Source organism: Erythrolamprus reginae, chromosome 1 (genome assembly GCF_031021105.1).
Source record: "Erythrolamprus reginae isolate rEryReg1 chromosome 1, rEryReg1.hap1, whole genome shotgun sequence".
Classification (NCBI taxonomy): domain Eukaryota; kingdom Metazoa; phylum Chordata; class Lepidosauria; order Squamata; family Dipsadidae; genus Erythrolamprus; species Erythrolamprus reginae.
Genome location: NC_091950.1, coordinates 119,287,766 through 119,359,854, shown reverse-complemented (window position 1 = coordinate 119,359,854; position 72,089 = coordinate 119,287,766). Strand labels below are relative to the sequence as shown.

At 42.5% G+C, this 72,089-nt stretch overlaps 1 protein-coding gene and 1 long non-coding RNA gene across 2 annotated transcripts in view; both read left to right on the top strand.

The window, feature by feature from the left end:
* LOC139173262 (uncharacterized) overlaps positions 1–121 on the top strand; it is a 2,856-nt gene extending 2,735 nt beyond the window's left edge. Inside the window, exon 2 of the long non-coding RNA XR_011560006.1 lies at positions 1–121. This exon is cut by the window's left edge and continues 991 nt beyond it. This is a non-coding gene — a long non-coding RNA (uncharacterized lncRNA).
* An 18,020-nt stretch (positions 122–18,141) lies between these two features.
* On the top strand, positions 18,142–44,070 carry LOC139173358 (alpha-1,3-mannosyl-glycoprotein 4-beta-N-acetylglucosaminyltransferase C-like). Its single transcript, XM_070763113.1, has 4 exons — positions 18,142–18,213; positions 36,297–36,467; positions 39,754–39,898; positions 42,803–44,070. The coding sequence occupies exons 2-4, from the start codon at positions 36,318–36,320 to the stop codon at positions 43,939–43,941; spliced, it is 1,434 nt and encodes a 477-aa protein (XP_070619214.1). The 5' UTR covers positions 18,142–18,213; positions 36,297–36,317; the 3' UTR covers positions 43,942–44,070.
* Positions 44,071–72,089: the final 28,019 nt, after the last annotated feature.

Sequence of the window (72,089 nt, the reverse complement as noted above, 5' to 3'; positions counted from 1 at the left end):
TCTTTGCAAAGTGACACATTTTGATGCCTTCTTGATAAAGTGGTAGATTTTTTGTAGCTTTCTAGAAAATTTGTATTCCTACAGTATTGATTGGAAATAAAGGAAATAAAATCATTGTCAATTTTGTTTTAATTTGCTTCAATGTTGTCAGTTGGGCCCCAAGGGGAGGGACTCTACGCATCAGGTGTTCCCGATGGATGTGCAGCCAGAGTTTGGCTTGTAAGCCCTGAGATCTCACCTTGACACACTTACCTTCTCAAAAGATAAGTGCTTTCAAAAAGCTGGTTGTTAAACACATCATAATAAAGGATCTTCCTATTGTACATTAAAGCCTTATGAACAGTATCTTCCAAGAGTCAAATTTTGGTAAAGAAGTTTAGAAGAATATTAATCCCATTCACATACTTTCTTCAGTGGTGGTAAAGAGCAAGACATACCAGCTATATCTTACCTACAGCATATCTGTTGACCATCTCTGTTGTGCTATTATTGTTATCAGCTTATTGCTTGTATTGCCTTATTCAGAGCACCAAATTCCTCCAGGATGGAGGTGAAAGGATTGGCCCTCAACCCTTAGTCTGCGGCCCACTAACAGTCCCTGAGAGTTTCATTAATAGGATGTGGAAGTGATGGTCGAGCACCCTCAATACCTGCATCCCCACTTATTCAAGTAGTGCGCAAGTGCATATGCATGCACTCCATTTGTGTGAACGACGTATGTGCGTGCCCACTGTTCACACAGAGCCATTCCCTTTCCTACCCCCTGCTGGTCCGATAAGCCAGAATTCTGGTGTAGAGCAGAACAGAGATGGAAATCAAATTTTCATAGAACTTGCAGAAATTCAATGAAGACCATTTACAAAACATGAGCTCCATCTGAGAAAAAATAATAAGTATGGAAAATAACCTTACAGAACTCCCAACTTGTCTCTCTTTCATATAAAGGGGAGGGGAAACAGTGTCCAGTTTTCAATGGGGTGTTATTATAAAGTTAGTTTCCAGTATTTCTTCTGGAGCTTGTTTCCCAACTTGGTCTAACTTGAAGAATTGAGAGCTGAATTATCTGAAGTGTATTGCTGAAACAATTCAGTGTGCATAAAGTCCTTAGCAAGGGATCACATGGAGAGATTTTGCATAGAGATAGGCAGGTCAACATACACAGTGTCAAGCACAGAACTAGTTGGTTTTGGTTTTGTCCCTGTTCACATCTTTGGAAATTGTTGGGACTAATGAGCAGGACCGCCAGAAGGGAAATTTATTTCTCAGAAAACATTTTGGGGATTAAAAATAGAGTTCCTAAATTTGAGCCAATTTTAATGAACACATTAAAACATTAAAAATTTTAATGGACACATTTTTATTGACACATCTAACTATTTTTCTTGCAAGTGTAGAGGTGCTTCACCATGCTGTCTTCTGGAAATGTTATTTAGAATTGGACTGCTTGAATACTTTAAGATTATTTAATCTTCAGTTCAATCTTTATGGTCACCACTTTCAGCAATAGGCTTGGCTTTTTTAGATCTGGATTGACTTTGCTATTCCACAAATATTAGGGGCCCAACAGTTCATAACGGGTTTGTATCTTTTTCATATCTTTTCAATAGTTCATATCTTTTCAGTAGAAACAATTTTAATCTGGGGGTTTCCAGGCTCCATCTTCTATGGCAATTCTTCCAAATGCACCAAGTTTCCAGAGAAGATTTAAAAAGGCTTTCAAGGGAAAGCTTGCTTTGTCTCTTTTATCACTACGATCAGAGTTCTGTGCAGGATTTCAAAGTTTAATCTGGCACAGAAGATCAGGACCATAAACCTCCAAATACAAGGTCCAGATCTCAACTCTCATATGCTGCAAATAAGGCTGTAAGCTAGAGATGATGGAGTCGATGATGATGGCGACATGATATAAACTTCAAGAAATAAAAGCCAAATAATTGTATTAAACATAACATGTTAATTATTTCAAATAAAATGTCACGTTTTACAGAATATGTTGGAAGAGTAGCCTCTACTATTCCCGAACAGATGGAAAAAGAACTGAGTCAAGGCCATGCTAGAAAACCTGAACACATCACTTTGTGTGTTATACAGGTTATGTTCAAACAACATATTAAACCACACTGTATAGTTTATTTCACTATATGTACCATCCCCAAACTCTGTTCTTAACAGCAATTTCACCATGACCTGCAGCTGTTTTCTGGCTATATCTTTCATGCAATCATAATGGAGCAGTTTCCATTTTGGTTTAATATTTGACCAGCTTTAGAAGCCCAATGTCTGCAAATTCTGGTAAACAACACCTGTTCCGCACTTATATGTATGTTTAACCATAGGAGAGATATGCCAGGTATGGATAACAATGCATTACAGATACGTGATTTAAAGTAACACATGTACCGAGCTGCAGGCAGACTTGAAGCTTAATTTACAGAAAAACTGGAAATGCAAGCATACCCAAACTCTAAAATAATTTAAAAAGTCATTTTTCATGAACCAGCTGTGGTAAGACAAAGTATCTCTTGGACATATAGAAAAGAGTCTATGGACAGGGAGCATCAAAGGTTGTTTTTTTAAAAAACAAAAACACATATTAAAGAAAGACATATTTCATATATGCAGAGACCTTTAAAAATATCTCTGCATTGTAATATGAATCTATTTTCATTCAAATCTAAACTATACTCAAGAAATTAATTTAGACTATTAGGACATCCCCGGGTGATAGCTATAGGATTTATGTCTAAGTAATACTGTATATCTGTAAGGGACCTCTTATGATAGTGGTTAACGCATCAGCCTAGAACTTGGGAGCTCATGTATTCTAGTCCTGCTTTAGGTGTAAAGCCAGCTGGGTGACCTTGGGCCAGTCACTCTCTCAGCCCTAGGAAGGAAGCAATGGAAAATCACTTCACCAAGAAAACTGCAGAGTCTTGACAGTCTCCAAGAATAGGACAATGATTGAACAGAAGAATAAAATAATGAGATGGCCCTGAAAAATATTTTTGCATAATATTTCTGTATTGCTGTGTATCTTAATTTCAACCTACCAGTATTTGCATGTGGGAAAGGGCCATTGTAAAAAAATGTAATGCTAAAAAATAATCAGAACCCTTTCTCATTGTTCTTGCTATTTTCTTTATAATTTCCAGAATCCTTTCTACTGTTTTCCTTATAATTTCTCTTCTGTACCAATTGCATATTTTTCCTATATAGGAGCTCTGCCGAAGCAACATTTTGCTTCTCACACAAGCCAACCAAATGTTTCAGATGTTCAGAAGTTGGAGGAGGAGATAACCCTCTCTACCATTGTTTTCCTGAACAAAATATTCATCATCCAAGCTACCCCCCCCCTCCTATCTTTTTAAATTTGGTTTTGTTTTGAGATTGTTATTATATTTATCACATTGCTTGGTAACAATTGGATGAGCCCATTCTTTCTCTTGAAATGTTGTGTAGAGTTTCAACAAATCTGTTTCATTAGGATTAACTTACATTCCATGAGAAACAATTGTGTTTCAAAGTTGTAAAAAACACTGGAAAATTTCAGAAATGCTGGCCTTTTCAATTCTAACTATGTAGTTCAAAGACGATGATTTGGCTTTGTTCCAAAGTATTTTTGTGTTTCATTCGCATTGACAGGATGATGATAATTGGGAGGACTGTATTATTACAATAACTGTATTTAGAGGAATGTTGGAGAAATAATTAAACTGACCTATATGTGTTTTGCATGTTTGATTCTGTTTTGCTTTTCTGTTCAATGTTTTTCTGTTTGCGTGTTTGCTTTGTTCTCTTCTCCAGATCATTTTGATTCATCCTGGCAAGAGATGCCAAGGGGAGACATCACAAAGGACAGATCCAAGGCTTTCCTACCCAAGCTTTAAGTACTACGTTTATTGTTTTCTTGAAGCACTAGAGGCTCTGTCGCTTCTCTTAATTACCCAGATATTGTGAATACCCACAATATCTGGACCACCACGGAGAATGTCAGATCCTAGACTGTCTCAACTCTGTGCGGTCAGGTATCTGAACTCTGGAATTAGTGGCTTAACCATCTCAATACTTTTGGAGCAGGTGTAGTGGCACAGGGATACACAATCTTTTTACACAGGGATACACAATCAGAGGCCCTGGGGCTGTGTAATATAGTGAAAACCTTGGGCAGTGCCTCTCAGTCAAATAAGCAAATATAGGTGGAACTCTTGCTTCATAATCAGGAGGCTGTGAGTTCAATGCTAAGTAGAAGCAGATATTTCTCTATGGCCATACTGAGAATATATCTGCTGAATATAATTCCACATTGGTGGCTCAAAGGGCATCTGGCCAGTAAATACTTGGCCCCCTTCAGTTGGCCAAACTCCACCCTGCAGGGGATTTTTAGTCGTTAAAAGAGGATGATGATCTGTTCAAGAAACAGGACATTGGGTCAACTTTGATGCTCATAATGAAAAGGCATCTGTTAGAATCTTGCTAGAAATATAGCGAGATTGTTAGAAATATAGAGAGATGTATTTGCGATGGAAGTGTTGACCGCATGGTAAACTGCCTGCCAGGTGCAAAGGTTGTGGACATCATGAGGCATCTAGACAGGCTGATAGATAGTGTTGGGGTGGAGCCAACTGTTGTGGTAGATGTCGGTACCAATAACATTGGGAAAGCTAAGCGGGAGGTCCTGGAAGCCAAATTTAGGTGCTAGGTAGAAGATTGAAGTCCAGGATCCCCAAGGTTGCATTCTCAGAAATGCTATCTCTTCCATGCGCAGGGCCAGCTAGACAGGCAGAGCTCAGGAGTAGTGATGGGCGAACCCAATGGAGTTCGGGTTCGGCGGATTCGGGCAAACTTTGCAAAAAATTCGGGTGACATCACCGAACTTGAACCGAACTCCAAACTTTTTAAAAATAGAGCCGCGGAAGGCAGCCCTGTGGTTGCCCACAAATTAAATTTGCAGGAGGGTGAACGGGGAGGCAGAGTAAGTGGGGGGAGTCAACAGCAGCCACCCACCAGATTTGCACAGCAATCCCGTGTGACTGGAGGGCATGCGCTGTGTGGCGCGCTGGGTCACTGGCTGCTGTGGGCAGTAGTAACATCAGACTGAACACTGAGGGTAGTGTTGGCCTAGGGGGAAAGAATATCTCAGTTCCCCAATGCCTGGTGGCAGAGGTGGGTTTTAAGAAGCTTACAAAAGGCAAGGAGGGTGGGGGCAGTTCTTATCTCTGGGGGGAGTTGGTTCCAGAGGGCCGGGGCCGCCACAGAGAAGGCTCTTCCCCTGGGTCCCGCCAAACGATATTGTTTAGTTGACGGGACCCGGAGAAGGCCCACTATGTGGGACCAAACTGGTCGCTGGGATTTGTGCAGCAGAAGGCGGTCCCTGAGATAATCTGGTCCGGTGCCATGAAGGGCTTTATAGGTCATAACCAAAACTTTGAATTGTGACCGGAAACTGATCGGCAACCAATGCAGACTGCGGAGTGTTGGTGTAATATGGGCATATTTGGGAAAGCCCATGATTGCTCTCGCAGCTGAATTCTGCACGATCTGAAGTTTCCAAGCACTTTTCAAAGGTAACCCCATGTAGAGAACATTTTAACCTAAACAAGTGCAGAGTTATGCATATTGGGGCAAAGAAGCCCAATTATACCTACCAACTGATGGGGACCAAGCTTTCTGAGACAACCCAAGAAAGGGATCTTGGGGTTTTGGTGGACAGCTCGATGAAGATGTCAACCCAGTGCGCCGCAGCAGTAAAAAAAAAAAAGCAAATTCCATGGTTCGCATGATTAGGAAGGGAATCAAAAATAAGTTGGCAAGTGTTGTATTGCTTCTGTACAAATCGATGGTGAGACCACACTTGGAGTACTGTGTACAGTTCTGGTCACTGCATCTTAAGAAGGATACAATGGAACTGGAAAAACTGCAAAAAAGGGCAACAAGTATGATCAAGGAAATGGAGCACCTCCCTTATGAAACCAGGTTTCAACGCTTTGGTCTCTTCAGACTTGAAAGACGGCATTTAAGAAGTGACTTGATTGAAGTGTACAAATAATTCATGAGATAGAAAAGGCAGATAGAGAAAAATATTTTCTCTATCACACAATACTAGGACAAGGGGGAACTCCCTAAAGCTCATAGGAAAGAAGGTGAGGACAAATAAAGGGAAATATTTCTTCACCCAGAGGGTCATTGGTTTATGGAATTCACTTCCAGAAGAGGTCATGACCGCTGTCAGCCTTGATAGCTTCAAGGCAGGATTAGACAGATTCATGTATGCCAAGTGTATCAATTGTTATTGTAAGGGATGTCCATGTGCCGCCTCTATGTTGGTTGAGGCAGGCAGGATTCCCTTGAGAACCATTTGTTGGGGGTCAGGGGAAAGGGAGGGTTTTGCCTTCTCTTTCTGTTCAAGATCCCCATGTACAATTGGTGGGCCACTGTGTGACACAGAATGCTGGACTCAATGGGCTTTGGCCTGATTCAGCATGGCTCTTACGTTCTTACGTAGAATTGTCCATTGAGTGAAGGCTTTATCATGGCTGAGCAATTTTTTTAAAACAAATATTTTTATTTTTATTTTCATACTTTTCACCCTAAATCCTCCCCCTCCCCTCAGTTCTATGAATAAGAAAGATCGTGGCTGAGCAATTAGTACCTAAATGCTGGCTCCTTCGGAGAACCTGGCCCACAGATGAGTAACTATTAAATGTAGTCGGCAAAGCAGAAAAACCATACACAGAATGTGTATTGATTCATAATATCACACCACAGGATCCTGCTGAAGAAAATGGCTGAGGAAACAGTGGTGTAGCATAGAGTTTTTGACAATTCGGGTACCACAAACATGTCTTCCCTCTGTGACAGCAGTAAAGCCAGCCATAAATCCACACAACCTTTCCTGGCCAGTATGTGCTTAATGTAAACCTTGTCTTAGTAAAGGGGAAATATGCTTTGCTGTGGCAAAGGGAGCTTTTTATGACAAAATCCAGTTTATTTTACAGCAGGTATCTCTCCGTCAGTCCTGTATCATGTGGGTGAATTATATTGGAAACTGTTGTGATTCCGTCTGAGGCTCCTCAGGGAACGGCTGAACCTATGCCGGCTCCATGCTCAGAGGGGGAGGATGAGGAACAGGAGGAGGAGGAGGAGGCCCAGGCAGACGGGGAGGAGGAATATCAGGCCGAGGGAGAGGGAGAACAACCTGAGTCCCCCGGGGTGGAGCTCTCCCCAGCAAGCAGCCTGGAGTCCTTGGATGAAAATGCACAAGCCATCATCGATCTCAGGCAGAGAAGAGCAGCACAACGAAGGGGACAATTAGCCAGGTATTTCCAGCCCTAAATAGGCAACAGCTGGGTTTGGGTGTGGTTCTCCCCAGAAAGGCTGAAAAGGCAGACCCACCTTTCCTGTATTGTGGAGTATTATCTTTGGGAGTCCTGGGACCTGGCTGTGATCTTTGGCGTTTCTGACTCTGGCTTGTGGCCCTGAAGGCTGAAACCTTGGGGGGAAAGATGTGGGTCTTATTCTCTACAGTGGTGTGTGTGCCAGCAAGAAGTCTGCTGTATTGTCTGGCCGTCATGACTCTGCTGTGAAGCCTCATAGCCTGTCTGTTGGGAAGAACAGGTTTTTCTCTGTGTTTGTTTTTCCAACTATAAAGTGCCTTTTTTTTACCAGCGTGTCTGGCTGCTTTTTTCAGTTGGTGTTGAAGTCTGGGGGCACCCAGACAGAACAGAAACTGGTGGAGAACAGAAGGCGGGATACTGAGGGAAATGATGTTTTACAGATACCAGATAAGAAATAATTACTGTCTTCAAAAGGTCATTTGCTATTATTTTGGCTTCAAACAAGCATGCAGAAAAGTCAATTTTCCTTTTCTGTGTATTATAAATTCAGTGACCATATTTTCTTGAAACAAGTAAAGGACAAGCCCGAAAAGAGAGCTCATCTAAGATAGTTTCAATGGGGTTAAGAAATTGTCGTGTTTATAACATTGCTTTACAAAGGAAAATTCAAGAGCAAAGGCAAGAAAAGCTTTTAATACACCCCTAGTATAATAAAAGTATCTAAAATCAAATAGTTACAGAGTCACTTGATAGTGGGGCGAGTGGTGTGTGTGTCTCTCTCTGTGTGTCTCTCTGTGTGTGTTTGTATGCAATAAATATTTTTTAAAGCATTCAATCTCAGTATTTTTCAAAGGTACATGAAATCTTACGCATGAAGTGTAACGTTTCTATAGTAAAAGTTAAGTCAAAAGTGAACTTTTGAAAAATGAAAAAGATTGCAGTTATGAAATAAAGAACTGTCTTTTACAATAAAGGATGCATAGTTACAATAGCTATACATTTACCTATTTCTAGGCTAACATTTGGTTCGTTTTTTATTTGGTGTGTTGTAAAAGCTCTGTATTGTTTGGGGATTTTTTTTACTCTCTTGCTCTTCAAAGAACTTTAAGTATTTAGGGACCAGGGTGAAATGCTACCAGTTCACCCTGGTACTGGCATACCGGTAGCAGCAGCCATCGGTGGTTTGGAGAACCAGTAGCAGTGAAAGCGTGAGGCCCAGATGTCACCATTTTCTTTTTTAACCCTGCACATGCGCAAGGCGTTTTGCACTTGTACAGAGGGTGAAAAAGCACATGCGACCAGAGTAAGTGTGCGCTTACGAACCAGTAAGGAAGATAAGTAGATTTCACCGCTGTTATGGACGCTGCCTTTTGTTTTCCATGCCTCTTTTAAAATGCCACTTTGCTTCTCTCTGGCTAGTCATTTAAATAAATGATAAATGAATCCTCCATGTGGAAAGCTGTGATTTCCTTTACATAGAACTCTTATTTTCATAAACCTAGATCATAATGGAAACTAAATCCGGAAGCAACTGAAATACAGTGGCACCTCTACTTACGAACTTAATTCGTTCTGTGGCCAGGTTCTTAAGTAGAAAAGTTTGTAAGAAGAAGCAATTTTTATCATAGGAATCAGTGTCAAAGCAAATGATGTGTGCGATTGGGGAAACCGCAGGGAGGGCGGAAGCTCTGTTTCCTCCCAGGAGATTCCTAGAGAAACCCCATGGAGGCTTCTCCCTGCCTTTTTCGGTTACAGTCGGAGACTCGGGTTTGTAAGTGGAAAATGGTTCTTGAGAAGAGGCAAAAAAATCTTGAACACCCGGTTCTTCTCTAGAAAAGCTCATAAGTAGAGGCGTTCTTAAGTAGAGGTACCACTGTATTTATATTTGATCAAGCATTGCCTTTTAATCTTTTTTGCACTCCTTGACAATGCAACACAGAGCAAAAGCAGCCTTGTTCTACTTTTACTTTTTTTTAAAAAATGACAATTCTGTGGCTATCAGCAAATCTTTTGGTTTCATTTTTTGTTAAACGTGCTATTTAAAAATATTTGAAACGTTTATAAAAACGGCTTTACAAATACATAATCAGATATCCATATAGGACGTTTTAGAAACAAAAAGAAACACACATGGTTAAAACATATTAAACAAAAGCAACTTGCCTGTACTTGAAATGATACATTTCCCCCCCCACACACACATACCATTAGAAAGCAAAATCAAAGTGGTTTCCAACAACAAATAGGTCCACCCTTAGTAATCATCCCCAGCACATAAAATGAATGCCAGTGTTATAACTGATGCCCACAAAGGAAGCAAACTATTGATTTATGAGCTGTCTAATGAACTGAACTATAACATGAATCCAAGAATATTCCCCTAATATCATATGCTTACATCAGCAAAAAAAAATCACTCTGTATTATAGACTACATTATTCCCAATCTGCGATATTGGAATCATGGAGTATGCTAATTGCAAAAGTGAACAGCATCAAATCAGAGACGTCGTCCTATCGGGCAAGGAGATTTGGAAAGTGTAACCTACACACTTGAAGGAACTGGTCAAAACAACTCTGTTTCACCCTGCAATTTGTTTTCATACAACAGGCCAAGTTGTTGGCAGGAAGAGTATTTTCAACCCAAGCCTGGGAGACAGCTGCTCTCGGAAGAGCCACACTTGGAATGCTTGACAGGGAGAACAATGAAGGGCCTCCTTTTCTCGCAGCTGAATTCCACTTTCAAGAGCAACAGATTGCGAAGCATCCAGCACGGGACTCTGATGTGGCAAAATGTGCGGGGCTGCACCAAGCTGGGCTACATGTGGCAATATGGCCAAACAGATTGCATAGCATCAGCACTGCTAACAAAGGGGCATTCATTATAGGGAACAACAGGGTCAGGGAAGAGTTTGACGGAACGCCATTGGCCGGGCTCGGCTTAGCATATGTAGATTAGAGTGACATATGGCAGCTACTGATCTCCTGTCACTGATATGAAAGCTTTTGTTTTGATAGAGTGCTTCACGGTCATCCAGTATATATATATATATTTTTTCCTTTCCTCTTTCACGGGTGACCAAACCGAAGAAGTGCAAAGTTCGCAATCCATCCTTCCGTTTGGATTCTAGGAAATAAGTCTTTTTGTATCATTTTTTCTCTGGCAATCTGTTCATCACTGCTGAAATTCTGCTTACTGTAGTAACCATAATGAAAAAGTAAATTGAGCTTCAAGCATGTGGAAGCCTCTTGAAAATCACAAATTGATTTTTTATTTTCCTGTCAGAACTTATTAGACAGATGTTTGGAGCTTTTAATGTGTGTTCTGTGTGTGTGTCAAAGAGTGTGTGTGTGTGTATTGTGTGTGTATTGTGTGTGTGTGTGTGTGTGTGTTTTCGTAGATTTTCATGGGTATATGTATGTAGATTGTTCTGAGTTCGAGTTTTGCCCCATGTATTATTTTGAAATTCATCATTTGAGATCACATTTTGTAATTATATCACCCAGGAACAAAAATTCTGGTCCCTCTTAAGCAAGGTCTATATATATGTATATTAAAGGAACGTCACAGCTCCTTTTTGCCTCTAGGCCCAACCCAGGACCATTTCAAGGCAGTTAGTTTATTCATAGCCGACAACTATATATATATATATATATAGTTTATTCATAGCCGACAACAACCCACCTCTGTCGTCAGGCATGGGGGAATTGACATGTTCCTTCCCCCTAGGCTTATAAAATTTATGTATGGTATGCTAGTGTGTATGACTGGTTTTTAACTTGTGGTGTTCTTAAAATTAATTTAATATTGGATTTGTCTTGTATTGCTGTTGCTGTGAGCCGCCCCGAGTCTGCGGAGAGGGGCGGCATACAAATCTGATTAAACTAAACTAAACTAAACTAAACTATATATACAGTATAAGCAATCTAACACTTCCCTGGAACAAAGCTGAAGGGATGAGATCCTGTGGCCTAGAGCAGTGTTTCCCAACCTTTTTTGAGCCGCGGCACATTATTCATATTTTCAAAATTCTGGGGAACACTGAGGGGGGGGGCGGGGTGGGGGGGCTAAAGAAAAGTTTGGACAAAAAAAAATCTCTTCCTTCATTTCACTCTATTTCTCCCTCCCTCTTTTTCTCCCTTCCTTCCCTTCTTTCTCTCCATCCCTCTTTCTTTCTTTCTTCCTCTCTTTTTTGCTCTCTTTCTCTCTCCCTCCTTCCCTCTCTCTATGTCTTTCCCTCTCCCTCCTTCCCCCCCCCCTCTCTCTCTTGCTTTCTTTCTCATTCTCTCTCCCCTCCTTTTTCTCTCTCTCTCTTTCTCTCTCGTTCACCACACCGGCAACAGAGAGAAAAAGAAAGTGAGAGAGCCGGAGAGAGTGGAGGGAGAGAGCCGGCGGCTGTTGTCTTCGCCTCCGCCCGCCGGCTCTGTAGCTAAGAGGCAGCAGCGATCAGCCCCCTTGCCCTCCCAGACGTCCCCAGCGCCCAGCCACACGCCACCTCCCGTTAGCCCGACTGACTTTTCCCTGCTGCCGTTTTCTCTTCATGGCGCAAAGTCACAGTCCCGGACTCCCGGATCGCTCGCTTCTCCAGCCAGCAAGCCGGCTGCCGGAAAAGCATCGCACTTTTTCAATGCGCGGCGCTTTCCTGGGCTTTGCTGACCGGAGAAGCGAGCGATCCGGGAGTCCGGGACTGTGTGGCTTTGCACCATGAAGAGAAAATGGCTCGGGCAGCAGGGAAAAGTCAGCCATTTTCTCTTCATGGCGCAAAGCCACACAGTCCCGGACTCCCGGATTGCTCGCCCCAAGGCAGAAAGCGGCGGTGGAGGAGAGGGGGCAGATCGTGCCCCAAGACAGGAGGCAGCGGCGGAGGAGGAGGAGGAGAGGGGGCAGCTTACGGGGAACGGTGCTCGCAGCTGTCCCCCGGCTACTGCCAGATGCCGCTGTTTCCAGCGCTTTCCTGCTGGGCCCCAAAGAAGGAAGGTGGGAAAAAGGAGGCGCGAATAATGAAGCTCTCCTTTTCCCCGCCTTCCTTCTTTGGGGCCCAGCAGGAGAGCGCCGGAAACAGCTGCATCGGGCAGTAGCTGGGGGACAGCTGCGAGTGGGAGATCCAGGTCCAAGGCACCGGCGGTCCGGCACCGGCAGCACCCCGCCCAGCTGGAGCTTCCCTAGGCTTCGCGGCACACCTGGCTGTGTCTCACGGCATACCAGTGTGCCGCGGCACACCGGTTGGGAAACGCTGGTCTAGAGGTTAATTCTCTGAGGCAGAATCCCAGTGAGGGTATGGCTAGCTGAGGAGGCCACAAGGACAAAATAGATCTATATTCATCTCCCTTCATTTTCAAATTCAGCAAAAAATATGGTACACGCACACCCACGCATGCAATCTCACAATACTTACCAGAGTTTACAAAACGTTCACCAGATCCATCCTTGAATACAGTTCATCTGCTTGGAACCCATACTGCATCTCGGACATGAACACCCTCTTTAGTAATTGAGTTGTCGAAGCACGAAACTCTTTACCAGACTCTGTGGTGCCATCCCCTAACCCCCAAAATTTTACCCTTAGACTATCCATGGTTGACTTCTCCAGATTCCTAAGAGGTCAGTAAGGGACGTGCATAAGTGCACCAGCATGCCTTCCGTCTCTTGTCCTAATGTCTCTCTTATGTTTCTACTAGCTCCATATATATGAACTCTACTATTCCCAATGATTATTTCTTCCATACCATTCCTAATGTCTTATGTTCTATTCTTCATATATTTTACTATGATTATATCATCTGAAACCTACATTATGTATTAGACCATATATTTATTTATGTATGTATGTATGTATGTATGTATGTATGTATGTATGTATATATATATATTATTATTATTATTATTATTATTATTATTATTATTATTATTATTATTTATTGGATTTGTATGCCGCCCCTCTCCGCAGACATATATATATATATGTCACATGTTTTTTTTGCTGAATTTGAAAATTAAGGGAGATATATATATATTTGTTTTTATAGATTTTCACGGGTACAGGTATGACGGTCTTGGTATATTCGGGTTTCTTCCCGTGTAGGATTTAGAAATTTCTAGTGATGTTTCGACGAGGTCCCACTCGTCATCTTCAGGCTAGTGCTTCTGTCCTTGTTCTAGGGCAAACACAGCGAGACCTGAGCTGCCTTCCTTCTATAAATACTGGTGGCTGGGTGTGGTTTGATGGCTCAGCAATTGCCTGCTGTGTAGAAACTTCCTGGTGAATCCACAATCATTAACTAATCAGCATACCTCAGTTAAATCAACAACCCCAGGTGTTACCCCACTGACTCACCAGGAAGTTTCTACAATGTCCCTATGTAAAAAAAAAACCAAACCAAACTACTTATGTTTCTAGAGTGGCAATTATTTAACATAAAAGGCATGTTTTGTACCCAAAGGTGATAATAATGATATCCCGAATGTCTTATCTGCCTCAGATAGATGATTAACAAACAGATTAGTTACTCAGAAAATGTGGCATGCTAAAATGCATAAAATATGAACTTTATTCATTTTTAAAAGAACAATATTCTTCATCTTGGCAGTGATGAATATCTAAAAGGCTAATAAATCTGTTTAGAAGTATTGTCGACTGTAGTAATTGTCAATAGAAAAAACATATGCACAAATTTTTGCTTTACCTCTTACTAACCTGTTCCAGAATGTTTCCATTTAAGTAATTGCTAGATCCCCATGCGTGAACAAAAAGTTCTCTTTAGTTACTTGTTGAGATCATAAACATTGTGGTGCACCTGACAATATATTCCTTTATTCCTGAAAGACCATCTGTAAACAGGAAAGGATATTTTTTTTCCCCCTTCAGCCTTGCGTCTCTTGGGAACATTCACAAAAGCGCCTATTGTTAAAGACAAGTTATATTGTCATTCATAAAAGCAAAACCTATTGTATGTATCCCTTTTGATCAAAGCAAGAGGCAAAACAGAAGTGGCTCTGATCAAGAATATAACTTGGTGCTCTTAACAGAATCTGATTTCAAAATGAACCTGATTATATACAGGACATCACACGATCCTGTTTGTTCATTTCTCCCCCACCCCTCCAGTCTACTTGGAGGGTTTAACACAGTGATGGTGAACCTTTTTTTCCTGTGCATGTGTGAGTGCCCACACCAATAATTCAATGCCCGGGGAGGGCGAAAATAGCTTCCCTTGCCCCCTGGAGGCCAAAAATGGCCTGTTTCCCAACTTCTGCCCTCCCCAGGCTCCAAAGGCTTCTCTGGAAGCCAAAAACACCTTCCCAGAGCGTCTGTGCAAGCCAAAAATCAGCTGGCCGGCACACACATGCACGTTGGAGCTGAGCTAGGGCAATGGCTCGCGTGCCAGCAGATCTGGCTCCGTGTGCCACCTCTGACATCCATGCCATAGGTTGCCACAATTTCAGAGCTATGTCACACGTACTGTTAAAAGAAACTGGCATGCATCAATAGTTAAAATTCCTAAGTTAGGGGCTTAGATATCCCTGGTACAGATAGACCTTGCTTAAGTTCCTAGGTGATATAATTACAAAATGTGATCTCACATGACTGCATTGTTAAGGAATGGCAATGCTGCCCTCCCATCACAGCCATTAAACAAGGATCGTGGGTTGTTAATCCAGTCCCGGGTGACTTCCAAGCTGACCAGCCTGGCAGGTAAGGGGATGCTGCTGAGAGAGATAGAGTGCAAGTGACTTGCAGGGTCAACTTGTGACCTTCCCCTTTGACTTTGCTTGTGGCAAGCCAAGAGGAAAGGTTGCAAATGGTGATCAAGTGACTACGGAATGTTGCAATCATAGTAGCAATAGCACTTAGACTTATATACCACTTCATAGTGCTTGTACAGCCCTATCTAAGTGGTTGATAGAATCAGCATATTGCCCCCAACAATCTGGGCCCTCATTTTACCCACCTCGGAAGGATGGAAGGTTGAGTCAACCTTGAGCCAGTGGTGAGATTTGAACTGCTGAATTACAGCTAGTAGTTAGCTGAAGTAGCCTGCCGTGCTGCACTTTAATCACTGCACCACTCTGGCAAATCAGTTGCCCAGTGCCCAGATCATGTGTAATCACATGATCACCAGAATTCTGGGATGGCCAGAATTTTGAGGACTGGTTACAAGTACCCAAACTGGTTACTTTGGTCACTGAACAAACGGTCATTAAACAAGGATTACTTGTAGGAATTACATCTTGCTATGATTCTCCTTAAATCCAACCACTCTTTCCAGGCCTCCATTTCTTCTATTTTTTTTACAAAGGGAAGTTCAAACAGGGATGTTGTAATTAGCATTTTTTCTAAAGCTTGAAAGCAATTTATTTTTATTTTAGGGAATTTATACTGCCACCTATTTACACCTGGAGACACAAGGTGGCTTACAGGAATATAAAAAACTGACTTTTAAAACAATAAAACTAATAAAAAAGAGAGTAATTGTATAATAAATTAACGAAATGGTGTAATAACCACCCATCCATTCTGACCTGGCAAAAACACATCACATGAACCATTTAATGGGCTTCATCCTGCTGTGCATTTCCCAGGCTCTCTGGCACAATCACATCTTCAGTATCTTCCAGAAGACTGTTAGTGTAGGGGACATTCTAATCTCTGGAGGAATGATGTTCCAGAGAGAGGGAGCCACCATGGAGAAGGACCTTTACAGATGTTACTTCTGTGCATCCTTCAGAAATAGTTAAGAAAAAAATGCTTTGGATTTAGCACAGCCATCCTGCTCTGGGATGTGTATACCCTATTTTTTGGAGTATAAGACACACCTTTTTCCTCCCTCAAAAAGGCTGATAATTTGGGTGCATCTTATACTCTGAATGTAGCTTCCCCCCAACCCTAACTAGCTGCTAACGATCTTACCAGCTCTTACCTTTCAGGCTCTTTCATTGTTTCTCTCTGTGAAGAATGTTTTCCAAGTCTTTGCAGGGTTTTTTCATTGTTCTAACTTGCTCTGAATAAGTTTCTTTCCAGCCCTAACCAGGTGCTAACAATGTTCCCAGCTCTTAACAGCTTGCAAGCTCTTTCATTGTTACTCTCTGCGAAGCCCTAAGTCTTTGTAGGTTTTTTTCCTTTGCTCTATTTCCTTTAAATGTTTCTTTTCAGGTGCTAATGATGTTCCCAGCTCTTACTGGCTTGTAAGCTCTTTCATTGTTACTCTCTCAGTACAAAGTTTTTTTAAAGCCCTAATGAGGGGATAAAATAATGTGCTGGCTAAGGACCCTAGCTAAATGAATAGATTCTTTCCTCTATTTTCCTCCCCCAAAATTAAGGTGTGTCTTATACTCCAGTGCTTATTATTATTATTATTATTATTATTATTATTATTATTATTATTATTATTATTATTATTATTATGTCAGTACAACACAGCAAACGAGATCACTATGCTGGATTTTGTATTTCATCACCAGTCAGGCGCTTCCCAAGCACCTAGGACTGCGTGATGTAGCGGCGAATTATGTTTGCCGATCCCAGTAAAGCGGCCTTTTGCAATTGACAGATGGAGATTTTGTCAATTCCGATGGTTTTCAAATGTCTGCTGAGATCCTTTGGCACTGCACCCAGTGTGCCAAGTACCACTGGGACCACTTTCACTGGCTTATGCCAGAGTCGTTGCAGCTCAATTTTTAGATCTTCGTATTTCACTAATTTCTCTAGCTGCTTCTCCTCAATTCTGCTGTCCCCTGGGATTGCGATGTCGATGATCCATACTTTCCTTTTCTCCATGATCACAATGTCTGGTGTGTTATGTTTCAGAAGTCGGTCAGTCTGAAGTCGGAAGTCCCACAGTAGTTTTGCTTGCTCATTTTTGACCACTTTTTCAGGCTTATGATCCCACCAGTTCTTTGCCACTGGTAAATGGTAGTTCCGGCACAAGTTTCAGTGGATCAACTGTGCCACAGCATCATGTCTATTATTTATTATTATTTATTTATTATTATTATTATTATTATTATTATTATTTAGATTTGTATGCTCCGAAGACTGGGGGCATCTCACAAGATACAAAAACAATACAACAACAAATACTTTCCAAAAAATACGGTAATCCTTATAGACTTGTGTTGGCAGATTTACACTGTAAACTTTGTGCCTTTTAAAGACATTCTGGAGGTGTGGGGAGCAGGTTGAGAAGAAGGAAATAGGAGGGGGTCTCTCTCAGAATCTTGCCCATAAGGTTAACATCAGTTAAGGAGAATACCTGTTGTCAATAATAGCCTTGATTATCTGATGTTGAGCATAAACACCATTATTGGTCTCCCTAGGACATTTAGGATACATCTAACAGGCTGTAATTCCAGAGACCCTGTTGATGCAAACTGATGAGGTTGTAAAACTTCCCATAGTGCATCTTTTCATTATAGTTATGAGTGATTAAAACAGGGCAGGCCAATAGGCCAAGTGAGACATCTGCTGGTTTTAGTGTCCTTAAAGGGCAGCAAATAATTATTAGTTACTTACACAAGTCAGTAGTCTGAGATGCAAAGGACCGTGATTGATATTGTTGCTAGTTGAAAAACATTATGGATTGCATTAGAATTGCGTTTGTATAAGGAAGTGCCGGTTCCCTGTGATTCAGCATATAATAATTGTCTCCATATGTATTATTAAAGCTGTTGGGATAGATAGACCATCAAGCCTGAGCAATGAGCCGCTAGTGCCTTGAACGAATGACTTGCCATGCAGATGGAGCCACCTAGTGGCTTGTCAAGGTAACCTGACTGCAATTACTGCGAATTTCCGTTGCTCAGGATGTAAAAATTACTCATGTAAACTGGAAGATGGAAATCTCTGAAATCAGGAAATGGAGCTGGAATTACCTGAAATAAGGTGTGTGTTCCCAAATGAGCTGCTTCAATTAATTCTCAAGAACCTATTCAGTTTAAAAAAAGCTTACAATAAAGGGAAAGTTAGCATTAGAAGACAATATGCCTCATTATGCTATTAACAAATTCCTGACAAATCTTTGGTTAAATCTTTGGCTTTGCCACAGACTGGCAATTTCTGCAGAAATTCAAGATGATCAGAAGTTTGTGAAAACAACCGTTCCAGATTTTTAAACCTGTGTCCGATTATCAATTGCATTTGGCAATAGATGCATAAATTTTAACCTGTAAAATAAATACATATCTAATGCTAATGTTCTAGATCAGGGTTGTTAACCTTCCGGATACATCATGTGCTGGCCATGCCTATGCCCGATTTAGTGAAAGGGGGGAGGAGTTCCAATATGTCATGTGATGCTGATGTGACTATGTGAGTTTGACACCTGTTGTTCTAGATTGTCCTGTCTGTAACCTGTTGTGGTTAGATCTGGCCCTGCTCCTGCCCCAAGGACTGTGGATGTGGGGGAGACATCCACATGCTGCAGGCCTGTTTTGCCCCCAGTGGAATCTGATGATGAAGGCTCCTCTAACCAAGAAGACATGAGTGACAGGGAGGAGGAGAGTGTGGCAGACAGCTCAGAAGGAGATCAATTATCTAGCTCCTCCTTGGATTCAGAACTAGAGTTAATGATACAGCCACACATGAGGAGAGCTATGCATAGGCAACAACAACTGAGAGATTATTATCAAAGAAAATGAGGCCACCTGTGGTTGGGTGGGGCTGTGGTAATTAGTGAAGCTGCTATAAATAGCAGCCTGTGGGTTTGGCCATTGTGGAGGATTATCTGATCATTGTGTTTCGTGACTGCTTTACTGACTTTGACTTTTTGTGTGCTGATTTTTCCCCGCTTTGAAACTAAACCAGAGCAAAGTGTGTGTCACTTTGTGAAAGAAGAAGGACTGTGAATTGCCTCACAGCTGCAAGCTAAGTATCACAGAACTGATAAGGGACTTGTACAAATTACCAGTTTGTTTGGAGATGAGTGCTCTTTGCTATACCAAAAGAGGGCTTGGTTTAAGTGAATTTTCATTATAAAGAACATTGTTTTGAATTTTCAAACATGTGTGTGTCTGAAATTTGTACCTGAATTTTTGGGAGGATTCTATCAGAGAGCCCGACAGAACAGTAACCCAAGTTTGTATAAAGAAGCATAGCTTCCAAAATGCTCAGCTAATGGGGAAAGAATGATTTTCTGCCTATAAAAGTGGAGCCAACTACGTCTGGTCTCTATTAGTTTAATCCCTTTCTCATATTGGTTTGTTTGGTGCTCATTATTTCTGTTACTAGTTAGTTCTTGTTGATGTCACCATCTTCATTCAAACCTGGTGTGATCCCACATTCCAAAAGTAGCCTTGCCCATCTGTTGTGACAACCCAAAGAAAAGAACTGAATCAAAAGAAAACTAACACTTCCAATCAGCAATAAAACAATATTGTGGAATCAGTTTCAGGGGTGGGCCTATTTGTACAGGGGTGTGTACATGTGAATGGATGGATGGATATCGGTAAGGGAGAATGAAAGAGAGGGAGGGAGGGAGGGGAGAGAAATCATATGACTACAAATATTGTAGGGGAAGAACCTTCTTGAAACACAAGTATATAATATAATTCTTATTTAGAAATCAAATCAAGTAGGAATATAATAATATATTATAAAGGTTATGTTTACATATGTGTTGGCCTATGACCGCAAGCTGTTGGTGACGTCATGATGATGTCATGGAACCAGTTCTGTCAGTGCCAATCCGTGGACACTGCCATCTTAAAAAAAAAATTATATATTTTAATTTTAAAAAATATTTCCGTGTTTTTCTCCTTCTATGCATGCACAGAAGCTGAGTTTTGTGCACCCTGAGCTAGTGGCTGGGTGGAAAAGAAGTCTCTAAGCTTCCAGGTTCAGCAGCAGGCTCAGTCCCTTCACAGGGTAACTTTTCTCCATGCCCAAGAAAGACAAAGTTGGTGTAGCCACCTAGAGGTAAGAAAAGGAACTGCTGAGGGAAGGAGCTCTCTGGGATGGCTAAACAAGTGTGGAGAGGCAAAGAGGAGAGAGGAGAGAGTGCTGGGCAGGAGCCACAGGAGGAGAGGGCAACGGCTGTTCTTCTTTGCCCCTGCCCAGAGAAGGATGCTCTCAAGGTGGCTCTTCACCCTCAGGCAACAGCTCCGCCACCTTCCCTCCTCAAGCCCGACAAGGAAGCTCACTAAGGAAGCACACTCCTCCCGCCAGATCCACCAAGGAAGGAGAGAGAAAGAGAGCCCTGTAGCTCCACTGAGCTGCCTCTCCCTGAGCTAGAAGCAGCAGCAAGCACCAGGCTGCCCCTTCTTCTGGGTTATCCTTAAACTCCACCCCACACGCCTGAGAAAAGGAGCTCTATTTTCTCGCTCATGCCAGGGAGTGTAGTGGTCTCTGCCCTTAACTATGGCTTCTGGCTTGGGAAGATGGCAAGGGCTCCATTTCTGTTCTGCCGGGCTCTCTAGTAGGAGCCTCCCGAAAATTCAAGTGTATAAATTTCAGACACACACAAGTTTGAAAATTCAAAACAATGTTCTCTATCACAAAATTCAAAACTAAGCACTCTTTTTGTATTGCAGAGAGCACTCATCCCAAAACACAGGTAGTCTGTACAATTTCCCTTAAGCAGTCATTAAGTACTTAGCTAGCAGCTGTGAAGAAACTTCACACCCCTTCTTCTTCCAACGAAGTGAGACACACACACACACGTTGCTCTGCTTTCGTTTCAAAGGCGTGAAAAATCAACAAAGTCCAGAAAACAGGAACACATGACTTCTGAAAAACTGTGATCAGATACTCTTTCACAATGGCCAAACCCACACACTGCTATTTATAGCAGCAGCCCTAATTACTGGAGCCCCACCCAATCTCAGGTGGCCTCATTTTCTCTTATAATAATCCTTCAGTTGTTGTCTCCTATGCATCACTCTACGCATGCGTGGATGTGTCATTAATTCTTGTTCAGAATCCAAGGATGATACAGATGATTGATCTCCTCCTGGGCTGTCTGCCAAACTGCCCTCTTCCCTGTCACTCATGCTTCCTTGGTCAGAGGAGGCTTCATCGGCAGATTCCATTGGGAGCAAAACAGGCCTGCGGCATGTGGATGTCTCCCCCACATCCACCTGCACATTCCTTGGGCCAGGAGCTGGGCCAGAGCTAACCACAACAATTTCCAGCACCTGGAGCAGAGGACGGCATGCTCCAATCAGCCTCTGATGACAGCAGAATGGAGAAGCAATCAGGAGGAGGGAAAACACCCCCGAGGTGGAGAAGGTAACCAGACACGCCCACGTCTCTGGCTGCCCAAGGCAGAATGAAAAGAGAGTCACACAGAAACCTCCTTCTCCAGTTATCAAACCAAAAGAAATGCGCTTTCCTCCACCAATCTCTCCAGTATTCTAGTTTTGAAGAGGCATCTCAGTGGAGTTGCTGGTCTCTCTCTCTCTCTCCTTCCTTGGGTGGATCTGGTGGGAGGAGTGGGATGCCTTAGTTGGCTTCTTTGCCAGGCAGGAGGAGAGGTGATGATTTTTTTTTTAAAAAGATGATAGCGGCCACAAACTGGCGCCAACAGAACTGGTTCCATAATGTTATCGTGACATCACCAGCGGCTTGCTACCAGTTCGGGTGAGAAGAGAAGAGAAAGAAAGAGGAAGGGAGAAGGATTTATAATAGTTTGCAAAATTGCTCAGAAATTGTCTCTGAGCAGCCTCCTTCTACAGCCTCCTCCTACAGTAGCTAGTGCAAATTTCCAGCTCTTCCGTTTTCATTCCTATCATCAACTAGCCTCCCCTGCCCACCTCTCTGGCTGCCCAAGGCAGAATGAAAAGAGAGACCACGTGCACACAGAAATCTCCCTCTCCAGTTATCACACCAAAAGAAACTCGAGTTCAATGTGCTTTCTTCCACCTATCTCTCCGATATTAAAGCGATCCTGACTTCTGTCTCTCTTTCCCAGCGTCAGATCATACTAAGCAACCCCCAGCCTTGCCCTGACCACAGACAGAGATACTTTTCTGTTCTGCCAGGCTTCTCGGCATGAGCCCTCAATTAAGTTCAAAGGTAGGAATTCAGACACACACAGTTGTAAGTCAATAACAAAGTTTTTTATTGAAAGTAAAAGAGCCACACACACTTTTAGTCAGGCAAAATGCTTACCTTCAAAGCAACTGCCTTAAGTGCTGTGAAGAACAATAAACAAACACAAAGCAGATAACAAGCAGCTGTGAAGACATCACAGCCACTCTCCTTCAAGAATTCACAAAGTCACAAACTTGACTATGATTTAGTTCAACAGTCCTGGAAACAGTTCAAAGAGAGTCCTTGTAGAATCCTGATACAAAACACACATCCTCCTTTACCGAACGGATAAACTTCCACACCCAGAGGCCAAAATGCTAACTATTTAACAGCAGCCCCAATTAGTCTAATTACACCCAGCCACAGGTGATCTACCTTATTTCCTGTAGTATTTACACAGTTGCTGAAGTGGCTTGGTACAGATTCGGACACGTAATTGTGGCTTTGCTTGAACTGCTTTATTCCATCATAAACATAACGTTAATACAACAGTCAGTATTCAACTGTCAAACCTCCTCGGGTTTCCCCTATTTAACTGCCAGCTGGCTGAGGAACGAACCAATGGTAATCCCTTATTTTCCCCGGTTGCTAGGTTACCGCCCCTCTCCCGGTGCCCTTTCCTGTTCTCATAACACTTCCTGTATGGAGCCTCTCTAGGCATCTCCTGTCGTTGGTCCTTCCATACATAACACTCCTCCCCCCTTACTCTGGAACATACATAATCCTTTAAGTAGGTTGGCTTCCGAACTATTCTACCCGAATGACGTAGTCTGTCTTCCCCTGCTACCTGACCTCGTGGAGGTTCGTGGAATTCTGGCTCTGCACTTAAAGGAACGGTAAACTGGGACGGAAGGTGGGTATATACGTTACTGTCCAAGACCCCTGGACCTGCCATTTCCAAACGTACTTCATTATCCTCTCGCGGAATGGAACTATTAGCTTCCATGAGTTTCTCTGCTTTGCGGAGACGGACCTGATCTAAGTGTCTACGCCATACCCTGCCATCCTCTAATTCAACTTCATAAGAACGAGGACCCGACACTTTCACTATGGTGGCCGGAAACCAGGTTGGACCTTCCCCATAAGCTCGGGCAAAAACCCGAGATCCTACTTCCAAGTTTCTAGGAGGAGCCTCCGGCCACGGAGAATTGTTTCCGTACCATGGGTGTAACCTGTCTAAAATTATTCTTAATTTTCGACCCATTAGCAGCTCCGCTGGGGTTTTTTGAGTGGCCACACATGGAGTGGAATGCTGGGTCAATAACATCTCTGATAATTTCTTTGACCAAGACCCTTGTGGAAGTTTCTTAAGTGAATCTTTCACTGACCGTACCATTCGCTCCGCCTGTCCATTACTAGCCGGGTGCCACGGTGACATAAGGGCATGACGCTAAGTAATTTTCAAATAGGACCGATGTGAACTGTGGTCCGTTATCCGACACTACAATATCTGGGTATCCGTGGGTTGCAAACAATGCATTCAACGCATTGATAACTGCAAATGATTGGGTAGAATGTAAATGCACCACTTCCAACCATTTTGAATGGGCGTCCACAACTATTAAAAAATTTTGACCCAGGAAAGGCCCAGCTAGATCAATATGGGCCTGCAGGGGGTTCCCATGCTAATGGTGGTGCTCTAGGAGGTGAGGGCCTGTTTTCTTGACACCTTAGACATGCCTCTACACACTCTTCTATCTCGTGATCTATTCCCGGCCACCACACGTAGTCTCGGGCCAGGCCTTTCATCCTTACAATTCCGGGGTGCCCCTTGTGGAGAAGACTTAGCACTTGACGCCTAAGAGAGGGTGGAATAATTACTCTGGACCCCCTTAATAAAGAGCCCTTTTCCACTGATAATTCCAAACGGCACCTCCAATAACAGGAATATTCAGGTGCTTGCTCCTTTTTAGGCCACCCCCGGAGCACCCACTGTCTTAGTATAGTCAACGTTGGGTCACGGCTTGTCTGTTTCGCTACCTCCGATGCGACTAAAACTAATGGACTCTCCTCAATGGCTAACACACAGGACACTGGCGCCGGGTCTTCCAAGATATCTGGAAGAGGACATCTACTTAACGCATCAGCATGGGCAATGTGCTTTCCCGGCCGGTACACCAACCTGTAAGTATAGTTTGCTAAGAATATAATCCATCTCGCCATGCGGGGTGACAGAACTACAGGACTTTGGCGATTTCCTGCTAAAATTCCTAGTAAGGGTTGATGATCAGTTACAAGTTCAAATTTTCTTCCGTACAAATAATAGTGAAATCTTCGCACCCCTGCCACTAAGGCCAATGCTTCTTTGTCTATTTGCCCGAAGTTTCACTCAGCCTTAGCAAGAGTTCTAGAAAAATACGCTAATGGGGCCTCCGACCCATTTGGAAGTCTATGACTTAACACAGCTCCTACTCCAAACTGGGAGGCATCACAAGTCAAAACCAATGGTAATGTTGGGGAATATTGAATCAATATAGTATTGGAGGTCAGAACATCTTTTATGGCCACAAAAGCGGCCTCTTCTCTGGGTCCCCAGTGCCAATGTGTCTTACTATCTAATAAACGATGTAACGGTTCCGCTATTGATGCTTTGTGTGGAATAAACACAGCGTAGAAATTTAGCAATCCTAAAAAAGCTTGTAATTCCACTTTAGACTGAGGAGTAGGGGCTTCCCTGATGGCTCTGGTTTTCTCAGGGGTAGGATGGATACCTTGTCCATCCACTATAAACCCTAAGAATTCTACTTTAGTAACTCCCAACACGCACTTACTCAATTTTAATTTCAACCCCTTCTCTTGAAATTTTGTTAAGACCGATTTAACTCTTGCTAATAATTCCGTCTCCGAGCAGGCGGATACTAGGACATCGTCAAAGTATGGCACCACCCCTTCCAATCCATAAAGAAGCCTCTCCATGAATCCCTGGAAAATTCCTGGGGCTATTGATACCCCAAACTGTAACCTTCGGCAACGAAACACCCCTCTATGTGTGACTATAGCTTGTGCTTCTGCAGTTTCACGGTCCACCATAAGCTGTTGGTAGGCCTGTGATAGGTCTAATTTCGCATACAAATTACCCTTCCCCAGTGAGTGCAGAAGATGCTGTACTACTGGAAGGGGATAAGAATGGTGAGCTAATGCCTTGTTTATGGTACATTTATAATCCCCACATATACGAATTCCTCCGTCCGCCTTTACTACAGTTACGACAGGAGTTTCCCATACAGCTTGATCTGTTGGCTCTAAAACTCCCTGGGCTATTAGCTTATCTAATTCCTCATCTACCTTTGGTCTGAGTGCCAAAGGTACTCGGCGGGGCTTTAAGCGTAGTGCAGGCACTTTCGGATCCAAGCTGAAAGAAATAGGTGAACCGTTATAACAGCCTAGTTTCCCATCAAACACATCTGGAAATTCTTGGGCCAAGGTCATGAACGAAGAAGCCCCCCTTACCATATTTATTCCCGTTACTTCTAGGCCCAATGCTTGGAACCAATCCAACCCCAATAGATTAGAAAATGGCCCATCCACCACTATTAATGGTAATTGTCCCTTAAATTTTTTGAACTGAACAGCAAAACGTCCTTCTCCTATCACTGGAATAGCGCGGCCTTGATAATCTCGTAGATTCAATCGGCATGGTAACAACCCGTTTTTTGACAATTTCAGAAAACACCACTTAGCTGTAGACCACGACACCAGTGAGCAAGCCGAACCCGTGTCAACCTGCATGTTGCACGGCATGTGGCCCAGGCGAACAACCACTGTAATCTTTTCGGATGATGAGGAAGTTTCACTGACAACCGTAGACCTCTGCGATGGATGCGTGTATATTACGTTGTAATCTTGACGTCGGTAATTCGAGTCCTTGTAGTTCCCTCGTCCTCCGCTAAAGCTATTATACTTCTGGCTTGAGGCTGTTGAAGGTTGCTGTCGGCGGAATTGACAGGCTCTGGCTATATGGCCCCGTCCTCCACATCTCCAACAATTAAAGTCTTTAAAGGGGCAATTTGATCTAAAGTGATCTCCTCCGCACCCTCTGCATGGAGATGGTGGTCGTCTAGCTCACTCAACTGGCTGGACTTTGTTTCTTGCAACAGCTAATTTGCAGACCTCTTCTTCTTCTAACCCCAAAGACCTTTCAATGTCTTGTGGAATTTGTTTTGTATTAACATCAGGAAGTAATGTGGTGGCATTTACAGTGCTTTCCATCTCTGCTAATGACTGCATTGAGAGCTCGAAAGCCCTAGCCTCCGCTAAAGCTGTCTTGAACGTTAAGTCTCTGATTGACAATAAACAGTGTTTTAAACGGCCGTCTCTTACACCAAATACAAGTCGGTCTAGTAAATAATCTTCTAAGTTGTCAAACTCGCAGTATAATGCTGCGCATCGGAGAGCCGCTACAAAATCATTTATTGATTCTCCTTCTGTTTGATTACGATGGTAGAATTTATATCTCCTGGCACACCGGGAAGGTGCTGGGGCATAATGTTCCTGGAGGGTATTTAAGAACTGCTGCCATGGAATGTCATGTATTGGGGTGTGGGCAAATAGGGCTCTTGCTGTTTCGAACATTTCGGCTCCACAGAACCCTAGAAAATATGCACGTTTCCTGTCGTCTGAGATTTCTGTGAACCCATTAGCAATAAGGAAACAGTCAAATCGGGCCACGTATGAATCCCATGTTTCACTCTTAGGGTTGAAAGGTGGAAAATTAAGTTGTGTAGACATCATTTCCTTTTATTTAACTTAATTTCTTGGATTGTATACTTGCGTGGAAATCCTCGTCGCCAATGAAGTGGCTTGGTACAGATTCAGACACGTAATTGTAGCTTTGCTTGAACTGCTTTATTCCAGCATAAACATAACGTTAATACAACAGTCAGTATTCAACTGTCAAACCTCCTCGGGTTTCTCCTATTTAACTGCCAGCTGGCTGAGGAACGAACCAATGGTAATCCCTTATTTTCCCCGGTTGCTAGGTTACCACCCCTCTCCCGGTGCCCTTTCCTGTTCTCATAACACTTCCTGTATGGAGCCTCTCTAGGCATCTCCTGTCGTTGGTCCTTCCATACATAACAGTTGCTCTTTCCTAGACATTGCCCTGCACCTGCGTACATCAATGAATGTCTCTTCTTCCGAATCCAGTGATGATAACAATGATGAATCACTCAGGGGGCGACTGCCTAATGGGCTGTCTGCCATTACTCCATCTGAGGATCCCATTTCACTTCCACTATCTGCTTCAGACACTTCGCTGTCAGAAGCAGTCGGCAATAAAACTGGCCTCTGACCCTGGGAGGATTCACCCACCCCCACAGTCCTTGGGGCAGGAGCTGGCCCAGAGCCAACCACAACACTTTTCATTGCCCTTTAGCCCATTTTTGACATTTTCCTTTTCTACAAGGAGAGGGGGGGGAGTGAGAGAATGCGGCTCTGTTCCAGATCTGGCCTAAACACCTCTCACCCCTCCCCACCCCACCTGATCAGAAAGCCAGAGAGATTTTGGAGAGACCTACTCCAAACCCAAATTTGCTGTGGGAAAACGCAGGAGACGCTTGGGATGGGGCAGATGCTGCTGGAGTTGTCTTTTTGCTCACAAACAAAGTGGGGGCCAAACATCCCTTGTAGAATGAGTAGAAACACACACATACAGAGAGATGGAGGGGGGGGGGAGAGAGATATTCCTGATATGTGATGTTTTGTATAAATACAGAGCAAGAAGAACTCTTGTGATCTTTGACTTTTAGACTTGTCAAACATCAGCAATAACACTAATTACTGTTTTGAACAATATACAGGTTGTATTTCACAAATGGCTAGTTTATATGTGAAATTATATTTCTGCACCTATATTGGTTCTCACTGTCAGGAAGTTTCTTCTTAATTTTAGGTTGCTTTTCTCTTTGTTCATCCTGGTTGCTCTCCTCTGCACTTTTTCTGGAGTCTCAATATCTTTTTTATAGTGTAGTGACCAAAACTGGATGCAATACTCCAGGTATGGTCTAACTAAGGCTTTATAGAGTGGTATTAATACCTCACTTGATCCCTCTGTTAATGCAGCTTAGGGTTGCCTTGGCTTTTTTGGTTGCCGCTGCACAGTGCTGGCTCATGTTTAGCTGGTTGTCCGCTAGGATTCCAAGATCCCTTTCACAGTCACTACTATTAAGACTGGTTTAACCCATGTATACTTTTGTTTTTTTTTAACCTATATATAGGACTTTAATTTTCTCTACATTGAATTTCATTTTGTTAGATAGGACATTACATTAAATATATTGCTTCCCCCCCCCCTCCACTCCTTTCTGGCAGCTTTTTAAAAAACCTGTTGCCTCTCATACTCTTGGGCAAAGCATGTGAGCTATTTCCTCCTTTCAGTGGTCCATGAAAGTACATCTATACTGTGTAGATAATAAAGTTGAAAAAATGAACAGGATTTTTACAGACCTATAAATACGTTGAGGCTGTGTGTGACAAGGAATGGCTGGGAGGGGAGGGGACAGGAAAGGCATCCCTTGATGTGAATGACATTGAATTGGCCACACCTATCCGGTCACATGACCATCAAGCCACGTCCACCATCACATGGCCATAAAGCCACACCCATAAAATAAGCCACACCCATAGAACCACTAGTTTAAAATCTTAGAACCCATCTCTGATTGAACCATACAATATTTTTCTGATTGTTTTTGCTTATCTAGTAAGAACTGGCAGGATCCTAATCTTATTAGCAAAGAACCCCAAAGGCTGTGCCTTCTGTCACTGCCTCTGCCCTTTGGAACACCCTCTCTGCTCACTACTGAACTTGTGGTTCTTCAGGACAGTGTCTGAGTTGGAAAAACATAGTGATATACAAAAGTCACTAGTCTAACTATGCAGTTGACTAGTTTGTGATTCAGTGTTCCTGATGTAGAATCATGTGAACCCAGCCTCTATCATTCTAAAAACAATATCCTTGAAGTGCTAATTTAGAGCAGCAATAACCATGTAAACACTTTATGCAACAAGAAACTAAGTTCTAAAATATTTTCCAGCTGACACACAAACAAGCATAAAGTTAATCCTCAGGATGCCACCCGGTATATTCTTTGCTCTTACAACCAAACCAAAGAAATGGATGACTAATAGGTGGTTGCTCATAAAGAACTTTACTTACTTACTTACTTACTTACTTACTTACTTACTTACTTACTTACTTACTTACTTACTTATTGGATTTGTATGCTGCCCCTCTCTGTAGACTCGGGGCGGCTAACAACAGTAATAAAAACAGCATATAACAATCCAATATTAAAACAGTTAAAAACCCTTATTATAAAACCAAACATACATACAGACATACCATGCATAAAATTGTAAAGGCCTAGGGGGAAAGAGTATCTCAGTTCCCCCATGCCTGGCAGCAGAGGTGGGTTTTAAGAAGCTTACGAAAGGCAAGAAGGGTTATTATTTGTGAGAGCTCTTTTTATTTGTTAAATAATTTTAGTAATGAAAGTACATAAAGTCCAAAGTTCACAACTGGATAATTAAAAGGAAAAAAAAATAAATCCACAGGTTCAATCCTTTGCTGTCCTCAGACTCAGGTCAAAAATGAAAGAGATGAGTAAGAAGCAAATGAACCCAAAATTTTGGGTTGATGTTACAGTTCTGAATTCCTACCATTCATTAGGCAGATGGTTCAGGGCAAACTGTACCAATTAGTCAGTTGTGTGTATTAGAGATAATTACACATAGCTTCCTAAAATGGATTAGCAATAACACACAAATAGCATTTCTGAAAACCTAACAGCTTCTCCATGGAGAGGGGCAGCATACAAATACAATCAATCAGTCATTCAATCAATCAACCCTTACCTTGGGTAAACATGTAAACTGAGTTTGCAGAACATGGTAGGACATGTATATTGACCTGAGATTTCTTCCATAAAGACATGGATTCCTCATAATCATCTATCATCATTTATGGATGGATAGATTCCAGATCACAATGGTTAGAACACACACACACAAACATAGTTGCTGTATTTTGACTAAATATGCTGGATGATCTTCACCACATGTCCCAGGCTAGTTAGTCATAACATTTATATGAATAAAATTGAATGTTGAGCACTTTAGCAGTCAACTGATCCCAAATAACACAAGAATATCTAGTACTGGAAAGTAGTTAGGTCCTCAAAATGCATAATGTGTCTTCAGATGATGACAACTCATGTTTTTCCAATAATTACACTGAAGACTAATGCATTCAAGTTATAGGGGGGAAAACATTGTCAAATAAAAGGAAGCAAGGAATAGACACAAAGCTAAAAGAAAGAATGTTAGTCATGCATGTGGGGGAGAAAATATTTTCTACTGCAGATGGGCTGCAATAGAAATGCCAGAAGGCCTGGTGCTGGATGTTGTTTATAACCACAAAATTGCTGAGTGGCATCAGTTCTATTGTTTGCATGTTACTCCCTTGTTCCCAAGGCAATGAGACAAGCTGTGGAAGCTACAGCAGGAGTCCTTATGAAACATTAAATCAATGGCCTGCATCTGCTGAAACCCTTAAAAACCACAGATGGTGAGGCCAAATTTCAGACCGCAAACTCAATAGGAGCCATGTGGCAAACCTGTGCATTCAACACTGAAATTTGGCTTATCAATGGCATTGGCTACTAATGTTTGGAGGGTCTTCAGTGAGAACCCCAGGAGCAGGTTCCAACTAAATGAAAATCCAGTGATATCTACTCCTACTTAATTAAAGAAAAATAACTTCAACAAGCAAAAGAGTGTTTCTGTGATGTGGTATTTAAAAGAATATTCTGATGACTTCTTCATACAAATTACTTTTGATGTGGAAAGTCATAAATCTATTTCAATGCAACAATAAAATTAAAATGTTTCAGGGAAACGGGCCTTCTGGTGGCCCTATGCGGTAGAGTAATGTAGCTTCCAGAAGATAGAAAGCTGTTGACACAAATGACTAAGCTTTTTAAAATTACCATTCAAACTATTTTCTTATTTAAATGCCTATTTAAACCTATTTTCCAAAGCACCAGAAGGCAAGACAAGAAACAATGGATGGAAATTAATCAAGGAGAGAAACACCCTAGATTTAAGGAAACATTTCCTAATAGTGAGAACAACTAACCAGTGCAACCAACTTGTCTTCAGAAGTTGTGGGTACTCCATCACTGGAAGCTTTGAAGAAGAGACTGAATAGCTGCTGGTTTTAAATGGTAGGTGTTCTGTCTGGGTCACTCCGGAAGCTGTGACCAACCCAAAAAGATAAGCCAGACACACCGGTTGAAGCCAAACACAGTTTTATAATAGCAAAGAGAAAAGAAGCCAACAGAAAATGTCCTTACAGATCAGGAAAACACTGGAACTCCAAATAGATACACAAAGGCAATTGTTCATACAGAAACACAGGATCCTTAATGCCAGACGAGGCTGTTGAGCTAACAGACACACACCTCCCACCAGTCTTCAAGGCTGTTGGGCCACGAGCCAGGAACAAAAACACTGAGAGAAAATGCAGATAACACCAACTCCCCTTTGATAACACTCCACGCTGCCAGAATGGTTCTCATGCCTTATAAACCCTTCCCTGCTAATGAGGACCACACCCAACCCCCTGGTGTTCCTCATTCACCGCTGATAATATCTACGCAGTTGAGATCTCCTTTGAGCTATGCGTCTCTGCCGCATACTAATGATAGCTTGTGTGTCGTCATCCAGGGACTCCAGAGACTCACAGCTACTTGCTTGAGAGAGCCCTTCCCCAGGGCTCCCAGGCCTTGCAATCTCTTCACTTTCGTGACTGCTGTCTGCACTGTCCAACTGCCAAGAACTCTCCTCTCCACTCTCAGCCTCCCCCGGGCATGGAGCCAGCAGAGACGCAGCTGGTCTTTGATCTGGCTCAGGCTGAACCACAACAGGTAGGGTTTCCTGATTGGGCAGGAGGCTGGACTAGAAGATTTCCGACTCATTTTATTATTCTGTTATTCCATGTAGAAAACTACTTGGTTCCATAATGTTTCACCATTAGCTTATCCTCTTTTAAGTGATTGCCTTGTTTAACAACTGTTTGCAGTTGTGATGGTGTGAAAAAGGAACTTTTGTGACCAATCCTTGCCTTCATGTCTTTAGCAGTTCTGAAAGCAAAAGAAAGCTGAAATAAATTGATTGATTGATTAATTGATTGATTGATTTGACTTCTATGACGCCCAGTCCCAAAGGACTCAGGGCAGCTGTAAGAATAAGATCATAAGTACATAGTTTCACTTAGCAACCACTTCACTTAATAACCAAGTTGCCAGACCCACTTATGATCACTAAATGGCAATTACCTGTATTTCTACATGTAGAGCCTAAGAAATTAATCGACCTAACTGAATTGTAGTAATGTAAAGTTGCAAGTTTTAAGAAAGACTCAAACCTGGTCGAGAAAGGAAGAGATGCAACATATGTTAAGGGCAACTATCTTTTCTGACATCTATCAAATGTATGTAACTCTATATGAAAGCTTGATCACTCTTTTATTAAAGGTTTTTTAAAACACTTTGCCTGAAATATTTTTGTTTCTTATTGTTGGCATATGATGGTGATTTAAAAAAAAACAACACTTTGTGAAAGTACTGGGTGTTTCTCAAATTTAGGGACTAGGTTCTTTCCAGTTACACACTGACTTGGGTGTCTGAGTTTTAAGAACAACACACTAAGTTTCCAGAAGATGCAGGTGTTTTAACTCTTCAAAGAGATTCTCCCAAAGGTGCTCATGAGAGGCAAAATGTCTTCAAAGAAAAAACAGAAACTCCAGTGGCTTCTTTAAAGAGCAACTTTGGGACAACCCATGATCTGCCTGGTTAGAATCTCCATAGTCACTTCAAGGAGGTTGGGCTTGCTTATTCCAGGTTCTGTGAAGCAGTTATGTCAGACGACTCTTATTCCTAGCCATATGTTCTGCTTGATTTCAGGGTCTGCTTCTTTTGCACAGCCCTCACTGCAATTCTTATGGTGAAGCTATTGTTATTGTTATTGTTATTGTTATTAATTAGATTTGTATGCCGCCTCTCTCCGCAGACTCGGGGCGGCTCACAACAGTGTTAAAAACAATATATAATGACAAATCTAATAATTAGAATCTAAAATAACAATTGTACATTTAAAAATCTAAAAGCAAGGAACCCCAATATAAAAAACATACATACAGTCATATCATGCACAAAAACTACATAGGCAGGGGGAGATGTCTCAGTTCCCCCACACTTGATGACAGAGGTGGGTTTTAAGGAGTTTACGAAAGGCAGGGAGGGTAGGGGCAGTTCTAATCTCTGGAGGGAGCTGATTCCAAAGGGTTAGAGCTGCCACAGAGAAGGCTCTTCCCCTGGGTCCTGCCAGATGACATTGTTTAATCGACAGGACCCGGAGAAGACCAACTCTGTGGGACCTAACCAGCCGCTGGGATTCATGTGGCAGAAGGCAGTGTCACAGATATCCTGGTCCGGTGCCATGAACGTGTGATGCAACGAAGAATTTAATTTTTCACCCACCTTGTCAAAGAAGCTGATGCCGATTTAGACACAGGGGGACTGACTTGTCAAAAGTTACCAAGATGCCATCTGTATCTAAAGCAGAACTAGAAATGGGGTTTCCTGCTCCTATTCCACCAGCTTAATCACTACATCATTCTCCCATGTCAAATGGATCGCCCTATTCTTTTCCCCCTAAGGATGGCTTGAGCACTTTTGAGCCATAGAACCAGGTATATGCAATTCAAACATCCTAACATTGTAACTGGGATTATTAATATAATATCATTTCTATAGTTTCTTTCCCTACAAGGCATTGTGGGTAGATTAATACTCTCTAAAAAAAACCCCAATATTTAAATGATCTCATGAGTCCAAATATAATTTTGAGAAAAATCTTAAAAATTGTTGTATGGAAATTCTCAGTCATCTAGGTTATGGCCAGTGAAGGGCTACCATAATTTTTACCATGACACTGTGGGCGTGGCTTATACAGGACGCCCTGCATTTCCCCCCAACATCTTTCAGTGCAAATTGAGTGGTCTGGGGTGGAGCTCCATTTTCACTACCCCACAGCATTCTCCCCCATCCAGGTGGTAGCCCATCCCTGGTTATGGCTATTCGCAAAAGCAAGGACTTAAAAATGGTCCTGCACTTAGTCTCAGGACATTAAGGTCTATAGCTGAGGCATGATGTGAATCCACTTAGGGATTGAATAATTTTGACTCAGTAAGCATGAATTCAACAATCTGCAACTTAAATAATTGTTTACTGCGATCTGTATAAGCCAATCAAAATGGTGGGTACCGTTATACGTGTGATTTTACAACTGAGGCCTCCCCCTCACTCTACAAAGATGCATGGTGTGCTATAAGAGTAAATAGATGGCATAATCCTCTTTGGCAATAAACTTAGAATGAAGAACAGTTTCGATGGAGAATCAGGGGGATGTCTAGCAACTGTGTAAAAGCAGCAGCAAAAGAAGAACCCAAGGGAAGGTTCTTGTTGTATTGATTGGCAGATAAATTCTATGGCAGTTGGTGGCTTCTGCAGTGCAATGACTGTTGAGCTCTGGTGAAAATTGTTGCTGACTCAAAAATCTGCATATAGAATAATAATTGGGCAATTACTAGGTGAGCTATTTGGGAAGTGTGAGTCTTCTCGAGGTGGGGGGGGGGTTGGTAAGGAAAAATGACAGTTAAAAAAAGCCCTCTCCCCAAAGGTAGCGGATCTGATCTTTGTAGCTTCCAATTCTCTCTGCCAGCAAGAGAGACAATTTTGTATTGCAAAGATCTTCCCTCCCACCTCTCTTTCTCTCACACACACCTGTCTATCTGCCTATCATATATCTATCAATTGTCTTATCTCTGTCATGTATCTATCATATCTCTCATCAATAGATCAATGTTTTATTTATATCTATCACCTACCTCTTTCTCTCTCTCTCTAGATCTATAATGATCTATCATCATCGATGTCTTCTATCTATCTATCTATCTATCTATCTATCTATCTATCTATCTATTATCTATCTATCTATCTATCAATCAATCAATCTATCTATCTATATCTCATTTTTCTATCATCATCATCATCGATTATCTATCTGTCTCATCATCTATTATCTGTCTGTCTGCCTGTCTGTCTGCCTGCCTGCCTGCCTGCCTGCCTGCCTGCCTGCCTGCCTGCCTGCCTGCCTGCCTGCCTGCCTGCCTGCCTGCCTGCCTATCTATCTATCTATCTATCTATCTATCTATCTATCTATCTATCTATCTATCTATCTATCATCTATCTATCTATCTATCTATCTATCTATCTATATCTATATCTATCTTCCTCTATCATCTATCTATCATCTATCATCATCTATTGATCATCTATCCTATAGTAACGATAATGATCAATGTATTTGTTTCCCATCTTGCTGCTTTTGTATTTCCCATACCAAGTGAAAAAAGAAAGACTCTTCACAATAGAGCAGAAATAACCAGCAAATATAGAAATGTTCAAGTTGGAAGATGTTCTGGGTCATGGGATGGAAGAAATACAGAGACTTGATTCAATTAAAAAAAACAAGATTTCTGACTAGCAATGGACCAGTATTGAACCACTCCACTTGAATACAAGAAGCAAGATGTACATGTAGTTGTCCAATTCACCCAACTGCTCAGTAGTCACCCCATTCGTACTTAGTGTTGAGGAATCCTAAACATTAGGGACATGTAATACTTTTATATCATATTGTCATTACCTTGATAAGGCAAACTTTGTGGCTGCTACAGCACACTTTGATCTGTACTGGATTTATTGGATAGGTCCAATCTGTCAATATGGAGTTTATCAAAGTTTTGCTGTCGCAGACAAATCACTAATTAAATCATGTTTGGTTGCAAGTTAGCTTGTTGTTTACATTTAAAGGATCTTGGAATAGAAACTACAATGAAATCTAAGAACGGACGGAGGACCTTAGCCTGCACTTGTGGAAACATCATCAGACTATGGTTTCTCTTAGGATTCTTTATATTATTAGCTATGATCTGGGAGCAAGGCAAAAAGAGTTGCAAATGCTCCAGAATGACAACATCCCTGGTAAGTATTTGAAAAAGAAAAAGGCAGTTGTAGATCCAAGTCTGCATAGTGGTGTTGGGGTTTTTTTTTGTTCATTTTAAAAGTTTTGTATTCTTACAATAGCAACTAAAAATGAAATAGTAGTCTCATTTTGGGTGGTGCGATGGCTCAAGATAAGGCTTCTCAGAGCTATTGGCCCTAGTTCGGGACCCAAGCAACCTAGCAGTTTGAAAGCTTGCCAATGCTACCATGTTTTCCCCAAAATAAGACCCTGTCTTGTATTTTTATAAACTCTGAAATAATCCCTTGGCCTTATTGTCTTGCATTTCACAACCTGATTGGGCTTATTATCAGGGGATGTCTTATTTGAGTTAAAATGGGGCAGTAAATAAAATAGGTATTCCTTCCACTTTTTGGGAAAAGTGACTGCATTCCATGTTTCTTTATATTTTGTTTTGCTTGATTTGTATTCTTCCTGGCTTTTCAGTATGTGTGTGTGAGTGGGTGTGTAGTATATGAGACACATATGTGACATTGCAGTACAATTAGAGTAGCATTGGCATTAATCATGCTTTTTTTTCCTTCCGATCAATGGTGTCCAATTCTTGGAGACTGCCTAAAGAAGTCCCTGCAGTTTTCTTGGCAAAGTTCTCAGAAGTGGTCCAATGTCTCCCTTCGGGCCCTGAGAGAAAGTGACTGACTCAAGTTCATCCAGCTGGTTTTGTGCCTAATGCAGGACTAGAACTCACAGTCTCCAGGTTTCTAGCCCCATATTGTAACCACTACACCAATGTTTCCCAACCTTGGCAACTTGAAGATATTTGGACTTCAACTCCCAGGATTCCCCAGCCGGCGAATGCTGGCTGGGGAATTCTGAGAGTTGAAGTCCAGATATCTTTAAATTGCCAAGGTTGGGAAACACTGCTCTACACCAAAGTGGATCTCATGTATTAAATATGTATTATTTTTATGAAGTATTTCAATATAAAATGTAGGCTTAGGGCAGTAGTTCTCAACCTGTGGGTTGCTAATCCTTTGGGGGTCGAATGACCCTTTTGCAGAGATTGCTTATGGCCATGAGAAAATACATATTTCTGATGGTATTAGGAGCCGAGACACCATTCCTCTATCCATCTCCAGGCAGGTCAACCCACAATATATATATTCTGTTGCAATGTGAACCGGTGGAGAAGGTAAATAGAATCCACCCTTGATCATATCACAGCCCCAACTTGGAAATCACCCCCATTATCTAAGCTGTTAGAGAGATTAAATGGCTCAGGGCTAGACTATTTACAGGATCGCCTCCTCCCTCGTGTGCGGCCAGTAAGGGCCCACAGAGTTGGCTTTCTCCAGGTCCCTTCCGCCAAACAATGTCGGTTGATGGAACCTCAGGGAAGAGCCTTCTTTGTGGCAACCCCAACCCTTTGGAACTTCCAGAGATCCACATTATCTCCACCCTAACAGTCTTCTGAAAAGCTGTTAAGACCTGGCTTTTCCGGCAAGCCTGGAATTAGGCTGATTGTAAGTATGTATGTTTTTAATATTATTGTTATTATTGATTTTTATTATTAGATATTAACTGTTTTTATTGTTGTTATATTTATTCTGCTTGTTAGCCACTCAGAGTCTGTTTCGAGTAAGCGGCATATAAATATATATATTCAACACAAATAACATGTAACCCTTCCCTGGTACAGAGCTGAAAGGATTGGATACTGTAGCCCAGAGGTTAATTCTCTGCCTTACAAGGCCACGGTTGCAAGTTCAAGTCCCAAAATAAGGCTGAAATAGATCTATCCTAGTCTCCCTTAATTTTCAAATTCAGCAAAAACATGTGACATATATATATGTCATATATATTTATATATATATATGACATATATATATATAAATACCCCCCCCATTTTTTTTACTGAATGTATACAGTGCAGTAGTTTTGTTATATTGGTAATAAGGAGGCACTTTGCAACCACTTTGGTAGGACTTCTCAGCTGAGGATAGCTAGATGTTATTCTACCTCTTTTAGAAAGATATTTGACCTTGATTGTATTGACTCTTAAAGTTTCAATAAGGATTCCCATCTGTTTGCTGGAAAGGATACAAATCTACAACAATCAGACTTTTTGCATCTCTAACCATAAAGTCTGAGCAAATTTGATCTAATGGCTAAGAGCTGGACTAGGTGTACAGAGATATGAGTGCTTCATCCAAAGTGAAATGAATGACTTTGGGCTAATCTTTGCCTTTAACCTTAAGGAGAAGACAATGGCAAAACAAAAATGGTTTGAAGAAACCACACAGCTTCAGTTTCATCTGAAAATACACAGAACTACACACACAATCCCACTGCCTTCAGTGGATTGCCTTGACTGTTTGGAAGCTACAGTTCAGAAGCATTCTCCAGATTTCTTGATTTTGCAGATGGTTATTGATTTCAAAAAACATTTCAATGATTAGCCTGAAACAATATCCTAGAACTGTCTGTAGATCTTGCCAGGAAAGCTCAGTGATTGTCACTGGGGGCTGAGTGTGCCTTAAAGGTAACTTTTTAAAAATGTAAGCAATAATTTAATAATTTGGATCCTTTGAGGGTCCAATCACACTTGGCCGATAAAATTCTATCCTATCCTATCCTATGTCTGGTCTGGTCTGGTCTATTCCAGTCTATGACAGGAATAAGATTGAAATGAGAAATAAAGGGGAAATAATAATAATAATAATAATAATAATAATAATAATAATCATCATCATCATCATCATCATAATAAAAATGATGATGAAATAAAATGCATAAAAGAGAAGTTGAAGAGGATGTAATGATGAAATAAGGGGAGGATAATAATGGAATTAGTAGTAAGAAATGATGTTGGAAAATTATAACTGCAATTATAAATCATAAAGGAGAAAGCAAGCCAAGGTCTGCTTACTTTCCTTCATCCATCTCACCAACATTTCATAGAAAATGTTGCCAACCTCTGAAAAAAAGTCAAATAATGACCTCTGCTAGTGGTTCTCAACCTTTTCTTCACATAGATTAAATACCTTTTGTGGCCGCAGACCATGGCCATAGACTCCCAAGATTTAACTCAAGATTTAACTCATAACTTTTCTTTGAGCCTTCACCTCTTGAAATGACATTGCGACCCTCCCCAGGAGTCAGCGGACTGCAGGTTGAGAATGACTGACCTCTGCCATTCTAGGATACAGAGACTAACATACTAACTTAAAGGTGATGATAGCACTCAGTCAACTATAAATAGAGATAATGGATGCCAGTAAACAAATATGATTTTATACATTTAAGGTTACTGAAAGAGGGAAGGTAATAATTCCAGAGTCTTCTTTTTGGAATAAACCAGAGAAGCAAAACACCAGGGTACTGGAAAGTGCTTGGGGTCCTTTACCCATTACATATCACTATCTTGTTGGATCCCCTTCCTCTGAAATGAGTAAGTATAGACTCTTTTTCTATAACATGGTGATTAAATGTATCATTCTTTTCATGTATGCATTTCTGGAATGGTTATTTTTTATTTATTTGTTTTATTACATTTATATCCCACCTCACTGTCCTGAGACTCTTACAAATTTACAATTTCTAAGTACTCCAGATAACTCTGAACAGTTGGTGGGATATATTGTATAGTTTGATCTAAGCACCATACTGGCTAAATCAACAGCTTAGTTTATCTCATATGAGACTTGCCACAGAAATCCCTGTTCCTCTGCTTGCTTTATGATCAGCCGTCTTGCTGTCTACACATGCATTCTATGAATTCCTAAATCCATGAAGGCTTATGACAAAGAGTGGGCAAGAAGACTGACTATGGTCAAAGAATCTCTGCCAAGGACCTCTCTGTCACTTTAGAGCAGTATTTCTCAGCCTTCACAACTTCAAGATGCTGGGAATTCCAGGCTGGGAATTCTGGGAGTTAAAGTCTATGCATCTTAAAAGCATTAAGGTTGAGAAACAGTGCTTGATATGTCAAGTGTAACCCTAGAACAGCAATAGCATTCTGACTTACAGTATATACCACTTTATGGTGCTTTGCAGCCCTCTATAAGCAGTTTACAAAGTCAGCATATTGCCCTTCAGCACTCTGGATCTTTATTTTACCAACCTCAGAAGGATGGAAGGCTGAGTCAACCCTGAGCCGGTGAGGATCAAACTTCTAGCAATCGTCAGAATTAGCCTGCGGTACTGCATTCTAACCACTGTGCCACCACGGTGTCATGGCCCCCTCAGAGCCCAGTTCAGAGGAGGAGGAGTTGGATTGTCGGACAGGGAAGGCATACCAGGGGCTGAGGACAATGCTGTCTCAGGCCCCTCAGGTATTGGGGAAGGTGGTTGACCAGACAGATCACTGCCTACAGATGCAGGGGAGGATCGGCTGCTGACCAGCAGTGGTGCTGATAGTCAGCTAATCTCTGATGTGAAACAGCTGTCCACTCCACTCGATCCAAGGGCAAGGAGAGTGGCACATAGGCAAACTATAGACAAATGAAGGGCTGCAAGGGAGGCGGTCGTCCTACTCCTCCTCACAAGGAACTTCTGTAGGGGAGGCCAGGAACAATTGTTTGCTTTGGCTTACACGCCCCTGGATTTGACTCGCCTGTTGCCATTTGCCTGGCCTCGCTGTGGAAGATTGGTCTTCCCATTTTGTTTTGTGTCGGGCAGAGCAACTTGGCCCATAACCTATTGGACAGAGAGAGTTTTCTGCACAGGGAAGTTAACCCACCAAGTAGCCACAGTTAACCACTATACCTAATTGAAGTCATCGATGAAACATAGCAGCAAGCTTTCTTGTAAAAATATATTTTACTTCTCTTTTATCAAACTGCTTCTCTAAATAAACTATCATACAATACTTTCATACAACTCTTATAATATCCACCACTGCAACCATTAAGCACTAACCACTGAACTACAAACCATTCTATACCAAACCACCCACTCTAACAAACCATTCTGTAACAAACCACACCCATGCATGGGTGTTCTTCCCTTTACAGGATACAGCCAATAAGGTTGCAGCACAATTAGCAAACCCATGATTACATGCTGATTATGGCTTACATCAGCTTCTCCCATGGTTACAAACCATTTACTTGCATTGTGATATTACTTTCAGAAATGAACTTATTTCTGACATTTTGGACCTATCCTTTCTCTTGTGGCCTGCATTTTGCTTATGCTTCACTTTACTTTTGAACTGTTTCTTGTCTGGGATCTGTTTCTTTGTCTTTTTTGGCCTTTGTTTTGGCCTGGACTGCTTTGTGGATGGGACTTGGAGCCCAGGACCTTGTTTTGTGAGTCTACTCTTACTCTGTGGCCTTTCTTTGTATTAAGAGAGTTTGGGAGACTGAGGGTGGCTACCTTCAGGGTAGTGTGGAGGTGGAGTTTTAACAGTCACTGGTGGATTGTTGGCTGGAACATTTGTTAAGAAAAACAAAGAACTTTCTACAACTTGACCACTTGGGTCATAACACATGACTCATTGAAGAAGGAAGAACACTTTCGTGATAAGAGTTATTTTCACATTTCCCCAGATTTTAATGGCTCTCTGAGTTCATAGAAAAGATTAGTCAGGAAAGCTGTGATATATTAACAGTCTTATAGTCATGCTTTTCTAAATACATCCATTGTATATGACTTTATACAAGATATTTGCATTTAAAAAAAACCTCTGAAGCTATCACTAGCTACATTTTAACCTAATAATAGTTTGGACATTTGCAACCCAGATATGATATGCAAATCCAGCTGGCAGAGTCCAGGAGAGGAGGCTTTGAAAGATCTTTCCTCCCACTGCACCCCAATCCCACCCCACCTCCGATGAGATCTGCTTCCACCCTCCTAGCCTTCCACAACAGCTCAAAAACTCAGCTAAACCAGGTGGCTTGAGGACCTAAAGTGGGATTACCATGCTGGAGATGGTGGATAGATTAATAGAAGATCCCCCTCCGAACATCCTGCTGCCTCTATCCCCAACTTTAATTGTAATTTCTGCTTTTATTGTTATTAGAAATATCTACATTTCATGGTTTTGTTGCTTTTAATGTTGCCCAAAGGCACAAAGGTAAGATGGGGTGAATAAATAAATAGATGATAAATAGATGATATATAGATGAAATGATAGATAGATAGATAGATAGATAGATAGATAGATAGATAAATGATAGAGATCATGGTCTATTCTGGTATCTCAATCAAAAATTAAAATGGGAAACTATTCTTGTACTAAGGAATAACCTACCTAACAGAGCTTCCCAAAGAATCCATAAGAAGTGCTTGGCACAAAGGATATGCTTTATCATTGCTATAAATGCTTATTTTATCACTTTTTTTCCAGAGTTCATGAGCATTGGAATCTCATCGATTTACAAAGAGAAGGAACAGCATTTATTGGTGACAATTGAGTCCATTTTCAATCACTGCTCTCCAGAAGAACTGAAGGAGATCCTACTAGTGATATACCTTGCCAATAATGCTTCTGAGATGAATGTCAGAACTGCTGAAGAAATTAAAGTAAAGTTTAGTGAACATATCAATGAAAAAAGGTTACTTGTTATCCAAAGCTCTACAGCAAGTTATCCTCTGTTACGGAATTTGAAGGAAGGACAGTGGAACAAGAGGGTAGACAATGGTTACACAGCCAAACAAAATGTGGACTATGCTTATCTAGTTAATTTCTGCGCCAATCTGTCCCACTATTATTTGATGTTAGAAGATGATATTGTTTGTGCCACCAATTTTGTATCCATCATACAAAGCTACTTACACGATGCAATGCAACACTGGACCACAATAGCATTTTCCACCCTGGGCTCCATAGGGAAGCTCTATCATAATGCTGATCTTACTATGTTAGCCAGATTCCTCTTGATGTTCTACCATGACTTGCCTGTGGACTACCTTCTTGAACTGTTTCGTGAGTCAAGGGCTCAAGAATCTCTCATAACCTTCCGGCCTTCCCTTTTCCAACACGTAGGGAGGATTTCTTCATTTCACTATATGGAAACTGAAATCAAAGATCCCGAGTTTGAAGAAGATATGAGACAATCGGGAGATTTCCTTAGTGCTTCATGTTTCACAAATATTCCCATTGTTTTAAATTATCCCCCGGAAAATGTGTGTCCTCCTGGGAAGGGTGCCTTTTGGGGCAAGGAGGTGGCAGCAAATAGCTTTTTCACCATTGTTTTTGGGAATCCAATTGTTGCCGAGAAGATTCGGATTTACACAGGTTCAGCTGAATATAGTAAGGACATCCTCTATGAGGGCTATGTGGAAGAGGGAAGAATCAAAGTCCATTCGAAAGATGGGCAAACGTGCCTGATTTTTAGAGAAATAGGAAGATTTAAGGATGGATGTTTTGAGTTGGAAGATAAGCATAGAAGCAATGACATAGAGTGCCTTCGAATTCAAGTCACAGCACCACAAAAGGAATGGCTGAGAATAAGGAAAATTAACATTTGGGTGAAGAAGTATTGAAAGGCACCTTCCTTTGTATAAGCTAGTTGCCTTCATTGTAACTATAAGTTTTAATTCCTGATTTCTGTAACTGAAGAGCAGTTCTGTTTCTTCTTAATTAAAATAAAACATGGAAGGCAAAAAAGAATAAAAAGAAAAAGAAAAGAAACATTGCAGCATGATTATAGTTTTTCACGAAGACTAGGGCTTTGAATCCCCCCCCCCCTTAAAGATATCTCATTTCTGATTATGTCAAGAGTTTTTAAATATTCCTAAATGGTCAGGCTAAATTTTCCGATATGATGCTAAGGTGCCATTGTGGCTGTGGACCTTTCCTTGAGTGTCTTAAGGTTGCTTGCCTTGCTAAAGTGTTCTTTTAATAAAATGGTTAGCTAGTATACCACAAAGCAAAGGGCCACCCTCAGATGTAATTTTTAATAGTTTATCCTGGGCTTTTCAGAGGGGCATCTGTGGAAGAAGGGAGTGAGGATGTGTGTTTAAAATTTTAATATGGTGGCTTCAGCTGTGCAGTTGAAAGTCTTTCTTTCATATTGAAAAGGGAAAAATTTTATGCATACATACATACTATATATATCTTTGTTTGCCCGAGCACAAAGCCAAAGATAACAGCCTGAAGATGATGAGTGGGACCTCGTCAAAACTTCGCCAGGAGTCTATCAACCTTACACAGGAAAAGACCCGAGTATGCTTAGACCTACATACCTATACCTGTGGTAATCTACAAAAACTAGATAGATAGATAGATAGATAGATAGATAGATAGATAGATAGATGATAGAAGATAGATAGATAGATAGTAGGTAGGTAGTAGGTAGATAGGTAGGTAGGTAGTTGATAGATAGATAGATAGATAGATAGATAGATAGATAGATAGATATAGATGCAAAAACCACAATCTTGATGAAACAATGAATCAGATAAACTGCCATGAGGCTAAAACACCAGACTGCACTTTTATCTGTAGCACTAATTACAGCAGTCCTACCCAACCACAGGTGGCCTCATTTTCTCTTGTAATAATCCTTCAGTTGTTGTCTCCTATGCATCACTCTACGCATGCATGGATGTGTCATTAATTCTTGTTCAGAATCCAGGGATGATACAGATGACTGATCTCCTCCTGGGCTGTCTGCCAAACTTCCCTCTTCCCTGTCGCTCACACTTCCTTGGTCAGAGGAGACTTCGTCGGCAGATTCTACTGGAAGCAAAACAGGCCTGCAGCATGTGGATGTCTCCCCCACATCCACTGCCACATTGCTTGGAGCAGGAGCTGCACCATAGCTAACCACAACATATATGTATATGTATGTGCATGTGCATATGCATATGTATATGTTATATGCAGGGGTGTGGCTGCTGCCTGGACCGGGGGGGGAATGCAGTGGGGTAGCGAAAATGGAGCTCCACCCCAGAGCACCCAATTTGCACTAAAAGATGTTGAAAGAAAATGCAGGGTGTTCTGCATAAACCACGTCCACAGTGTGGTAGTAAAAATTTTGGTAGCCCTTCACACAGGGCCGCCGATAGACCGGTACTACTGGGAGTGGCGTCAGGGGCCCAGCCAAATTGAATAATGGGGGGGCCGGCGCCCGCCAAAAACTCTCCAACCCCGATTGCGACGAACTCTGCCTCTGCGGAGCTTCTCCGACCGCGGCCCGCACCTTCTTCCCACCCCCGCGAGGAAAGAAGGCAGGGAGGGAGCCCCGATGGCAGCCGCGGAAGGAGCTCGGCCCTCTGGAAGCCAAGCCGCGCTGCTGGGGAAGCGGAATTGGGGAAGCCGGGAGAGGGCTGAGCCTGGCCGGCTTCTCCACCAGCCTTGTGTCCCCCCCGAGGATTGCGACTCGAGGGCAAGAGAACCGCGCCTTTCGGCCTCCGGAGGTGCTGGGCCGGGGGTTCGGGGGGGACGTGAACACCGCCCGCCGCCTGGAGCCAATGGCTTCTTTTGGGCTTACTCGCTCGAATTCCTGCTGCTGGCGCTGGGAGCAGGTAAGCGCGTGCGGGCGGCCGGGTGGGAAGGGCGAGGTGCGAGGGGGAGGCAAGTGGAGATCCCGGGCTCTCTTTTCATGCTCAGTGAGCCTCTCTTTGGAGTTGCTTTTCTTTCTTTCTTTCTTTCTTTCTTTCTCTCTTTCTCTCTTGCTCTCTTGCTCTTTCATTCTTTTTTCTTTCTCTTGCTTTCTTTCTTTTTCTTTCTTTCTCTCCTTCCTTCCCTCCTTCCATTTCTTTCATTCCCCTTCTCTATTTTTATTTCTCTTTCATTCTCTTTCTTTCTTTTCTCTTTCCTTCTTTCTTTCTTTCTTTCCTTTCTTTCTTTCCTTCTTTCTCTTTCTTTCTCTCTTTCTCTTTCTTGCTCTTTCATTTTTTTTACTTTCTCTTTCTTTCTTTCTCTCTCTTTCTTTCTGTCCTTCCTTCCCTCCTTCCATTTCTTTCATTCCCCCTCTCTATTTTTATTTCTCTTTCATTCTCTTTCTTTCTTTTCTCTTTCTTTCCTTCTTTATTTCTTTCCTTCTTTTGTTTCTTTTTGTTTCTTTTTCTTTCTTTTTCTTTCTTTCTCTCTCTTTCTCTCTTGCTCTTTCATTCTTTTTTCTTTCTTTTTTCTCTCCTTCCTTCCCTCCTTCCATTTCTTTCATTCCCCCTCTCTCTTTTTATTTCTCTTTCATTCTCTTTCTTTCCTTCTCGTTCTTTCTCTTTTTCTTTCTCTCTTTTACCTTCTGTTCCTCTATTTCTTCTTTTCTTTCTCCTTCCTACCTTCTTCCCTCCCTCCCTTCCTTCAGTCCTTCCTCTCTTACTCTCCCCTTTCATAAGTTTCCTTCCTTCCTCTGTTCTTGTCCCTTCCCCCTTTCTTTCTTTCTTTCTTTCTTTCTTTCTTTCTTTCTTTCTTTCTTTCCTTCCCTCCATTTCTTGCTTTCCTTCTCCTTCCTCCCTTCTTTCCTCCCTCACTCCCTTCTTTCACTCCTTCCTCTCTTACTCTCCCCTTTCACACCTTTCCTTGCTTTCTTTGCACCCTTCCTCTGTTCCTGTCCCTTCCCTCTTTCCTTCCTTCCCACCCTCCGTCCATTCATTCACCCATTCCTCTCTTGATCACCCCTTTTACCATTCCTTCCTTCCTTCCTCCTTCCTCCCTTCATAGCTCACCCTCGCCTTTCTTCCATTCCTTCCAGATGGGAGTGCCCCCTCAAGACACCCGCCCGACTGCTGGTACCCTGCTTTTTCTCTCCCCTCATCCTTTTCAGCTCCTCGCCGGTGGCTGCCGGGTGTGGGATCCCCCTCCCCTCTCCCCTCGCTAGAAAGCACATGGTTTTGTCAACAAGGCCTCTTCCAAGAAGGGAGAAGTGCCAAGGAGCCGTAAATAAGCCTCGCTCCACCTGACCGATGCCAGGAGGATCTTTCTTTCCCTCGCCGCTCCCGCTTCTTTCTTTCTCCTGGATGAGTCCACACAATCCCAGTTCCTGAAATAGCCTATGGCAGTGCTTCCCAACCTTGACAACTTGAAGATATCTGGACTTCAACTCCCAGAATTCCCCAGCCAGCGAATGCTGGCTGGGGAATTCTGGGAGTTGAAGTCCAGATATCTTCAAGTTGTCAAGGTTGGGAAGCACTGGCCTATGGGACCGCCTCGCTTGGCGTGAAGCGGGAAATGATCCCCGGGGGATGGAGTGGCTTGGCGACTTAAAATAGTTTTAAAATGGCGGGGGGAGGGGGCAGACACTTAGGCTGTATGGGGCCCCAAAATTCCTGATGGCGGCCCTGCCTTCACAGCGTATATGTATAAAGAGCCAAGAGGGAAATGGAAAGTTTCTTCCTCTCATGTTTGGGACAGAAAATCAACCATATCTATATCTATATATACACACACAGCGGTGGGCCACCATCACCCAGCAATACTGGAACGCAGTGTGAGCATGCTACCAGCATAAGATTTGGCTTCCTGCACATGCACAGAAGCCAAATCTTGCGCAAGGACACTTGCACACGTGAGATTTCACTCATTTTTGGCTTTTTTTTTGCTTCTGCGCATGTGCAGAAGCATAAAAGGCTGAAAATAAGGTAAGTGAGCTGCTCCACCACCGCCCTGCCTGCCCTGCTGCTCGTGGCCCGTCCGGTCCACCCCTTACCTTTTGGGGCCTCTTCCACCTTGTTTGCGAACGGGCCATGGCGAGAAGATGGTATGCGGTCCATAAATGAATGAATGAATGAATGAATAGATATTCTTCAGGGTCCCCTCTCCCCTTTTCTTTCTAATCTAATTTAAAGCCCTGGCATTTCCTTGAAATCAAATAGTTAACTAGACTCAACCTTGCTTAGTTTCTAAACCTTGCCAAGGTCAGTCAGGTGCTGCCATCTGCTGAGACATTAAATGAGGGTCTTATTATAAATAACCAGTAAGGGGGGGATCCATATGCACAGAAAATAAAAGATGTGCCTTGAGAGTAAAAATAAATTTGGATATTGATCTCCTAAACCAGTGATGGCGAATCTTTTTTGGTTCACATGCCAAAACTGTGTGTGTGTGTGTGTGAGCCTGTGCTAGCTTGCATGCACATGCCCACACCCCTTCCCTCCCTCTCACAAATGTGCACATACACCCCCGCTGCCCGCCGTGCATGCGTATGGCCGTATCTGACGCCTGCTAGGCAGTGGTGGGTTCCTACCGATGTGGTCCAGAGTGCCACACTGATGATGCAATTTTCCACGATTTTTTCCTGGCGCCTCTGTGTCAGAAGAAGCCCTGCTGCCCACCATCATCTTAATACCGACCTTTGTTCTTGGTCCGAAGCACAGCTGAGAAGCTCCTTCTCAGGAGATGCCGGGAAAAAAATCACCAAAAATTGCATCAGTGGGTTCCTACCCGTGCAACAATCAGAACCACAATGGTAGGAATCCATCACTGCTGGTTTTTTACCTCAGAAAAATGGACTTCCGGTTTGCCATTGTGCTGTTTTTTGTACTCCAGGGCTTCAGGAAGCTTCCCAGAATTCTCCGGAGTGCAAAAACAGCACAACAGCAAATCAGAAGTGCATTTTTCCAAACTTACAGTTTGTCAGTTGGGGGATATTTGTTTTTCTTGGCTTCCAGGGCTTCAGGGAAACTTCCCAGAAGCATCCAGAGGACGAAATGGTATTTCTCGAGGTCAAAAATCAGCTGGCCAGCACGCATCTGCGCACTGGAGCTGAAACATGGAAAAGTCTCACTTTCTGTCCCATATCGCTCCACTTGTGTCACACATGCGATCACGGTTCTAGACCTACTACATTTTCTGCATCTTTTCCTCTCATCCATTCAACAAAAGTTAGAATTAAAAAAAATATTTCCTTTTGAGTGTGATAGAATTTTCATATATCTAGAGCTGGCATTCACTTACTTTTCCCTACCGGTTTGAAACTGAGCGTGCATGTGTGTTTTGGTCACGCATGCACCTTCTGCACATGTGCATGGCCTTCTGTACATGTGTTTTGCTCTCATGTATTGTTTGCACACATGTGCACTGCTTCAAAATGTGCCTAAATAGGATGGCACAGCACAGGGGCAAGTGGGCGGGGACAGGCCCACTCACAGGTCACTGCTACCAGTTCACACAAATCAGCCCAAACTGGTTGAACTTCGCCTCTGCATATATTCCTTGTGTTGATAAGGGCCTAATGAAGATGGGCTCCTACAGGTATGGTCAGGTACGCAGAACCGCCAGAAACATTTTGAATGTTTTTCTTTTTCCCCTTCTGGGTTCTGGGTATGTTTTTCCTATCACAGTAGATGAGGTTGAATGTGTATAATTAGAAGAGCTGTACGTGCATGTGTGTGTGTGTGTACATACACATACAGTATATACACAGTAGTAGATCATGTATATTTTTCTGTGCCTGTGTGTAACATGTATGTACACACATGGCATATATACATAGAATTAAATAGCATATTTTAGATGTTCAGTAATAGTAAATAGAGAAATTGTATCTGTTTGAGATGAGGAGAGGCCAGGCACCCTAACCTAATCCAAACCCTTGACATAAGTGACGTCAAATTGGCCACCTTTAAGCCAGTCACATGATATTTAAGCCATCCTCTGGTCATATGATCATCACGTCACTCCCACCTGATCACATGGCCAGCAAGCCACACCCACAAAATCAGCCATGCCCACAGTATGGTAGTAAAAAAAATTGCAGCCCTTTACTGGACATATTGTCTTTGGGACTGCATCTATTTTAATAATAATAATAATAATAATAATAATAATAATAATAATAATAATAATAATAATAATTTATTAGATTTGTATGCCGCTCCTCTCCGAAGACTTAAAAAAATATTTTTATTAAATTGCATAGACAAACATGACATACATAACATGCAACACTTAGTGGAGCTACAGTCGCTCCACTCAAAGTAGAAGTCATCTTTATATTTAAACAAAAAAAAGTGAAAAGAAAAGATCTTGTCGTTGTTCAACAAAGTCTATAAAATACTTAAAAATATCAATTATAAGGTGTAGATAGAAACACATCTAAAGTATTTAAGAACATATATAAAAATTTTAAAATTTTAGCTTAAATTGAACTAAAATAAAAGAAAAAAGAAGGAAAAAAGAAAAGAAAGTAGAAGAAAAAAGGAGTTTACATTTATATTGTGAATAATCATCATCTATGTTTCTATGTTTCTATGTTTCTATCTACTACAATATAACTACTAAATGCTAGTATATTTAAAATAGCTTTTTAATGGTATGAATGGGAAGATAACCTAAGGCTACAGAAAATGCAACACTCTGAAAAGTTGGACAGGGAGGGGAAAATGTGTTTCCTTTCCCTTCACTCTGCATGGTGAAACTCCAACAGCCTTTTGGGAGTTGATAATTTTCCCATTATACATTCCAGGCCTTGGTCTTAACACAATACTTTTCTGAAGTCAAATGAAGCAATTCTTTGAGTGGGGCTGATGGAAGATGAGCAGAATGTTTAACATTTATGGAAAGCAAACCACACGCAGTCTTAGCCATCACGGCAGAGAAACTTTAAACAAATAAAATTTTCCTCTCTCTTTCCTATGATTCACTAGATGGCAGCATATCTACATCAGAGAACTTTCTTAGGCTAACCTCTTTTTCCCCTACCCCAATAGCCTCATTCTGGGATGGTACCTTTTTTCCCCCAAATCCATACTTCAAAGCAATCTAAATTTTTTAACAGAAGCGTTGAGATATGGGTGGTAAGAATTTGTGTGAGTTGTTAGAGAAATAAATTTCCTGTTAAAAGCAGAATTGCTTTAGGCATTTGCATATTTCCCTTCACACAATTATTTTTTCTTCATCAGTGTAGATTAACTAACAAAAATAGAATTCATGTACAAATATTAACTAATTATCTTCTACTAGATTATCTTCAGCCTCCTGCAATAAGCATCTTCTGGGGACTCGAAGCCAGCTGGCAAAATCATTTTTTAATACCCTTCTGGCAGGCCAAGAGGGTGAGAGAGGTTCTCAGTGCCAGTGATAAGGGGCCACAGCAGAAAAGGCTCTTCTCCTTGACCCTGCCCATCAAAATTCCTTAGCATAAGGGATCTATAGCAGGCCTCCTCCCACTGGCCTGAGTGGCTCAGGGCTAATCATGAAGTTGGAACCTTTTGAATGCTTCCCTGAAGTATTCAATGAAGAGGGAAAATATGTACTCTCTATGAAGGGTAGGCTGATCCTTTATCACTTATTTATTAATTTAAGACATTTAGAATTTTTGTTCCCAAACTCTTGCAAGTAACAAATATTCATTTTAACAATACTTTTGTTGTTGATTTATTGCAGGGGTCCTCAAACGTTTTCAACAGAGGGCCAATTCACAGTCCCTAAGACTGTTGGGGGGGGGCAAGACTGGCTAAGTGGGCAAGACTAGGTGGTCATGTGACTGAGTGGGCATGGTCAATTTAGTAGTCCATCTTTTTCTCTCTCCACCCTCTCTATCTCACTCTTTTTCATTCTCTCTATTTGTCTCTCTCTCTCCCTCTCTACCTTCTAGAGATGGTGAAAGTCAAAAATGGGGAACACAGGCACCGTGGAGGCCTCCGTGGGCCCTGTTTTGGCCTGCAAAATGCTACTGGAGGTGAGGGAGGCCAAAAACCGCCCTGGTTTTGGCCTCCTAGGGCATCTGCACACCCCATTTTTCACCTCTCCTGCCTCAAGAAGCATTCTGCAAGTCAAAAATGGACTAAAATGGACCTGTTGGCTAAAAATGGGCTACAATGGGCCCGTTTTTTGGCTTCCCCGCCTCCAGAAGCATTATGCAAGCCATAAACGGGTGAAAACAGATCCATTTTTACCCTCCTGGGGCATCAGCACACCTCATTTTTCACCTACCCTGTCTCCAGAAGCACTCTGCAGGCCAGAAATGTTGGTCTTACCTTCCAGTTCCAGCCCATGGTACTCGGTAAAGTAACTTGGCTGGTGGATGGGGCTGGCAGGTGGGTCGGGCAATATGGGTGGGGCTGCCTCCTGGTCCTGTATAGGTTGGGTTAATGGCTTCAGTTGGGCATATGCAGTCCATGGGCCATAGTTTGAAGACCCCTGAATTACAATCATTCAACATACTTTAAAGCCAATAATAATTATGTGTTTCTGAAGCCACAATTGTTTGGACAATTTTGTGAACTCAAAAAATATTTCAATTGGTCAATCCAAATTGCTTTTACAACAATTCAAGTGGTTTTGATAGTTGATCAGAAATAAAATAAAATTTTATAAAATCTGAATGCCCCTATTAACTCACGCATATCTAAGAGTCTTTGTTTACAATTTTCAAGTTTAAGCCTATAGAGGGTATAAGAGAGAAAATTATAGGTGCTGCCAGCAGCAAAAAGACACAAATCTGAAAAATAAATAATCAACTTCCAAATATGTCTTGCAGTCTTAGTGCTAGAAACACAATGAGATCATGACTCGAGAGAACCAAATACCAAAGGGGTTATGTAATAACTATACTGCTCAAAAAAATAAAGGGAAGACTCAAATAACACATCCTATCTCTGAATGAATGAAATATTCTCATTGAATATTTCATTTGCACAACTATTCCATTTGCACAACAGCCTGTGAAATTGATTGTCAATCAGTGTTGCTTCCTAAGTGGACAGTTTGATTTCACAGACGTTTGATTTACTTGAAGTTACATTCTGTTTTTTAAGTGTTCCCTTTATTTTTTTGAGCAGTGTATTTGTGTTCATAGAGATTTTTGAACTTGATCCTTCAAAAAAATATCAAAATATAAACCCAAAAAGTAAAATTGAAAATCTGAAAATCAGTAATCCATTAGATTGTTATAGTTTGCTAAAGAAAATCAAGGGGTTGTCTTTCCCCTAAAACTTCCTTAATTAATTACCTATTTCACATTCCGCAGGTGCTTGGCGATATCTTAGGGCAGCGTTTCCCAACCGGTGTGCCGCGGCACACTAGTGTGCCGCAAGACACCGTCAGGTGTGCCACGGCGAGAGGCGGCGGAGGAGAGTGGGCGGATCGGGTGGGCAATGGGGCAGGGCGGAGAAGCCAGGGGCGCGTTTGGCCGGAGGCACCTACTGCCGCACCTCCCTGCCCCTGCCTCCCCACGGTGCCTCCGGCCAAACGCGCCCCTGGCTTCTCCGCCCTGCCCCATTGCCCACCCGATCCGCCCACTCTCCTCCGCCGCCGCCTCCTGCCTTGGGGCGAGCAATCCAGGAGTCCGGGACTGTGTGGCTTTGCGCCATGAAGAGAAAACGGCCGACTTTTCCCTGCTGCCGTTTTCTCTTCATGGCGCAAAGCCACACAGTCCCAGACTCCCGGATCGCTCGCTTCTCCGGTCAGCAAAGCCATCTGCCCAGGAAAGCGCCACGCTGGCCGGAGAAGCGAGCGATCCGGGAGTCCGGGACTGTGTGGCTTTGCGCCATGAAGAGAAAACGGCAGCAGGGAAAAGTCGGCCGTTTTCTCTTCATGGCGCAAAGCCACACAGTCCCGGACTCCCGGATCGCTCGCTTCTCCGGTCAGCAAAGCCATCTGCCCAGGAAAGTGCCGCGCTGGCCAGAGAAGCGAGCGATCCGGGAGTCCGGGACTGTGTGGCTTTCAGCCGGGCTAACGGGAGGCGGCGCGAGGACGGGCGCTGGGGACGTCTGGGAGGGCGAGGAGGCTGATGGCTGCTGCACACTCCACTCTCTCTCCGGCTCTCTCTCGCTCTTTCTTTTTCTCTCTGTTGCTGGCGTGGTGAACGAGAGAGAAAGAGAGAGAGAGAAAAGGGAGGGGAGAGAGAATGAGAGAAAGAAAGCAAGAGAAAGAGAGGGAAAGAAAGCAAGAGAGAGAGAGAAAGAAAGGGGGGAAGGAGGGAGAGGGAAAGACATAGAGGGAGGGAAGGAGAGAGAAAGAGAGCAAAAAACAGAGGAAGAAAGAAAGAAAGAGGGATGGAGAGAAAGAAGGGAAGGAAGGAAGAGAGAGAAAGAGGGAGGGAGAAATAGAGTGAAATGGAGGAAGAGATATTTTTTTTGTCCAAACTTTTCTTTAGCCCCCCCGCCCCCCCCCTTCAGTGTTCCCCAGAATTTTGAAAGCATGAATAATGTGCCGCGGCTCAAAAAAGATTGGGAAACACTGTCTTAGGGGACACCTCTATGTATTAAAAATATTCTCTATAATAGTCTATAAATCATGTGTCAACATTTGTCTCAATATTTTTTCATTATCATAATCAAAACTTAGTTATTATAAACCATTCATTAAAAGAGCTTTAAAAAAAAGGAAAACCAGTCCGAATCCAGAGATTTGCAATTTCCATGGATAATAGCATGTATTATTCCTGTAGGATGCAGTTACATGAAGTGCGTGGCATGTACAGTGTTTAAAGATCTATACAAATACCAAATAGTTTCTTAAATCATATAATTATTAAATTATATATTGTACCATTCTTGAAAGTGGGATACCATTCTTAGCTTTTTCACTTAAAAGTCTAAGTTTACTCAGTCCTTCTCCTTGCTATCCATACCTGTTTAATACAACATTTATTTATTCGATTTTTATTTATCTATTTGATTTTTATGCTGCCCTTCTCCTTAGACTCAGTGCGGCTTACAACATGTTAGCAATAGCACTTTTTAAAAAAAGAGCCAGCACATTGCCCCCACAATCCGGGTCCTCATTTGATGGATATTGACATGATGGATATTCCATAACAAGTGCAGAAATAGGCTCATAGCAGACAGAAAAACTTTGTGTAAATCTTGTGTTTATATATCTATATCAATACCATCTATATCAATATCATCTACATCTACATTCATATTTCTATCTATCTACCTATTTATCATCATCATCATCTCTATCATCTGTCTGTCTGTCTGTCTGTCTATCTATCTATCAAAGAGTGACCAACAAGTGTTTAGTGTATTTATGGAATGAATGGTGGTGAATGTTTTTTAAATTATATTGGAGTTTTTTAAGCTCTTTAGTCATATTAATTGGATTTTTTTAGATGTATACTGTTTTTTACTTTTATTTGTTTATTTATTTATTTATTGGATTTGTATGCCGCCCCTCTCCGTAGACTCGTAGACTTTTGTTATGTTGTGAACCATCCCGAGTCCTCGGAGAGGGGTGGCATACAAATCCAATAAATAAAAAATAACAATAATATCATCAGCAGAGGGCTGCCCACCATGAGCGCTACCAGTGCGCTCCTGGTGGCATGTGCCTGCGTGTTCAGTGTAGGTGTGGGCGGGCACAATATTTGGCTTCTTGTGCATGCGCACAAGCTAAATCTTGTGCGAGGATTCACAAGCCCATCTTCTGAAATGTTCTTTTTTATATGGGATAATATTGATTAGTTTTCTAAATTTCAATTTTTAAATTGTCCAGATTAATATTTGAAATCTTTTAGAAAAAACAATTAAGGCTATTCACTCCATGAAACAATTCATTAGATTTAAGAATGGAGAGGCACACACTGCAAGATGCTTGAGGTCTGTGTTGATTTGGGGAGCCATGTCATCTGCTGATGTTGGTCCACTGTGTTTCATTAAGTCCAGGGTCAATGTAGCCATCTACCAGGAGATTTTGGAGCACTTCATGCTTCCTTCCATAGACGAGCTTTATGGGGATAGTGATTTAACTTTTCCAGCAGTGCTTCCAGTGAAGGGTCTTCGAGAGGGGTGGGGCAGGCGTTCCTGAAGCGCTCGGCAAAAGCGCTCCCAGTGAAGCGGCTGTGAGAGCCCTTTCTCCAAGCGCTTTCCTGCAGCCCCTTCGCTGACAGCCGTGGACGAAAGTGCTCCCAGCAAAGGGGCTATGAGAGGGGCAGGGCAGGAGTTCCCAAAGCGCTCGGTGAAAACGCTCCCAGCGAAGCAGCTGCGAGAGCGCTTTCTCCGAGCGCTTCGGGAACGCCTGCCCCACCTCTCCTGCAGCCCCTGCTCAAAGACCATGGGATTACTGTGCTTGATTGGGCAGCAGGGAATCTATGGGGCATTGTCAAGAGAAAGATGAGAGACATGAGACCAAACAATGCAGAAGAGCTGAAAGCTGCTATAGAAGCATCTTGGTTTGCATAATACTTCAGCAGTGCCACAGGCTGATAGCATCCATGCCAGGCCACCTTGAGCCAGTAATTGCTGCAAAATGGGCCCAAAGGAAGTACTGAGTACACATGCATGGTTATACTTTTCAGAGGTCTGATATTGTTCTATGTACAATCTTTGTTTTATTGATTGCATGTAACTCTAATCACTGCGCCTCAGTGGTGCAATGGTTAGAGTGCAGTACTGTAAGCTACTTCTGCTGATCACCGGCTGCCAGCAGTTTGGCAGATCGAATCTTAGTAGGCTCAAGGTTGAATCATCCTTCCAAGGTTGGTAAAATGAGGACCCAGATTGTTGGGGGCAATATGCTTATTCTCTGTAAAACACTTAGAGAGGGCTATAAAGCACTGTGAAGTGGTATATAAGTCTAAATGCTATTGCTATTGCTATAGTATTCTAATTTTCTGATATTGTGGATTTGGGGTTTTCATGAGCTGTATCCCATAATCATCCCAATTATAACAAACCATGGCTTGAACTATCTTGCCTTGCATGTTATGAGTATCTCTCACATATTAAGTTTCACCTTTTAAGTTGCATTACTGAAATAAATGTTTGCATAATATTCTATTTTTTCGAGTTTCACCTGTAGCTCCTGCAGTTTTCTTGAAAATATTTTAAGTGGCTTTACACTGCCATCTTCTTAGGCCTCAGAAATACTGACTGGCCCAAAGTTATCCAGCTGGACTAAAATGTTAATGAGTGTGCAGAACCCTTATATTATCAAGGACATGAACAGAGGAAAACATGGGATTCCAGCAGCTATCCAGGAGATATGAGTAATTATTCAGTCATACAAGACTGAAATGTATATTAAAATGTATAAAATAATGTTACTTTTAAGATAGCACAGTCAAGTTAAACAGTCAATATCTCTCAATACAATAATAATGTCACAAAACTGTCTTTGTCTTACATATACAAATACATCAAACTATCTTAGAACACACATAGAGCTTACTACTACACTGCATTTGCCCAGGTTCGCCTGGTGCATCAGTTGTGGCCCTATTTGGGTAGGGAGTCATTGCTCACAGTCGTTCATGCCCTTATCACCTCGAGGTTTGATTACTGCAACGCTCTCTACATGGGGCTACCTTTGAAAAGTGTTCGGAAACTTAAGATTGTGCAGAATGTGGCCGCGAGAGCTATCGTGGGACTTCCTAGATTCGCCCACATTTCTACAACACTCCATGGCCTGCACTGCCTGCCGATCGGTTTCCGGTCACAATTCAAAGTGTTGGTAATGACCTTTGAAGCTCTTCATGGCATTGGACCAGAGTACCTCTGGAACCGCCTTCTACTGCACGAATCCCAGCGGCCGATAAGGTCCCACAGAGTGGGCCTTCTCTGAGTCCCATCGACCAAACAATGTCGTTTGGTGGGCCCCAGGGGAAGAGCCTTCTCTGTGGCGGCCCGGGCCCTCTGGAACCAACTCCCCACGGAGATTAGAATGGCCCCCACCCTCCTTGTCTTTCTCAAGTTACTCAAGACCCACCTATATCACCAGGCATGGGGGAACTAAGACATCTCCCCCAGGCTCTCTTATATTTATGTTTGGTATATATGTGTTGTATGGTTTTTTTAACAGTTGGGGTTTTTATTTAATTCTTATTATTAGATTTGTTACATTGTCTATACTGTTTTTTGTTGTTGCTGTGAGCCGCCCCGAGTCTTCAGAGAGGGGCGGCATACAAATCTAATAAATAATAATAATAATAATAATAATAATAATAATAATAATAATACAGTGAATCAGCAGAAAGAACAGAGAGAGCAAGAGATAGAATAATGCTTTCTGACTCCCTCTTATGGCAATTTGCAACACTACATCTTAAAGCTATAGTACTTCAATACAAACAAACATCTATTGTTAGCTTGTTTATATATTGCAAACTGCTTTGTACATAGTACTAAGATAAAACACACAGTCCCAGTTTCTAGCCTCGTTGCTTTAACCTCTGTTACACCAAATTGGCTCTTCTGCACAGTACATAGAGCAGCATAACTACCAAAAGATCCATAATAACGATAAAACAATAAAAGGTTCACCATGAACTGTGAAAGTTTGAAATGTGTAAAGTAAACAGTACAACAGTCTTTGGACCAAGTGCTGCCTTGCTAAGTCTGAAGAACTTTATAATCTGAAGGGCAACTATGCAGACCAATGCATTGGTTTGGGGAGAGCAGGGGACAAAAACCTCAAAAACAAAAACAAAATCAACCCCCTTCATCCCTGGCAGATGCAATGAATTTGAATGAGAGGTGGGAAAAATTGCTTTGAGAGAAAGAGGAAGAAAAAACATTTGGAAGAGACAGAAAGAGCTTCCAGTGACTAAGTGTTTTGCAGTTCTCTGTAGCTATACCACAATATGGGAGCACATTTCTCTTTTCCCAAAAAAGGTAGTTTCAGTCAGGCCTGCAGCGAAATGACAGGTCAACAACAAGACGAACCCTCTGTTTTGTTTTGTTTTGTTATACTATCCCTGCACGTCATGGGGAACCATTTGCTTTCCTCCTCCCTTAGGGCAAACTTTCAAAGCCAAGAGTTCTTCTCTCTTACACTCCTACATCCTCTGATTTCTGGGCAGAATCTGTTTGTATCAGTGAGGTACCTCCTTTGCTTTGAAAACTCATCCTTTAATGGGGGAACGGAAAAGCTCGATTAAAAGTAAGGATGCCTTGCTGACTGCCACAGGCACTGGAAACCAAACATTCAGCAATTTACAAAATTGTATTCCTTCAAAAGAAATTCCCAGCCCTTATGAAAAGGAAGAAATAGCTAGGTAAATTCTAATTGGAGCTGGAACTGCAACAATATCGCCAAAAATGCTTCTACAGTTGTTAACCTGATCCTACGTAGCTTCTGCTCTGGCAATCTCACACTACTCACAAGAGCCTACAAAACTTTTGCCAGACCCATCCTTGAAAAAGCTCATTTGTCTGGAACCCATACCACATCTCGGACATCAACACCCTTGAAAACGTCCAAAGATATTTCAGAAGAGCCCTTCACTCCTCCACTCAAAACAGAATACCCTACGAAAATAGACTAACCATCCTGGGTCTAGAAAGCTTAGAACTACGGCGCCTAAAACACGATTTAAGTATTGCCCACAAGATCATATGCTGCAACGTCCGACCGGTCAAAGACTACTTCAGCTTCAACTGCAACAACACAAGAGCACACAACAGATTCAAACTTAATATTAACCGCTCCAAACTTAACTGTAAAAAATATGACTTTAACAATTGAGTTGTCGAAGCATGGAACTCATTACCGGACTCAATATTGTCAACCCCTAACCCCCAACATTTCTCCCTTAGACTATCCACGATTGACCTCTCCAGGTTCCTAAGAGGTCAGTAAGGGGCGTACATAAGTGCACTAGTGTGCCTTTCATGTCCAATTGTCTTTCCTTTATCTCATATATCATATATATTTTCTTCCTTTCATATATCTTCTCCTCTATTTTTACATATTATCTTTATATATATATTACTTCATGTCTATTCTCTTCCATATGTATTCTGTATTGGACAAATGAATAAATAAAATAAAATAAGTGGTTATCAACTTATAGCCATTCATTTAGTGACCGTTTGGAGTTGCAACACTCCTGAAAAAAGTGACTAATGACCATTTTGTACACTTACGACCATTGCAACGTCAGGCGGTCAAAATTCAAATGCTTGGCAACTGGTTCACATTTATGATGGTGGCAGTGTTCTGGAGTCATGTGATCCCCTTTTACGAACTTCTGATCTGCAAAACCGATGGGGAAGCCAGATTCACTTAACAACCTTGTTACTAACTTAACAACTGCAGTGATTCACCTAACCATGATGTGAAAAGTCATAAAATAGGACAAAACTCCCTTAACAACTGTCTCTCTCAACAGCAGAAATTTTGGCCTGTAATCGAAGATTACCTGTATGTAATTCTCCATTTCTTTTTTCAGACTTTGTCCCCCTTGCCTAGTCTTCTTCTAATGATCCAATCTCTTTTTTTGAATAGGCCAGGTTTCTTGTTGACAAGATCAAGCCTGTATCATGAGAGTTTGAATCTATAAACAATATCATGGCATTCTTCACAGGCTCTATGTATGAAGGCTTTGGCACTGTACATCTGTTAGTGTCATTCCTTTTGAACTCTATCATACAATTAAATGAGTGTCTTCCAGAATATAAGTAGGGCACTGATTTAAGTTTGGCCAGAGTCTTGAAGCAGCAAACATCTTAGAATTAACTCCTTGGATACTTTGTTCTTGATCAGCTGAAGTTTTTTCTCTCCGCAATTTCTAAAAATTACCTTCAATTAAAAGGCTTCCCTTTCTCAAACAATTGGTATTAGAAAAATAATGCTGGAAAAAAATCAGGGATAGATCTCTGTATGGAAGAATTTACTGTATGTGTTGATCTTCCTTGGCTGTGTGGGCTCACAACTCGGTTGTTCCTTAAGCTTCTATCTAGTCATCTTCACACTATCCTAAGTCCACAAAAAATAACTAAGTAAAAATCAGCATGATGTTTCTAGATTTCTAGCTAATTCAAAATGAAGTCTTTTTGTTTCAGAATTCTTCAGAAAAAACAAAATCATAATACTGTAGGGGAAAAGGGTGCACACAAAGCTGTCTTGGAACATTCACACTGAGTAGTAAATTTATTTATTTGATTGATTGATTGATGGATTTTTTTATGCCACCCTTCTCCTTAGACTCAGGGTGGCTTACAACATGTTAGCAATAGCATTTTTTTAACAGAGCCAACATATTGCCCCCACAATCCGGGTCCTCATTTTACCCACCTCAGAAGGATGGAAGGCTGAGTTAACCTTGAGCTGGTGACGAGATTTGAACCACTGATCTACAGGTCTACAGTCAGCTTTAGTGGCCTGCAGTACTGCACTCTATCTGCTGCACCACCTCGACTCTATACTTGCAAATGTGCATACACTCCTTCACACAGCCACTTTGCAATCATTGAATGCAGTTGTGGGAAAATCTGTGTCTTCAAATTATCTCCCAAGCAATTTTTCCAGTGAAGAATGGAAAATATTAAATAGTACTTTCCATCATGAGAGCCTCCTTTGCACTTCCTTCCATTAAAACCTCTAGATCAGGGGCATTAAGCTCGATTTCATTGAAGGCTGCATCAGGGTTTGACCTCAGGGAGTGTGGCCAGGGTGGGCATGGCCAGCTCAACGTCTCATGTCAGGGGCACCTATCAGTAGTGGGTTTCACTTACCTTCTGTTGTGGTTATCTCTGGCCCAGCTTCTGCCCCAAGGAGTGTGCAGGTGGATGTGGGGGAAACATCCACATGCCGCAGGTCTGGTTTGCTCCCGAAGGAATCTGCCGACGAAGCCTCCTCTGACCAAGGAAGTGTGAGTGACAGGGAAGAGGGGAGTTTGGCAGACAGTCCAGGAGGAGATCAGTCATCTGTATCATCCTTGGATTCTGAACAAAAATTAATGACACATCCACGCATGCATAGGAGACAACAACTGAAGGATTATTACAAGAGAAAATGAGGCCATCTGTGGTTGGGTGGGGCTGCTGTAATTAGTGCTACAGATAACAAGAACAGCGTGCTGGTTTAGCCTTGTGGCAGTTTATCTGATTCATTGTTTCGTCAAGATCGTGGTTTTTGTGCTGTTCAAGATTGTGTGTGGACTCTCTGGACTTTAGAATTGGACTCAATTTCTCAGTTACTGGGTGAGAAATTGGATTGCATTTAACCTGTGCCTTGTGTGTACCAGAAAATCCCTTTGACATTTAAAAAGGGAGCTGTTTCTGTTTTTCTGTTTATAAAAACTTTTGGGCTTTCCTTTTATCGTGTGGTATGTGTCTTCCTGGACTAATTACCCTGTAATTATGGGTGGTTGAAACACACTGGCAGAAGACCTTCGCTACTGGTTCGGAACGGTGAATGCACAGATGGGGCGCATGCGTAGATCATTTGTGATGACATCCGGGCCCATGGGCGGAGCCTCCCACCACTGCCACTGGTTTGCCCAAACTGCTGGTAGCAACCCACCACTGATACCTATGATGACTCAAGCATTCTGTCAGTGAAGATGAGCTCCTGAGCTCCATTTTTTTACTGCAACTGCCTCCCGCGAGCAAAAACAGAGCTCAGTAGGGCCACGTGGGCCAGTCCCTCACTGTTTCCAGGTCTGCCCCATGGCCAGATCTAAGCACCCTGTGGGCCAGATCTAGCCTGTGGACCTTGAGTTTGACATCCCTGATAAAGACAGAAGCTGAAACATACAGTCTAAACCATGAAAAGAATCTCATGCACTGTTTTCTTCATGCAAGTCATAACTCTATTTTGGGAGTGTAATGGTGATGGAAGTGAAAACACACAGAAAGGGCATGGGAAAAAAGAGACCATGGTGATAACAAAATTAATGATGTTCCTGGTTGACTACAATATGGTCCTTCAAGAATACAATCTGTAGGATGCACTGTTTTTCAATCAAGAGAGACCTTAGCCAGGTGACTTGTTTACAGAGTCTTTGTCCCAACAGATCCCCCCCCCCATAAGATGAGAGAATATTACATACATCGATCATTGCCTAATATATCTGGTCAAGTAATGTAGGAAATTGTTCAAGAAAATTTGTAGATGCTCTAATACCCAGGAAGCTTCTTGCTCTGTCCAAAATGTATGGAAGAGTTTTATCAAAACAAAACTCACTTAGAGGATACCAAGTTTAAAACAAGAGGTAGGAAAAAATGGAAACAAGATAAATGTTTAAGAATGCAAAGAATACACACAGTGGATTGCATCTTACAGATGCTGAATCTGAGAAATTGAAAATAAAGTTAATGACATATTTATAAATTGATTTAATAAGCAACCACATGGGGTGTCTTATGATCCCACTAAATCAAAACCTATATAATTTCATAATGGAAATGAACATTGTTTGAATGATAACTTTCTTATGCAAGTGACACAAATTTCCTCATTTTGTCTCATTTCAATGAGGGTATCATTATGCAAAGTATGTAAAATTGAAGCAAAAATTTGGTCTGCTGTGTGCAGGGTCTATTCTACCGAGCTTGAATTGCACATAACTTTGGCTTCAGACGTTTCTTTTTGTTAATGTCAATGCACAATTTTCTTGATCTGTGTTATTATCAAAGCCTGATAATATATTTCTGCTATCTGTGTTTCTGATACAGAATGGGTGTGAGATGGAAAGGAGAACCAAGAAAAGCAAAACAATGATTACAGCAGCACAACTAAACTTTTCCCTTTTTGTATGTGTTTCAGTATTGGGCTTTGATATCCAGCTTGGGCTAATCTCACCCGTAACTTTATAAAAGAAGAACCTTAATTATATTTATCTTAAAACTTCAGCTGGGAGGCACTGCTAGCTTTATTAGAATCACAGAAACTAAAATATTCAGCACTTTGGCAGAAGCGGGTTGAATGATGAAGCCATTTGCTTCAGCTTTAAAAACTCCAGCTTTCAAATGGGAATTGTACATTTTCATTTATCTACATTTTCATAGATCCCTTTTGGCCAGCAATGTTAAGAAAACAGCTGTTGCACCCTTTCTCAAATCCTTTATGATTGGACAAATGCCATTTCTCCACCCAATTATCTTCCTGGTATTCTGGCAGAGAAAATCATTCTTTTTTTTTCCTTCCGCTATTTTAGAACAATGCTAGTGGAGATCCTACTGCTACATGGTTTAAGAAGAGAGAGAAAGCTCACGGAGGCAATAGTATTTGAACTGGAGAGAACAGCTGGGAGGTTTTATTTATTTATTTATTCATTATTTTATTTATTTGTCAGACTTGTATAGTATAGTAGTAGTTTGTATAAAGATAGCATAAGTAAAGTATTTATTTATTGATTGATTTATTCATTTATTTATTCCAATACATAATACACATTGAAGAGAATAGATATGTAGTAATATAACTAAAGAAAAGGATAGAAGAAAAGATATAAAAGTACAGTGGAACCTCGACATACGAGCAGCTCTACTTACGAGCTACTCGAGATAAGAGCTGGGAGGGGAGCGACATTTTTGTTCGCCTCCCGAGCTCACATTCGGGATACGAGCACCAAGGAGCTGTCTCCTGAAGCCGAACGCTAACTTCCGCGTTCGGCTTCAGGAGACAGCTCCTTGGCGCTCGCATCCCGCGTGTTTTAAAAGGTTGCAGCCGGCCTGGGGGGCTCGGGGGGGTGCTGGCAAGCCCCCCAGGCCGGCTGCAACCTTTTAAAACACGCGCGCCGCTTCGCAGCTGTCTCCTGAAGCCGAACACTAACTTCCGCGTTCGGCTTCAGGAGACAGCTGCGAAGCGGCGCGGGTGTTTTAAAACGTCGCAGCCAGCCTGGGGGGCTCGGGGGCTTCCCCCCGAGCCCCCCAGGCCGGCTGCCACGTTTTAAAACATGCGCGCCGCTTCGCAGCTGTCTCCTGAAGCCGAATGCTAACTTCCGCGTTCGGCGGCAGCGGTTTTTTTTGTTGTTGCACGGATTAATTGACTTTACATTGTTTCCTATGGGAAACAATGTTTCGTCATACGAGCGTTCCGACTTACGAGCCTCCTTCCGGAACCAATTAGTCTCGTAAGTCGGGGTTCTACTGTATAGGTGAACAAATTTGAAAGGAAGAAAAGATAAATGAGATAAGGAGAGACAATTGGACAGGGGACGGAAGGCACACTAGTGCACTTATGCACGCCCCTTACTGACCTCTAAGGAACCTGGAGAGGTCAATCGTGGATAGTCTAAGGCAGCGGTCCCCAAACTACGGCCCGCGGGCCACATGCGGCCCACTGAGGCCATTTATCCGGCCCGCCGGTGAGTGACAAGAGCACAGGGAAAAGAGAGAGAGAAAGAAAGAAAAGGGAAAGAGAGGGAGGGAAGGAGAAATGGAGAGGAAGGAAGGAGGGAAGGAAGGAAGGAGAAATGGAGGGAAGAAGGAAGGAAGGAAGCAAGAATGAAATGAATGGAGGGACAGAGGAAGGAAGGACTGTTTTGGGGGGGGATAATATTTTTAATTTTTCTCTCAACATACATTCAAACAACACAGTGTACCATCTAATTTTCCATGAATAAAATGCAGTATTTTGTTAGTAACTAATATCAATCATCAAAAAAGTTGCAAGTTTTTTTTTCTAATTTTGTTATCCAGTTACATTCATTTTCTTTTAATTAAATTTCCTCCTTAATGTTCCTTCAAAAAGTGAAACACCAATTATATTTCTAACTTATTAACCATTATGCCAAAGTACTTCCTTCTTTCTTTATACATTTTTCATAAGCCAAGAAAACCTTGTATAGCCAATCAGATGTCAAGAAAAGAAAATTAAAAACAAAACATAAACATATATGAATTTCAGACCTTCTGCCCCCTCTAAATAGTACGTTCCCATTTTGTTTTTTACTTTAAAACAAGGTATGTGCAGTGTGCATAGGAATTTGTTCATAGTTTTTTTATAGTCCGGCCCTCCAACAGTCTGAGGGACAGTGAACTGGCCCCCTGTGTAAAAAGTTTGGGGACCCCTGGTCTAAGGGAAAAATGTTGGGGGTTAGGGGTTGACACTACTGAGTCAGGTAATGAGTTCCATGCTTCGACAACTCGGTTGCTGAAGTCATATTTTTTACAGTCAAGTTTGGAGCGGTTAATATTAAGTTTGAATCTGTTGCATGCTCTTGTGTTGTTGCGGTTGAAGCTGAAGTAGTCATTGACAGGTAGAACGTTGCAGCATATGCTTTTGTGGGCAAGTAACAATTAAAGAGGACATGGCCCTTATAGACCTCTTAGAAATGGAGAGAGGTCAACTGTAAACAATATAAGGTTAAGGTTTTGGGCGTATGGGAACAAAACCACAGAGTCAGGTAATGCATTCCAGGCATTGGTCACTCTATTGCTGAAGTCATATTTTCTGCAGTCAAGTATGGAGTGGTTTACATTTAGTTTGAATCTATTATGTGCTTGTGTATTGCTGCTGTTGAAGATAAAATAATCATAAACAGGAAGGACATTTTGGTGTGTGATTTTATGAGCCACATTTAGATCAAATCTGAGGTGACATAGTTGTAAATTGTCTAATCCCAGCAATTCAAGTCTGGTGGAATAAGGTATTTTGTTGCGAGCGGAGGAATGAAGGACTCTTCTTGTGAATATTTCTGGACTCTCTTGATTGTATTAATGTCTGATATGCAGTGTGTGTTTCAGACAGGTGATCTGTATCCCAGAATTGGTCTGACAAATGTTTTGTAAGTTGTTGTTAGCAGTGTAATTTTGGATCAAGTTCTTACATCAAAGAAGTGGGAGGGGGGAGGAACCTCAAATGCTTGTACAACTGCCCCTAAAGGTAGCTCCTTGCCAACATCCTATGATTGGAGCATATAAAACGTGGGCTGTATCCTCCCCCCCCCCAGCCCCATGGCCATTTTAATTATTTCTCAAACTTTTTGAGAGATATGCCATTATACATGATGATAGATAGGTTTTGATTGGGAGCTGCCCCAAGTTGGCTGAAGGATGGGTGACTATGTAAAGAAATAGTCTTTGGCTTACAACAGTTCATTTAGTGACTATTCGAAGTTACAACGGCACTGAAAAAAGTGATTTATGGCCATCTTTTACACTTACAACCAATCCAGTATCCCCATGGTCATGTGACTAAAATTCAGAATCTTTGGCAACTCACTCATATTCGTGAGAACCTTCTATCAAGCAAAGTCAATAGGGAAGCCAGAGTCACTTAACAACAGTGTCACTAATGTAACAACTGTAGTGATTCACTTACCAAATGTAGCAAGAAAGGTCATAAAATGGGGCAAAACCAACTTAAGAAATGTCTCACTTAGTGACAGAAATTTGGGGCTCAGTTGTGATCGTAAGTCAAGGATTTTCTGTAAATTATTTGCCTGTCTCAATAAAAAAATCTTAGGACACAAAAGAAGTAATGGATCTAGAATTGTTATCCACACCAGCCGGAATCTATGAACCAAATGCACAATTACAGCAATCCCCTTCACCCCTAACGCTCCAGGCCCTGATTGAGCAGCATGTAACTAAATCACCACAAGAAGTTGCTCATCATTAAAAGCTCCATTTCCTTTTAACTTCTTGCCAGAAGGCTTTCTAAAACAAATATCTTAGGCTAATAATGCTGTAACAGTTTTTGTGCATCTGTTAATCCTGAGAGGTGAGCTCCTCTGTGTTGAAGAAGCCTTGAAGGCTGTGCCATTTTGCTCACAGGTGTTTGAGCTCAATCTGAACAGATGGCAGGGGGCCCAAACAACTGTTCATTTTAAATCCATAGTCATTAAAAGGTAATTACTTAAAGGTTCAATAAAGTCTTTGTTTCACATCTGGACCATGAAAAGTTAATGGTTCCCAACTTTCCTCTTTACATGCTGCTTCCAATAGCCCAAATTTGGCCTTTAAATACTAGATACAAGACTAAATGGGAAACAATTAAAAAAATCATATATATATTTTGTCTAGGGATAACGTGGGATAGCTAGTGAAGTGGTATGAGAAGCAAGGTTTATGTGGAAAGGCTGAAGGAATTGGATTTGTTTAGACTAGAGCAGGGGTCGGCAACCTTAACTACTCAAAGAGACACAAAAGTTCTAACCAGAAGCTCCCCATTCAATTCTGGATTTGACCAGAAGTCCAGTTCCCCCACCATAGAGTCTCCTCCTAGCACAGCATCCTTTTTCCTCTGCTGACCAGAAATCTGGTTCCCCCACCATAGAGTCTCCTCCTAGCACAGCATCCTTTTTCCTCTGCCAACTGGAAGTCTGATCCCCCCACTCTCTTGTGCAGCATTCTTTTTCCTCTGGCTGTCCTAACCAAAAGCTCTATCAATTGTGGAGCTGATTGGTGACAGGGAGCCGCAGCAGAGAGATGAAAAAGTCACATGTGGCTCCAGATCCACAGGTTGCTAACCCCTGGGCTAGAGGATAAGTGAGGAAATATTGGAAGAGTTGTCATGCAGTAGATGGCTAAGGTTTGTAGTCTTCTCCCTCAGAGGGATTAGACTGAATAGTCTAATAGTTGCTTTATTAATTGTAAGACTAGTTTCACAATGAAACCATTATGTTTTTAATAGTGCCTGATGGGTAGATTCACCACTGAATAGTGTTTGTTTGTTTGTTTGTTTGTTTTGCTTGTTTATTTATTTTGGGAGCTGGCATGAGATAGAACTAGAAGGTTAGAATGTGCAGGTGATGAGGACAGAATAAATGTAGAGAAGAACTAGATTTTATTAGGCTGGAGGAGAACTGAAGAGAAACGGCGGTTTCTCTAAAAAAATGATTTTTATTTACATATAAACAATTGCACAGATAAACATTTACAACTTACAGTACAATTTTTCAATTTCCAAACATTAGGGGTGCTTAAAAGTTGTGACATGCCTTTGGAATTGTAAAGATATTCTGGTAACTTTACTATCATTTAGATGGGCTTGGTAAGTAACTACACTAATATCATAATTTGTTAACATTTTGTTTGTTTCATTATTAGATTATTTATTTATTTATTTATTACTTGGATTTGTATGCCGCCCCTCTCCGAAGACTCGGGGCGGCTCACAACATGTAAAAGACAAATCATAAGTAATCAACAATTTAAAATTTTAAAGATTTAAAAAACCCCACAAACTAACAGACTCACACACAAGCATACCATATATAAATTCAACGTGCCCAGGGGGGGGGGGATGTTTCAATTCCCCCATGCCTGACGGCAAAGGTGGGTTTTAAGAAGTTTGCGGAAGGCAGGAAGAGTAGGGGCAGTTCTAATCTCCGGGGGGAGTTGGTTCCAGAGGGCCGGTGCCGCCACAGAGAAGGCTCTTCCCCTGGGGCCCGCCAACCGACATTGCTTAGTTGACGGGACCCGGAGAAGGCCCACTCTGTGGGACCTAATTGGTCGCTGGGATTCGTGCGGCAGGAGGCGGTCTCGGAGATATTCTGGTCCAGTGCCATGAAGGGCTTTAAAGGTCATAACCAACACTTTGAATTGTGACCGGAAACTGATCGGCAGCCAGTGCAGACTGCGGAGTGATGGTGAAACATGGGCATACCTGGGTAAGCCCATGACTGCTCTCGCAGCTGCATTCTGCATGATCTGGAGTTTCCGAACACTTTTCAAAGGTAGCCCCATGTAGAGAGCATTACAGTAGTCGAACCTCGAGGTGATGAGGGCATGAGTGACTGTGAGCAGTGAGTCCCGGTCCAGATAGGGCCGCAACTGGTGCACCAGGCGAACCTGGGCAAACGTCCCCCTCGCCACAGCTGCGAGATGTTGTTCTAATGTGAGCTGTGGATCGAGGAGGACGCCCAAGTTGCGGACCCTCTCTGAGGGGGTCAATAATTCCCCCCCAGGGTAATGGACGGACAGATGGAGTTGTCCTTGGGAGGCAAAACCCACAGCCACTCCGTCTTATCCGGGTTGAGTTTGAGTCTGTTGACACCCATCCAGGCCCCAACAGCCTCCAGGCACCGGCACATCACTTCCACCGCTTCGTTGACTGGGCATGGGGTGGAGATGTAAAGCTGGGTATCATCGGCATATTGATGATACCTCACCCCATGTCCTTGGATGATCTCACCCAGCGGTTTCATGTAGATGTTAAATAGCAGGGGGGAGAGGACCGACCCCTGAGGCACCCCACAAGGGAGAGACCTAGGAGTCGACCTCTGTCCCCCCACTAACACCGACTGCAACCGGCCAGAGAGGTCGGAGGAGAACCACTGAAGAACAGTGCCTCCCACTCCCAACCCCTCCAGCCGGCGCAGAAGGATACCATGGTCGATGGTATCGAAAGCCGCTGAGAGGTCAAGGAGCACCAGGACAGAGGATAAACCCCTGTCCCGGGCCCGCCAGAGATCATCCATCAACGCGACCAAAGCGGTTTCCGTGCTGTAACCGGGCCTGAAACCCGACTGCTGGGGACCTAGATAATCGGCTTCTTCCAAGGACCGCTGGAGCTGGAGTGCCACCACCTTCTCAACAACCTTCCCCATAAAGGGAAGGTTGGAGACTGGACGGTAGTTATTAAGCACAGCTGGGTCCAGGGAGGGCTTCTTGAGGAGGGGGCGCACAAGCGCTTCTTTATAGAGTGATGGAAAAACTCCCCTCCCCAAGGAAGCGTTGGTAATCTCCTGGGCCCAGCTCCGTGTCACCTCCCTGCTGGCCGAGACCAACCAGGAGGGACACGGATCCAGTAAACAGGTGGCGGAACTCACAGCTCCAATGGCCTTGTCCACTTCATCAGGTGTCACCAGATCAAACTCTTCCCAGACAGGTGGACAAGTACGTGCCCCAGTCACCTCAACTGACTCGTTGTCAGTCGACTCTGCTATACAATTGGAGTCGAGGTCGGCCCGAATCCGAGCGACTTTATCAGCGAAAAATGAGTTAAAGTCCTCGGCACTACTCTGCAAGGGCTCCCCAACTCCCCCCTGATTAAGAAGGGAGCGGGTCACCCTAAACAGAGCGGTCCGGGCGGGATTCCGCTGATGCAATCAAGGCGGCATGGTACGCGCATCTTGCCGCCTTGAGCGCCACTTTGTAAGTCTTAATAAAAGCTCTTACAAGTGTTCGATCAGATTCAGACCTACTCTTCCTCCATCGCTTCTCTAGACGTCTCTTCTGGCGTTTCAACTCCCGGAGCTCCTCGTTGAACCATGGAGCTCTACGGGGTCTAGCGCCACGGAGAGGTCGCAAAGGCGCAATCCAGTCAAGGGCCTCTGCTGCAGCCTCGTTCCAGGCTTTCGCAAGAGACTCTGCCGAACTGTGGACAAGTGCCTCTGGTATAACCCCAAGCGCCGTCTGAAAGCCCTCTGGGTCCATCAGGCGTCTGGGGCGGAACATCTTAATTGGTTCCGCCTCCCTGCGGGGAAGGATTGGAGCCAGGAAGTCAAGCCGTAGTAGAAAATGGTCTGACCATGACAAAGGCACTGCTTCTAAGCCCCTTAGTCTCAGACCATTACTCAGTTGCTCGGAAAGGAATACCATGTCGGGTGCGTGCCCCCCCTCATGAGTCGGACCCCGTACTACTTGAGTCAGGTCCATGGCTGTCATGGTGGCCATGAACTCCTGTGCCAACCCAGAGGTTTCGCCGAGTGACGGCAGGTTGAAGTCCCCCAAGACAATAAGTCTGGGGAACTCCACCGCCAACCCGGCTACCTCCTCGAGTAGCACAGGCAGGGCTTTTGACACGCAGCTGGGAGGCAGGTACGTGAGAAATAAGCCCACCTGAACCCCTAGGTCCAACTTCATCAAGAGTAACTCGCAACCCGCAATTTCCGGAGCAATGAGTCCACGTAGGCAAAGGCTCTCCCTGGCTATAATAGCCACTCCTCCCCCCCTTCCCTGGGGTCGAGGTTGATGCCATATCTGAAACCCAGCTGGGCAAATTTCAGAGAGAGGAACACCTCCCTCTGGGCCCAGCCAGGTTTCAGTAATACATGCCAGGTCGGCCTCCTCATCCAGGATCAGATCCCGGATGAGGAGAGCTTTGTTTACCACCGACCTGGCATTAAGCAGCAGCAACCTGAGTCCAGGGCCAGAGTTACACTCATCACCAGTACCCA

What these genes read in the sequence shown, in the direction of transcription:
- LOC139173358 (XM_070763113.1), top strand. Translation starts at nt 36,318, where the DNA reads ATGAAATCTAAGAACGGACGGAGGACCTTAGCCTGCACTTGTGGAAAC. An exon ending in CCAGAATGACAACATCCCTG is followed by an intron (nt 36,468 to 39,753) that starts GTAAGTATTTGA and finishes TATACATTTAAG; the next exon opens with GTTACTGAAAGAGGGAAGGT. An exon ending in ATCCCCTTCCTCTGAAATGA is followed by an intron (nt 39,899 to 42,802) that starts GTAAGTATAGAC and finishes CTTTTTTTCCAG; the next exon opens with AGTTCATGAGCATTGGAATC.